The sequence below is a fragment of the Hyperolius riggenbachi genome, chromosome 2, assembly GCF_040937935.1.
Source record: "Hyperolius riggenbachi isolate aHypRig1 chromosome 2, aHypRig1.pri, whole genome shotgun sequence".
In the NCBI taxonomy this organism is placed as follows: Eukaryota; Metazoa; Chordata; class Amphibia; order Anura; family Hyperoliidae; genus Hyperolius; species Hyperolius riggenbachi.
The window spans coordinates 504309957-504382045 of record NC_090647.1 but is presented as its reverse complement, the minus strand read 5'-3'; the positions used below and the strand labels follow the sequence as shown (position 1 = coordinate 504382045).

General features: G+C 43.2%; 1 long non-coding RNA gene across 1 annotated transcript; it reads left to right on the top strand.

Moving 5' to 3' along the window:
- Positions 1–41782: 41782 nt before the first annotated feature.
- On the top strand, positions 41783–51245 carry LOC137544995 (uncharacterized). Its single transcript, XR_011025957.1, has 3 exons — positions 41783–41857; positions 47840–47877; positions 51160–51245. It is a non-coding gene; the product is annotated as an uncharacterized lncRNA (long non-coding RNA).
- The last annotated feature ends 20844 nt before the right edge of the window (positions 51246–72089 follow it).

Below are 72089 nucleotides of genomic sequence, written 5' to 3'. Positions count from 1 at the left end.
ACAGTGGTGTAGTGGTTAGTGCTCTTGCATTGCAGTGCTTGGGTCCCTGGTTCAAATCCCAACCAGGTCAACATCTGCAAGGCGGTTGTATGTTCTCCCCGTGTCTGTGTGGGTTTCCTCCCACATCCCAAAAACATTCTGATAAGTAAATTGGCTCCCCCTTAAAGAGAATCTGTATTGTTAAAATCGCACAAAAGTAAACATACCAGTGCGTTAGGGGACATCTCCTATTACCCTCTGACACAATTTTGCCGCTCCTCGCCGCATTAAAAGTGGTTAAAAACAGTTTTAAAAAGTTTGTTTATAAACAAACAAAATGGCCACCAAAACAGGAAGTAGGTTGATGTACAGTATGTCCACACATAGAAAATACATCCATACACAAGCAGGCTGTATACAGCCTTCCTTTTGAATCTCAAGAGATCATTTGTGTGTTTCTTTCCCCCTGTTCTCATGCACTGAAGTTTCAGGCTGCTTGTTTCTTCCTGCAAACAGCTTTGCCCTTGTCTGTAATTCCTCAGTATGTGAAAGCCAAGCCAGCTCAGAGGACGATTTATCCAGCTTGTAAAAGATAAGAGAGAAGAGAGAAGCTGCTCTAATCTAAATAATACACAGGCAGTGTGTATAGAGGGACCTGGAAGGGGGAGTTCATAGCAGAACCACAACACTGAAGAACTTGGCAGCCTTCCAGACACAGCCTGACAAGTCTGACAGGGGAAAGATACATTGATTTATTACAGAGATGGTGATAGTAGATAGAGTTGGGCCGAACCTCCGATTTTAGGTCCGCGAAAGGTTTGGTTCGCGAAAAAGTTTGCGAACCGCCATAGACTTCAATGGGGAGGCGAACTTTCAAAGTTTTAAAAAATTCTATCAACTGGAAAAATGATAGAAAACATGTTTCAAAAGCTCTAATACCTGGAGCCACACCTAATTGAGTGAAATATACATCACTGCTGGAGGACCCTCCCTCCTCCAAGCAAGGTCCTTTATACCATTTGCCTACCTACACTAATTAGTTATGGGACAGCTGCTACACACTGCTAGGGAGATTTTAATTCCTCCCTCCTCCCACCTCCCACCTACCCTCCTACCCTTCTAACCTTCTACCTATTCCCTCCTCCCTCCTACCAGAGGGAGGAGGGTCTCTTCTGCCAGGGAATTATACTATTTTAAAAACCAGTATACATCATACCATAGCTGGTACATTATACCATAGCTGGGAATACATACATGAGTATACATCATACCATAGCTGGGAATCAAACCCAGATCTCACTGTGTGGTGGACACATCACCCTAAGCACTGTACCACTACAGAAGTAAGTGAAGCTAGCCTAAAATTTAACATTTATGCTCAATGCAATAGAACCATTAGGTTGCTTAAAGGAGAACTGTAGTGAGAGGTATATGGAGGCTGCCATATTGATTTCCTTTTAAGCTATACCAGTTGCCTGGCAGCCCTGCTGATCTATTTGGCTGCAGTAGTGTGAATCACACCAGAAACAAGCATGCAGCTAATCTTGTCAGATCTTACAAAAATGTCAAACACCAGATCATACCATAGCTGGGAATCAAACCCAGATCTCACTGTGTGGTGGGCACGTCACCCTAAGCACTGTACCACTACAGAAGTAAGTGAAGCTAGCCTAAAATTTAACATTTATGCTCAATGCAATAGAACCATTAGGTTGCTTAAAGGAGAACTGTAGTGAGAGGTATATGGAGGCTGCCATATTGATTTCCTTTTAAGCTATACCAGTTGCCTGGCAGCCCTGCTGATCTATTTGGCTGCAGTAGTGTGAATCACACCAGAAACAAGCATGCAGCTAATCTTGTCAGATCTTACAAAAATGTCAAACACCAGATCATACCATAGCTGGGAATCAAACCCAGATCTCACTGTGTGGTGGGCACGTCACCCTAAGCACTGTACCACTACAGAAGTAAGTGAAGCTAGCCTAAAATTTAACATTTATGCTCAATGCAATAGAACCATTAGGTTGCTTAAAGGAGAACTGTAGTGAGAGGTATATGGAGGCTGCCATATTGATTTCCTTTTAAGCTATACCAGTTGCCTGGCAGCCCTGCTGATCTATTTGGCTGCAGTAGTGTGAATCACACCAGAAACAAGCATGCAACTAATTTTTCCTTTTAAAATAATACCAGTTGCCTGCATTGCCTGCTGATCCTGTGTCTCTAATACTTTTTAGCCACAGCCCCTGAACAAGCATGCAGATCAGGTGCTCTGACTGAAGTCAGACTGGATTAGCTGCATGCTTGTTTCAGGGTGTGATTCAGCCACTATTGCAGTCACAAAGATCAGCTGGACTGCCAGGCAACTGGTATTGTTTACAGGAAACAGCCATATCACTCTCAGTTAAGGTTCCCTTTAAAGGAGAACTGTAGTGAAAGGTATATGGAGGATACCATATTGATTTCCTTTTAAGCAATACCAGTTACCTTGCTATCCTGCAGATCCTCTGCCTCCAATACTTTTAGCCCTAGACCCTGAACAAGCATGCAGCAGATCTGGTGTTTGACATTTTTGTAAGATCTGACAAGATTAGCTGCATGCTTGTTTCTGGTGTGATTCACACTACTGCAGCCAAATAGATCAGCAGGGCTGCCAGGCAACTGGTATAGCTTAAAAGGAAATCAATATGGCAGCCTCCATATACCTCTCACTACAGTTCTCCTTTAAGCAACCTAATGGTTCTATTGCATTGAGCATAAATGTTAAATTTTAGGCTAGCTTCACTTACTTCTGTAGTGGTACAGTGCTTAGGGTGATGTGTCCACCACACAGTGAGATCTGGGTTTGATTCCCAGCTATGGTATGATGTATACTCATGTATGATGTACCAGCTATGGTAAGATGTACCAGCTATGGTATGATGTATACTGGTTTTTAAAATAGTATAATTCCCTGGCAGAAGAGACCCTCCTCCCTCCAGTAGGAGGGAGAAGGGAGAAGGGAGAAGGGAGGAATTAAAATCTCCCTAGCAGAGTGTGTACCAGCTGTCCCATAATTAATTAGTGTAGGCAGACAACTGAGTCAAATGGTATAAAGGGACCTAGCTTGAAGGGAGGGTTGGCGGGTTCTCTAACACTGAAAGCAGTGTGTTTGACAATAACATGTCTGCTGACAGTGAAATGGAGGCTAAAAATTTTGCTCAATACAGCATTATGGGGCGAATCGAACTTCCGCAAAAGTTCGCCTGATGCAGGCGAACGCGAACCCCCAAAGTTCACCTGGAACCGTTCGCAGGCGAACCGTTCGGCCCAACTCTAATAGTAGAACGTGCTGCAGTAAGCCAGAACACATTAGAATAGCTTTTGGAACTTGTAGGATGATAAAAAACAGGATGCAATTTTTGTTACGGAGTCTCATTAAATTGGCCCTGAACATGCACTACACGATACATACATAGACATATAACTATGGTAGGGATTAGATTCGGAGCTCCTCTGAGGGACAGTTAGTGACAAGATAATATATACTCTGTACAGCACTGCGTAATATGTTGGCGCTATATAAATAGTTAAAATACATTGGTCCAAAACTGACGACTTGAAAGTATTTGGCCAGAGGTAGTGTATCAAGGATGTCCACATAATAGTGGACATCTGCAAAATAAAGTGTACATCGGGGGGAAAAAACGTAAAAAAAAAATTACATAACTTTGTTAATAATAATGGCATAAAAATCAGTAAACAGCATTTCTGACTATCCTTAATATATAAGACAGCAGATAGTAAAAAAGGTCAAAGGTCAACTAAATCCCAGTCCCAGGATTCATTGTTGTTGGAGGGATTTGTCTTACTGGAAGGCTACTGGTCATCAGTTCAGAAGTAGCCTGTGGCAGGATTTATGGACAGTGAACTGCATTGACCTTAGCGAAGTATAAAACAATATCTGTTATGACTGGTGTTTTATGAATATAAGTTCCATTTGTATGCTCTTTAAAGGGAACCAGAGAGGAACGGGGGGTGAAAAAAGAAACAGATTTTATACATACCGGGGGCTTCTTCCAGCCCCATAAGCCTGAATCGCTCCCACGCCGCCATCCTCAGCTTCCTGGATCCGCCGGTACCGGACCCGTCACTTCCGGCGGACGCGGCCAATTGTCCGCATTACAGGGGCTCCCTCCATACATGTACGCATGCGGCTGCGCAGTTAACAGCCACATGCGTATCTGTATGGGGAGAGCACCCTGTGATGCGGAGAATTGGCCGCGTCCGCCGGCCGACTTGCCGACTCGCGGCAATGATGGGACCCGGTGGCGGCTGATGCAGGCAGCGGAGGAGTGCGACGTGGGAGCGATCCGTGCGTATGGGGCTGGAGGAAGCCCCAGGTATGTATATTGCATCCTCTCTGGTTCCCTTTAAAAATCTATCCTTTTAACCTCCTTAGCGGTAACCCCGTGTGTGACACGGGGTAAGCCGCCGGAGGGTGCCGCTCAGGCCCTGCTGGGCCGATTTTCATAATTTTTTTTTTGCTGGACGCAGCTAGCACTTTGCTAGCTGCACCAGCACCCTGATCGCCGCTGCCGCGCGCCCCGATCGCCGCTATCCGGTGCGGCGCGCGGCCCCCCCCCCCAGACCCCTGCGCTGCCTGGCCAATCAGTGCCAGGCAGCGACAAGGGGTGGATCGGGTCTCCCAATGACGTCCCGACGTCGCTGACGTCGGTGACGTCATCCTGCCCCGTCGCCATGGCGACGGGGGAAGCCCTCCAGGAAATCCCGTTCTTTGAACGGGATTTCCTGATCGCCTATCGCCGGAGGCGATCGGCGGGGCTGGGGGATGCCGCTGAGCAGCGGCTATCATGTAGCGAGCCCTGGGCTCGCTACATGATTTAAAAAAAATATATAAAAAAAAAACTGCTGCGCTGCCCCCTGGCGGTATTTTTCATACCGCCAAGGGGGTTAAACACATTCAATAAATTCAGCTGTGTCTTTATGAAGTTGCATTTTTTTTAAATTCCAGGTAAACATTCTGCTGGGTTGAGTTGCACTCCTAGCAGATTCATTGCCATCTTGTATCTTACTTTTTGTACAATCCTGCTTAACTGGAGAGAGAGAGAGAGAGAGAGAGAGATATGCTCTTATTTGCAAACCACCCATGAAAGTAACATTTAAATAACCTTCTATACTTAAAGTGTACCAGAGACTAATAAAACGACCAAAATAATTCTTCCCGGGGCTTCCTCCAGTCCCATAAACACGTGTGAGTCCCTTGCCGTTATCCCGCTGTCCGCTGTTCAGCGTCGATCAGCCCAGGTAACTAGCTCAGTCGGGTCCAGTCTGGGTCTATTGCGCATGCACGGACCCCACGCACGGGCAGTAAACCCAGACTGACGTGACTTGGCTGGTTACCTTACAGGGGCTAATCGTGGCTAGAGATGGCCCGTACGGTTCGCCCGCGAACTGTTCCAGGCGAACTTTAGGTGGTTCGCGTTCGCCGGTGAAGGTGAACTTTTGCGGAAGTTCGATTCGACCCCATAATGCTCCATTGAGCAGAACTTTGACCCTCTACATCACAGTCAGCAGGCACATTGTCGCCAATCAGATTACACTCACTCCTGGAGCCCAACGCCCCCTTATAAAAGGCAAGTTCTCCTGTCGTTTTAATCACTCGTCTGCCTACAGTAATTAGTTAAGGGACAGCTGCTGACAAACTCTGCTAGGGAAAGCTTAGTTAGGCTCTTGTAGGCTTGTTGCTAGCTGATTGTTATTCCTTATATTACTCTCTCCCTCCCTCCTCTTGGAGGGAGGAGGGTCTTGTCTTCCAGGGAACTGTAGTATTTCAAAAGCCAGCTTACATACCTTGGCTGGGAATTGAACCCAGGTCTGAGTGTGTGGTAGGTAGCTCACTTTACCACTATACCACCACCAACACTACATGCTGAAGCCAGCCTAGCATGTACCATTATGATATATCCAAGAGAAAAATGAGCTTGCTTAACAATTTGTAGTATGTCAAAAGCCAACTCACATTGGCCAGGAATAGAACCCAGGCCTACCGCTCTGCAGGCTGCTATCCTAACCATTATACCACCAACACAACATACTACAATGCTACATGCTGAAGCCAGCCTAACATATACCATTATGATATATCCAAGAGAAAAATGAGCTTGCTTAAGGATTTGTAGTATGTCAAAAGCTAACTCACATTGGCCAGGAATAGAACCCAGGCCTACCGCTCTGTAGGCTGCTATCCTAACCATTATACCACCAACACAACACACTACAATTTATGGGGCTGCAGGAAGCCCCCAGTAAGTATCAATTCATTCTATTTATCAGTCTCTGCTTTATTTTAAGGCTTAATAATCTAGGTTTGAAGAATCAACTGTTTTACGTTACATATTTATTTAACTCACATATAAAATGTTGATGACCCATCCAATTTCTTGTCCAACCCAACCCTTGGACCTAGCTCTAAGCTGTTTGACACAGCCACACACAAATTGACCAGTGACTGACAAGAACCTCCGTAATTTACAGCTCTGAGTTATTAACTCCTCCTGTAAAAAAATACTCACTGCTCTTCTGGGACCATTGCTTCCCGTCGCTCTGCACCACCTCGCCATACCCACTGTGAACGCCACTGCTGCTCTCCATTCCGTCTTCTTCACTAGACCCCTGATGGTTCAATGAGAATCAGGATTATTCTTTTGATTGAAGACCCTCGGTGGGAGCTATGAAGATGGTTTTGCTGCAGCTCCAGTGATAAGTGGAGGAGGAGAACAGAGGCAGTGGTCACAGTGGATCCTGTGAAGTGGCACAGAGCGTCAAGAAGCGGAAGGGAGAGAGATTGCCGAGAAAGCCTGGCATGTGGCTTTGAGCTTCAGGTAAGTGTCTGGGAGCCCAGGCGAGCAAGGCAGCAGTGCTGTGGTGCTGAAGGACAGCTCCATTGCAAATATACCTTGCTCTCCATCACTCGGCATTGCATGAAACGATTTACTATGTTATGCTCTTTATGCTCCGACATTACTCAAGTGAAGATGGCAATTGAATTTGTCAGTAAATCCTGAGTGTTGCCAGCTGATAAGAAGCTTGCATGTTTTGAGCTTCTTATCATCTGAAATTGCATGTGCCCCAAGGCCAATCTGTTTTCAGTCTCTGAAGTCATCTGAAGAATTAAACTTTGAATTGAACTATAGTTTATGGCCAGATTTACACACTCACATGTTGTGTTTCCTAAGCCTAACCGGTCCTTTAATAAATACATGCCTCCCTTTACCCAACACCAATTTTCTTTGCCCGCCCACTCTACAGTGTTGCCCTTCCAATTAACACCCCCCAGCCTACCTGTGCCTAACAGGCACTCATTTGCTGGTTTAGCATCTGAAAAGAGGTTTAAGTACCATTCCTGCACATATGATATTTGAACTCTATGAACTAAAGGAGAAATAGCCTAAAACCATTTAATTCACAATTTAACACGTCAACCATTACTTAAGTTAAAAATAGATTACTGTACAAACTCTATGAAATTACTGCAGTGACCATCAAAGATGGCAAACTGTATACATTAGTGCACAAAAAAAGCACTGAATCCCACAGCTACCTTAACAATACTAGTTTCAATCCTGAATACACCAGGTGAGCTATAATAAAGAGTGAGTGAATTTTAGTTTGGGACAAATGTACATATTATATGTTCGTGTACTTATGTATTTAAACAAACCTGAAGCAAAAATAAACTTATGAGATATTGTGTTGTATGTGTAGTCCAGCTAGAAAAAATAGAACATTAGTAGCAAAGAAAAAAGTCTCATGTTGTTTTCCAGTACAGGAAGAGTTAAGCAAAGCACTTCAATTGTTATCTATGCAAAAGAGCTTCTCTTAGCTCTTCGAACCACTGGGTTGAATGCAGTTCTGTTTTCGGAAGCACTTTAACAGCCAAAAAACATTGAGAGACAGCTTGAGATAAGGTTTTACGTCAGGAAAGATCAAAGGGTCATTATTTCTGTCTAGTTTTATAGTTTAAAAGACAGTGTGGTTTCTATATATAAAAATACAAAACTCCACGGTAATAGCCCCCAGAACCATTGTCTTGGGGATATGCCAGTGCAAGGCCTCAACCGGATTGCGCTGATGGCCCCGGAACAACTAAAATTGAAAGAAAGAGGTGGAACACCACTGGCTGCAAACGTAAGCTTGTATTGTGAAACAGACACTACATACATGTTATGGACCATACAGGCCCTTCCTCGGGTGTATAACAGGGACATGACTCACATTCAACCCAGATATAGGTGACCAACATCCTGCCCTACCCTGGCTAGGCCACTGCTTCACTCATTTCACCATTAACACTATGTATAACACGCTTAAAGAGAACCTGTACTGAGTAAAAATATTTAAAATAAACACATGAGGTAACTTCAAATGAACATTGCATAGTTACCTCGCCATCAGTTCCTCTCAGAAGCTCACCATTTTCTTCTGACAATGATCCCTTCTAGTTCTGACAATATTTTGTCAGATCTGAAATATATCAGTTGCTGTCAGTTATATATCAGTTGCTGTCAGTTACAGCTGAGAGGAGAACTGATGTGTCCATGTTTCCCTATGACTCAAGTGGGCGATGTTACAGTTTAACTGTGTGCTGACCAGAAAGCTGTTATGGTGTAATGGCCATTTTCAAAATGGAGGACGGAGAATTCCATTGATCACAGTGGACAAACAGGACGCAGGAGAGGAAAAATAGATTGAGGAGTAGACTACACAGGAGGTAAGTATGACTTGTGTATGTTTATTTTGACTTTTAATTTTCAGTACAGGTTTTCTTTAAATAGAAATCTATGCAACAGAGTTATATGCATTCAAATACAAAATGATCAAAAAGGTACTACTGGCTACCAGCTAAAACAATGATCATTGACAACTGACATTTCAACATTGACTCTCTGTATAAAACTCTTAAATACAAATCTATGTAACAAAATTACATGGGTTCAAATGTAAAAATGGTCAAACAGGTACTCCTAATGGCTACCAGCTAAAACAATAGTGATTGACAACTGACCGTGATTTTGGGCACTCCGAATCAGGCTACTGCACCACAACCTGTTATAAAATAGTTGCAGTAATGAGTGAGAACCCCTGAACATGTATAAATTACTCACATCACATAATTTATGATAAATATCTTGCACTATAAAAAACACAGATCCGGGCAAACTCTCATTCAAGCCTCTTGGGGACAACATGGCCTTAATTCATTCAAGACTTATTGAATCAATTACCAATTATTAAAATACCGTTGTTTTCAGGATTCATAAAAGTTATCTACAGCTGTTAGCGAGTATTCGGTAATCATTCGGTAATGATGCGATAAAAACCGAGGAAAGTGCAATTCATGAAAATGAAAGTGGGCGTGGTTTAGTGTTAAATTTAGGATTAGTTGTCTCCTTCACTGCTCTGTCATTATTCCTGTCAGATCATTGCTGACAGAGAAGATGGAGCCATTTGAAGTGGTTATGTATCAGCTGAGAGTGATTCAAAGGCGCAGAAGGGCAAGAATAAGGTCTAGAACTATATCAATTTGCAAGAGAATGGATTTATTTGCTATAACACGACATCTGCATTTCTCTTGAATCATCTTGTAAGAGAACACAGGCAGTGCCAGGGCTCGGCCCCACAGAGCGGCGGCGATCAGACCCCCCCAGCAGGACATCCCCCTAGTGGGGAAAAAGGGGGGAAGTCTGATCGCCCTGCCACAATCCCGATCTGTGCTGCAGGCTGGAGAGCTCGTGCAGCACAGATCAGCCAAAAATCCCCTGGTGGTTATGTGGTTCAAAACCTCTCAAAATTACCACCATTGGCTGACATCTCCACCGCCCCAAGTTTCTAAACTGCAAATATAAAAGAATGATGCAATGTTAAAAATAAAGCTATATAACTGAAAATAAAAATATGAAAATAAAAATATTTCTTTGCTACTAATATTCTATTCTTTACATGTACTGAACATACAATTTATTATATCATACGTTTGTTTTTGTTTTTTTGTTTTTTTTTGCCTCAAGGTTGCCTTAAAATGTTACTGTTTTCATCATAATGTTCCTTTAAAAGGTATCTAAAAAATGTTGGGTCTTGGGTCTGTTTTTTTTTTCCATCGGTGACCATAACAGGTAAAAGTTTCATCTTCAGGGCCATTAATGGAGGGTCTTATGACTTTGGTCAGTTTGTCTGTGGTTGCGTTTTAGAGGAAATTTCCTTCCCCTCCATTGACAGCACTGTATTTATGTTAAAAATATATATTTTCACGAAAACTCTTGTTAAGGAAATAAATTCAACAGTGGAACAGTTGTTTTCATAAAAATTTTAGCAAAGCAGAAGTCTGCATGTTTGTTTATCACTACAGAGTCATGGGAGGCTGGGGTTTATGGATTGTGTCCCTCTGAGATCAGGCTGTATGCTGCACAGTTATGTACTCTCCTACAATTCTCCGAAAATTAAAGCATTAATAAGCAAACCTCAAAATCGGTACCTACGAAAAACAGACAAGTTTAAAAACCCCAGGAGCTCAAGTCATTAAGAATATACTACTGGCTACCAGATTAATGTTAGAGGAGCTGAAATATTGCTAGAATAGTCAAAAAACAATGCTTATGGAATAAAAACAAAACTAGTGAAGTTTCTTTTTGTTTTTTTTTATCAGAGCAGCAGTTTTAATTTAATGTAGGATGCTCATTCTGATTCCGCGGAATTCATTTTTAATTGGCAGTCGGAAATTTGAATTGCGTGGGAATCCGATTTACCTCAACCAGTCATTTTAGCCCAATCACAGAACTCAGAAACAATGGACCAGAGATCAGAAAATGCTGATTTTTTTTTTTTTTGCAAAAATCGGATTACCGCAGTAATTTTAGACCAATCATAAGAGTGATTTTCCATTTTTTCCGATTTCCTTTTTTTCCGATTTTTTGTTTTATTTTTTTCATTCTCTGGTGCAAAAAATGACTAAGAAAATACTCCTTAAAAATTGGAAAGACGGAAAATTGGAAATCAGAAAACTGGAAAAACAGAAGATTGGAAATCGGAAAAATGGAAAAACAGATCGGAAATCAGAAAAAATGGAAATTGGCATTGGCGGAAATCAGAATTTCCGTGGAATTGGAAATTGGCATTTCCGACTATCCCTAATTAAATGGAGAATTAATGCTATAGATATACAGTATATCTCCTGCATATTCCACATTGCTTTACTCAGCAAGAATATTGATGATTCTGGCACACAAGTGGATTCAGTTCAAGGGGTTTGATGCCAACAGTCAGAGAGTTTATTAATACAATAAGAGTGCTCAGTGATAACCAGTGTGTTTGGCAGTGGTGTCAGCAATAACATTGTTATTGCTGGTAGGGTACACCAAAGATTTCAGACCTCAGTACCTGGATTAAATGTAGAGGGTGAAGCTGATGGACAATGGACCTCAGCTAGGAATAGTGGTTAGGAGTAGAGTCTTGTAGCCTTGATGTTATGGGGTAATGTAAGGGGAGGATGTGTTTAAATAAGGAGATTGAAGTGTTAGGAATAGGCAGGTATCAGGAAGGATAGGTTATAATTAGATGTTAGAAAAGGGCTGAAGTTAAGAGGGGAATGAGGTTTTGGTGTGAGTTAGGAATTAACTTTAAAGTGGACCTCAACTTCTAACTTCCTCTCTGCTCTCAAAGATTAGACACAGCAGGGCCCAGTAACTGGAAAAAAAAATCTTTATTTCAATTTATGAAAATCTTAAACAAAATCTGAAGTTTTAACTGAATTAACTGTGCAGAGAGAGCACAGAAAGGGTTAAGCCTCAGTCTTTGCCACAGAGGCAGAGCTGATGTGGTGCTGTGAGACCCTCTTTGTGATGCAGCCCCCCAACCTTCCTTCCTGGCCACTGAGTAGGTGTTGTTTTGTGGTGGGAGTCATGGTTGCAGCACTGTTATGAAAGGGAATCACAATGCTGTCAGGAGAGGGGGAGGAGGGGTTGTGAACATTGGTGTGGCCCCTTTAAGTTTTCAGACATGACAATACACAGAACATTTATATCCCGCTTTTCTCCTGGCGGATTTAAAACACCAAAGCTGCAGGTGCTAGGGCACGCTCTAGAGGCCGTTGCAGTGTTAGGGAGTCTTGCCCAATAGGTGCTGAATGCCCTACTGAATAGGTGCTGGCTTACTGAACAGGAAGAGCCGAGATTCAAACCCAGATCTCCTGTGTAAAAGGCAGAGTCCTTCACCCAGAGCTGAGACAAAGTCCTTCAGCACCCAAGGCTGAGACACCAAAGTGCGCCCCTCCTGCTCCATCCTTCCCACCCCAGCCATCACACACTGATTACTATTAGACTAAGAGGCACCCCAGGGCCCCCAACCCCCCCAACAACTTCATATCTAGTTATCTGGCTTGCAGTCACTGCCATGTATCCCCTTTTCTTATTTCTCTCTGCTTCAAACACAATGGGGAAATGACAGCTGAGTGAGTTGTGCGCCCTGAGGCTAGAGCCTCTCTCGCCTCTGCCTCAGCCCTGCCCTCACAATTACACTATTCAGCCACTTGCAATGACAATGTGAGATGGAGCCCTAAAGATGGACCATTGTCAGGCTTAGATTTCTACAATCCATCTTCCTACTGCAATGATGTACCCTGCATTAACAAAAAAAACTAAAAAAAATCCCCAATACAGCCCTCTTATTGCTTACATGACTACTATATAGCAGCTCCTTTTGTATATATTGAGACATGATTTTGTTCATACATACAGCAAGCACTTTTATTACCTGCCTAAAAGAGCCTAAAACAGTGAAAAGTGTTCTATGCTGCAGGAGAGCAGTTGGATTGTCTACTATGAATTAATTACCGGAAGCAGTAGATTTGGGCGCATGAGACAAGTGGACAAAAAGGGCGCCCCATTCACTCCCATTATAAATATCGTTTATCGGGCGCCGAACAGGGAGAAAAAGGCGCCCGAGATTATTAAAGTGAACCAGAGACGAAGCACCCTTGTGTATTTTACCATAGAAATCAGTGGGAACATTAGAGAAAACATTTACCATGCTCTCTGTTCCATCCTCACTGCTAAAAGTGTCTGTTATCTAGCTGAGATAAGAATCCCGGACTGAGCATTGATTCTGGCTTTGCTATAATGACTCAGCTATAATGATTCCTGAGCAAAGCCAGCAGGGGGCAGGCTTGGACTTGAAAAGACACAAAAGAACACAGTCTAAGCTATAATCTTTCTGTAGCAAAGCCAGACCGACTGCTTAGTCGGGATTCTTATCTTAGAGGTGATAACAGGCAAATTAAACAGAGAACAATGTAACAAAGAGCAGATTAGGTGTTTACTGTCATGTTCCCACTGATTATAAGTTAAAATACATGAGGTTGCTTCATCTCTGGTTCTCTTTAACGTTTTAACAAATGGCGCCCGGAGAATTTTAAGGATTTATGACTATGTTTGTGATGATTTAACTTTGCAAAATCAGCCCGTGACGAATAACGTTTATAAAGATACTAAATCACTATTTATAAAACATTTCTAAAACATTATTATCCACCCAAAAAAATTAATTACATTTTTTTATTTACATTTTTTATTTATTAATGTCTGTAAAACATTATTATCCATAGGGGGTCTTAGGTTTAGGCACCAACAGGGGGGTCTTAGGTTTAGGCACCAACAGGGGGGGGTCTTAGGTTTAGGCACCAACTGGGGGTCTTAGGTTTAGGCACCAACAAGGGGGTCTTAGGTTTAGGCACCAACAGGGGGGTCTTAGGTTTAGGCACCAACAGGGGGTCTAGGGGTTAGGGAGAGGTACAGGGAGGGTTTTTAACAAACGTTAAAATAAGTTTCAGTTTACAAATAAGGAAGATTAACGTTTTAAGAATTGCCGATCTCATACACATTATTTAGTGATTTATAAATTCTTAAAACACTATTTCTAAACGAAATTCTACACAATATTTCAATAAACGATAATACTGTTTATCGTTTACACCACGCGCCCTTTTTTCCCGACGCCCTTTTTTGATGTACCCTTAATTACCACCTTGGCAAGAACGGGCGGCTTGGGCTGTCCTATCCAATCTCACACCAAAACGATCTTTCGGATCACCGAGCACCATCTACCGCCTATAGGCAGCTCAAGTTGCACATTTTAGCTGCTTTTATTCATTTCATAAATACAGCAAAATTTTGCAAATAGAAAAGTCAGTCCGAATACAAAAGGTATAAATTACAAGTGGTTGCCATAGCAACCTAACGTTTTGCTAGATGGAAGAAAAAGGCCGGGGAAGAAAATTTATTATTAATTTTTTTTTTCTATCTTTTTTTTTCTTTTGCCTTTTGGAGAGTGAAAGTTAAGTAACCCTTTTCAGACATACAAAAGCATGCCAGCGTCCTCTTGTGTAAAAACCCCCTACAGGACAGACAGATCCGAATTCTGTTTGAATCCTTGTTTACCATCCACAAAGTAGAGCTAGGCTTCTTATCAGCTTACAAGCTGAGATAGACATTGATCTGTGTCTTCATATACTCAGATAAGGAGAGTCCATTTTTTTTCCTTTAAAAATGAAAGCCGGAGGAAACCAAATTGAGGTGAAAATCATTATTAACCTTTTCTGGGGACTTCATTTTAAATGAACATTTTAAATATGTATCTGTTTGTGGACTTGTACAAATAACATATGCAAAGATAATGAATACCGGCTAAAGAATAAATCTTTTTTAAAATAATTCATGTTGGGAGAGAAAGTATTGGTAATAAGAGAGACAGTTAATTAGCTTTCTTTTGAAAGTTTAGTGACAGCTAATTTAATTACAGTAGAATCCTTTTATATTAAGCTTCAAGGGACCTGGCGAAGTAGTTTACTATATCAGAGGTTTACTATATCAGAATTCTTCATAGACAAGACAAATAACATTTATATTGTGCTTTTCTCCTGGCGGACTCAAAGCGGCAGAGCAGCAGCCACTAGGACGCGCTCTATAGGCAGTAGCGGTGTTAGGGAGACTTGCCCGAGGTCTCCTACTGAATAGGTGCTGAGCCAAGATTCAAACCCTGGTCTCCTGTGTCAGAGGCAGAGCCCTTAACCATTACACCATCCAGCCACCACCACCACCATACATTGTACAGAGACACTACATGGGACAGAGTTTACTATAGCCAGAGGTTTACTATATCAGCGTTTACTATAACGAGATTCTACTGTACCATGTATAATGCAGTTATTCTCCTACCAGCAGTCTACAACTGCCAGCAGCCAGGTGGAGTATATAGAGGAATCAGGAAATTTGGGCACCTGTGGCTAATGGAATATTTAGATGCCCCATAGGCGCTAATGCAAAATATCTGCTATTGGGCACCAAAAGAAGACATTTGTGTGTCCAATGGATAGCGGGCGTCTGGCCTGTCCAAGTGTAATTTTTTTTGTTTTTGAGATTAATATTTAAAAAAAAAATGAAATTTGTTTTGACAATCATTTTTTAAACCATTGTTTTCAATTTCTTTTATCAGTTTGAAATTTGTTTTGAGAATTAAGATTTCGTAAATTATTGCTTTGAAATGTATTATCTTAGAAAAAAAAATCGCTTTTTGTATTTACCTTATTTGCAGCGGAGAAAGGGGTTTTAGGGTTAGGCGTCAGGAAGGGGGGTTTTAGGGATACGTACCACCGGGGGGATAACGGTTAGGCATCAGTAGAGGGAGGGTTCTGTGTGAGGGACGGGGTAGGGGTAGGGTTAGGTTTAGTTGTAGTAAAATATTGGTAATATTTACCAATGTTTTACTATACTCATTATGTAAATGTAAATATATTTTCATTTTCATTGCTATAGACGATAATTTGCAATTTCGCCTTCACCCCGCACCCTGTTTAATACCATTATTTTGACATATTTATAAATTCTATCTCAGATTAAGTTGAAAAAATAATAGAAAAATTGTTCTAGACAATATTTTAAATTTCGGATATACCCCATGCCCTTTTTGCCAATTGTTGTCAAAGTGTCCTGACTTTTTCCTTTATGTCGATTTTGTACCTTGACGTTAATGCAAACCTGAACTCAGAACTTCCTCTCTGCTCTAAAAGATACACAACGTCATAATAACCTTTAAATTAAATAACATTTCTTTGTTACAGCTGATACAAATCCTGCAATAAATCTGCAGTGTGTCTTCTTCCTGATTCATGAACATATTGTTAATGCCCTGTGCTCTCAAATGAGCTTATCCGCCATCCCTGCCATTGGCAGTCATGTGACACAGGGGGCCGTATGCAATTCACTTTTTCTCCTGAGTTTTCTCCCAGGTGATATTTTTACAACTTGTCATAAAATACCATTTAAGCTACCAGCAAGCAAGAAAATACTCAAAATAAATTTTTTTGTGCTTTTTCACCAACTTCATAGTACTTTTTCAGTTATAAAATGCTGACGATTTTGTTTAAAGAGAAGATGAAAATTTACTCCTAGGCGATAACACGGGTGAAAAAATTAATTGCATATGGGCCAGGGTATTGTGTAATTTTAGGTAATTAACAGTTGCTTCAGAAATACAGATCAGATGTAGCATACCTGAGTATACACGCTCATAACGTGGAATTCCATTTAAAATTTAGGTTTTGAGTGGCAGATAAATGGTTAGAATTATAAAGGCATTTGGAGCATGTCCCTCCTAGGGTGTAAGCTGGGGGCTAAATTTAGGTGGCAAGGATGCTCTCTAAGCCAGCCACTCTCAGCCACAGGGTCACCCCCCCCAAATGCAGGGAACCTGGATCACCAACAGCTCCAACACCAATGGCCCATGACCCCCAGACCTCTTGAAAGCCAGGCTATCACCCCTGGTCCTGTCCCCAGGGCTGCCAGGCTCACCACTGATTGCCTTGCAAGAGTGCCCACTTACCTAAAACTAACAAAAAAACTCTGTATAATCAGCATTACATGCTAGTTGAGGCACTATCCCTCAGAGGTGCTCACACTCTAATCCTTGCCTTAGTCATGTGTAGTCAAGGGCCAATTTAGGGGGGAAGCCAATTGATTTATGTGTATGTTTTTATGATGTGGGAGTAAACCAGAGTGTTGGCACATATTTGCACTAATTGCAGACTGACACTAGGAAGGACCAATCTGTAGTTGATGGTGGGGTGGTGGCTCGTATGATGCCACACCCTTCCTTCCCTCCTCTTTTCTCCTATAAAAAAGTGTTTTGTCAGCATGGTTGGTTGGCTGCTGATAGGCTATAATTTTGTGAAGTAAAGTGTATAATTAATGTTATGTAGATTGTATGCACCTTAGCACTAAGCATTCTAGCATGTAGCACTTTCTGTACCCCTGACAAAGCCCCCCTTTGAGACGGTGAAACATGTATGTTTTTTTATGTAAGGGGGCGATTTTTCTTTACATGGCAGTGCAAGTTGTGGGTGTATCCGTATTTGCTTTAAAGGAAACTAGAGATGAACGCTTTGGCACAAAATAAATATATCCCCTGATAGATTTTAGAAAATAAATACTATACCTGTTACTTTCGCCGCTCTGGTGTGCTGTTTTTTTTTTTGGTTTTTTTTTTACTAAAACTCCATGCAAAACACAGTTCATCAGAAAAGCATATTATTTAGTGGGCTGTGTGCAAAATGAAATTACCATTTCTAAAAACCTCTTATGACTAATAAATATAGATTAAAAAAATGTTTTTCAATATACCCTTACATTAGCAGCTCCTCCCATTTCATCACAACTCTCAGTGATGCTGTGAGTATACAAAACAGGAAAGGAGAGCCAGAAGGGCGCTATAATGATTCCTGAGCAAAGCCAAATGCTCAGTGGGGGAGTTTATCAGGGCTGATAACAAGCAGGCTGAGCAGTGAAGGATGAAACAGAGAGCAGGGTGCTTCATCCTTCGTCTCTGGTTCACTTTAATGGAGTTCAATACTTATGCCTACCCCACAAGCTACTGTTTATTCACTTCACAAATGAAAGCATCAGCACCACAAATGGTTTCATCCCTTATTGATTAAAAGTTAAGTTCTAGATTTTAGTCTCCTCCAGACAAGGTTGTTTATGTGTATTCATTTGCAAACTCATCAAACATGGCAGGTGTGTTGTAAAGATTTTATTGGTGAATACGTAGTTAAATTAGTTTTTTTTTCTTTTTGTCTACTTTTAGGTTTTTATGGTGTTGCCCCCTTTATGTTGGAGACTATGCAGCAGCAATGCTAATACCACTTTGAGAGGGCTGTCTGTGTTGACCTTCACATGGATCAGCTGTTTATTGCTGAAGGAGAGGGAGTTAGGTCTGTGTCACCTATCAGTGCTGCCATCCAGAGACTCATTTATCACACTCGCTCTCTTGTCAGCTATCTTCCCATAGACTGCCGTAGAAGAAACATTGCCACCTCAGCTAAAGCGCAGCAAACAGTATGGACGTTATTCATATTATTTTAAAAATAAATACGGTAATTAATGTATCTCATATTCTACAACCTGCAAGAATCAGATATACTTTGGGAGTATATTTAAAAGAGTAAGATCTAAACTGTGAATACTACATTAAAAAACAAACGTTTGCTTTCTTAAAACAGAAAGAATTTGCGATAATTCAGGTTGGAGTGAGCTCTGAGATGTCTCCGAGTGCATCACTGCTGAATATATGCAAATCAACCATTGTACCTTTAGAAGCTAAACACATCTCCAGATCCGCTGGAATGCAATGATTGGTCAGCTTGTTAATTGTACAGAGCCAAAATAATCCAACATGCATACAGACTGTTTTGGACTGATTGATCGTCATCAGTGCATGGTATGGATCATTGTGGCTCTATGGAGTAGGACTTGAAAAACCCAGAGGTACAGACTAACTAGTAAATTCATGGTGAACCAGACCTCATTGGAGTGTGTAAGGGGCTACAATGGTCCAAAAAGCACCCTTCCTAAAATGCTATGGAAAACAAAAGTTTGCTTTCTTAATACAGAAAGTATTTGCAATAATTCAGGTTGGAGTGAGCTCGAGATGCAAATATATGCAAATCAACCATTATTGCCCTTAGAAGCAAACTTTTGTTTTCCTCAAAAGGGCTGTTTGGGGTGCTTTCACAGCAAGTGAGGAACAAGAACACAGGCCTAGCTAATACTTTCCCTACTTATCTGCAGCAAGTCTGACCCTGCTCTCACTAACAGTCAGCAGCCAGCAGAGAATGAATCCAATATGGTCAGCGCAACTGATTTTTAATAGGGGGTGGGGAGTCCAGGAGGAGGTGCTAGCTGATTGGCTGCCATGTGTCTGCTGACTGTGAGGTAAGGGCCAAAGTTTGGCTCCATGATGATGTATAGGGGCCGAGAATGCGAACAGCGGAAATTCACTATATCTCTATACCCCACCACTCCCCTCCCCCATTCCTTTAGATTGTAAGCTTGCAAGGGCAGGGCTCTCACCCTTTTGTGTCTTGGAATTTAATTATACATTTTATAATTTATTTTATACCCCATGTTTTGTTTCTTTCTTTGTACAGCACCCCAGAATTTGTTGGTGCTTTATAAATCAATATTAATAATAATAATAATAATAATAAAAAGGGCTTAAAATGTTGCTATAGTAAAATAATAGGGTGGCATCCGCCATACACAACAATTCTGTAAGGATTTTTTTTTTTTACACATATGTACTAACGCCTACCTAAAGGGAAACTGAAGTGAGAAGAATATAGAGGCTGCCATATTTATTTCCTTTTAAACAATACCAGTTGCCTGGCAGCCCTGCTGATCTATTTGGCTACAGTAATGTCTGAATCACACCAGAAACAAGCATGCAGCTAATCTTGTCAGATCTGACAATACATTCAGAAATAGGGATGGCATGAACAGTTCGCCGGCGGACAGTTACCGGCAAATTTCCGCTGTTTGCGTTCTCAGCAAACTGCAAACATATGGCATGTTTGAAATCCCCCCCCCCCCCATGTATCATCATGGAGCCACACTGTGAAAGCTCCCCAAACAGCACTTTTGAGGGCTAGTACATCAGTCTCCTGTGGGTTTTTTTGTTTTGTTTTTTGTGTGTGTGACACTCACAGCCCAGTGACACCCAGAGCTGTTTGCACACTACTGCTGTCGCTACATTAAGTTGCAGGCACAGAACCACTCCAGTATATTATTATTTCACTGTATTCTGAGTACTACTGCATTTCTCTGTCTGTAACACTCCACTGCCCACACCCAGAGCTGTGCACACACTACTGCTATTGTTGTTGCCTGATTATGTTGCAGGCACAGAACCACTCCAGTGCATTATTATTTAACTGTGTTCTGATAGTACTACTGCATTTCTCTGTGTGACACGCCACAGCCCACTGACACCCAGAGCTGTGCACACTACTGCTATCGTTGCCACATTAAGTTACCACTCCACGGCAATATTTGTAGGAATGTAATGTGATTTCTGCCCTTTAGTGATTAAAACCCGTCTTTGCGTCAACTCCGTAATTTGTGGTGGGACTTTTGGCATGGATCCCCCTCCGGCATGCCACAGTCCAGGTGTTAGACCCCCTGGAACAACTTTTCCATCACTTTTGTGGCCAGAAACAGTCTTTGTGGTTTTTGAAATTCACCTGCCCATTGAAGTCTATGGTAGTTTGTTAAGTTTGCATGTTCACAAACATTTGCATTCACTGTTCGGGAACGGAAAATTTTATGTTCGAGACATCTCTAGTCAGAAGCATCTGATCTGCTGCATGTTCGGGGTCTGTGGCTGAAAGTATTAGAGGCAGAGGATCAGTAGGACAGCCAGGCAACTGATATTGCTTAAAATGAAATAAATATGGCAGCGTCCATATCCCCCTCGTTAGTTGTCCTTTAACCATTTACCGCCATCCTAACGTATTAAAACGTCATGCTTACCGCTATTAACAGCAACATGACGTTTTAATACGTCGCGCATTCCCGCCGCTGCTACCGCCGTGTGTCCGCCGCTACCGCCGCCATTACCGTCGGGATCCCGTGCTGGGCGATTGGGGAAGAGGACTGAACAGTCCTCTACCCAATCGCAGTGCCTGGAGTGAATGGACGTGACCGCGAACAGCGGCTACGTCCATTCACATAAACAGGAAATGTAACAGTTTAATAAAGTGTGTAAAAAAAAAAAAAAAAAGTGAACACGTCCTATGAGTGTTCACCAGCGCCATCTTGTGGCCAAAAAGTATATTACACTTACAAAATACATACATTTTCAAGTATATACACATCATTAATAAAATTACACTTCCAACCCTCCCCCCCAAAAAAAACACTTGTAAAAAAAAAAATCAGCTTAAAAAAAATAAATAAATAGTTACCTTAGGGACTCAGCTTTTTTTATTCTATATTTTATGGGGGAAAATTAATTTTAATTTATTACATAGGGGCTTGTAATTATGGCCAGAACAAACAGAAAAATAACCACTTATATTTCAAAATAATATACTGTCGCCATACATTGTGGTAGGGACATAATCTAAACGGTTTAATTATCGGGACCACTGGGCAAATAAAACGTGTTTGTTTTATCCACAGGAGAATGTTTAATTTTAAAACTATAAAGGCTGAACACTGAGAAATAATGATTTTTTTTCTTTTTTTTTCTGTTTTTCTCATTAAAATGCATTTAGAATAAAAAAATTCTTAGCAAAATGTACTATCCACAGAAAGCCTAATTGGTGGCGAAAAAAACGAGGTATAGATCATTTTCTTGTGATAAGTAGTAATAAAGTTATTAGGGAATAAAAGGGAGGAGCGCTGACAACTGAAAATTGCTCTGGTCCGTTAGGATAAAAACCCTTGGGGGTGAACTGGTTAAGCTGCACAGAGGATAGAAGAGCACACACCTCATCCTCAGTTTCCTGGCCTTCTAGTTCGACTTTAATGCCTAAAAACTGCGTTATTTTGGGCAGTCTTTATTACATCTGAAGTGGATATAACGCAGGTCAGTATTTAAAAAGGATACTTTAATGAGAAAATTATGCGGAAGAGCCGACATTCAGACTCAGGCAGCATACCACTGTATAATTCAGCAATCTAGCTCATTAGCTTACCTGTTCTCAGCATTTAAAGCTCCTTGACAAATACGCAAAGGTTTAATGTATAATTAGTGCAATACAGAATTTTATTATAACATTATAATGGCGCCACATTAAAAATTTCAGTGTACATTGGATTTCAAGAGCAAAAAAAGAAAAGGTTTACTGCTAAGCTTGTGCATTTTAACAACCTGTGAAATATGGTGTGAATTTTGTAAATATTGTAAGACTATTGAAAGCATTAATTCTGTCTCTGCCGGTGACAATGTGGCTGTTGCTGCCCAAATGTACAATACGTGTGAATTTTTGGGATTAATGGGATTTAAATGTTCTAGCAGGGGAAAAAATACAGATCTATTTTATTATTTGTGCATTAAGCTTTGGACATTTTGAATCAAAATAATATAAACATGTGAAATTATTTTAAAAATAGTTTTGCTATCAGCTTTTATTAAATCTAAGGTTTTTAATAATGTACGTTCACTTTTATGCATGAAATGAATTATTGATCCCCATTTTCATCCACTTTTTAAAGAGACACTGACGCAGAAAAAAAATGATATAATGAATTGGTTGTGTTGTATGGATAATTACTAGAACATTAGTAGCAAAGAAAATATTCTCATATTTTTAATTTCAGTTATATAGTGTTTTTATAACATTGCATCATTCTCTAATATTTGCAGTTTACACACTACTCAGCATTCTAAATGATTTTACAGTGCAGGCTAGCGAACTTTTGAACTGTTCTCTGCACAGAAAAAGAAAATACAGTGACTAACAGTTAAGATAACAAGCTTCAGACGACAGAACTCTCTGCGACTTTAAAAGTCGTGGAGCTCAGTGGCTCTTTTGCATAGATAACAACTGAAGTTTCTTAACTCTTCCTGTACTGGAAAAAATATTACATTCATGTGTCTAATCCTAATGTTTTATTTCTTAGCTTTACTACACATAAAAATCATTATCTCATAAGTTTATTTTCACTTCAGATTCCCTTTAATACTTTCTAAATAAGGAACAGTTCATATTAGAACAGCAGCAGGCCAACGGGCAAGTAGTATGGACTCATTTCTATGGGCCCATTCACAAAGACTGCTCTTATTGGATACAGGTTTGTTGAACCGCAAAAGACATTCCTGATCTGCACACAAATTAGTGGTTAACCTGCCTAGTGGTATGATTACTTACAGATTTTTGGGTCTAAAAGCGGTGCAATTTTTTTTACAAGCATTTAGACCCTAAAAGTAGGAAAAAATAATTCCGCTAGCTAGATCTGTGGCAGCCCCTGCAATTACTCAATTCCCCTGGTTCTGGAACTGCAATTCTCCCTTCTTCCACCTGGTAGCACTCTACCCCTATAGTGAGATCGCCATCTGTTATATCACGACGACAGATGGCGATCTCACCAGAGGGATCGAGAGCCTCTGAGGTCCAGAAGAAGAATGGCTGCCAGTGGATTCCAGGGGAGAAGAGTTACAAATGCCGCTGTATGCAGGCTCTACCTATAGCTTCTGCCGGCTACCCTGAGTCAGCCCTGAGTTTGTTCTAGTGCATTGCTTGATGTTTTCTTTTTATAGGCCTATGTTTATTTTGGGTTTTTTTTGAGGCACAGTTTATATTTATTGTTTAACCTCCTTGGCGGTAAGCCGACCTCAGGTCGGGCTACGCGCGCAGGAGGATTTCTCAGGCCCTGCTGGGCCGATTTGCATAATTTTTTTTATGTACACGCAGCAAGCACTTTGCTAGCTGCGTGTACTTCCCGATCGCTGCCGCCCTGCGCCGATTCACCGCTATCCGCCACGCCGCCCCCCCATGCACAAGAGCTTGTTTCAACCACAATGCTGCCACAGCCTGTTGTAGATTTTTAGGTCACAGTAAGTGGAATTTCAAGACCAAATTTTTTGAACAGGTAGCCAATGAATGCAGAAATCTTACCCCCTGGATAGATAGTTATACAACTGCAAACAAGCACAATTGTAAGATAAATTTTCAAATTTCAATACTCACTGCCAATAGCAATACTTATAATATACACTAAACAACACATAAACGTATAGAATTAGCCAACATCAATTTTAAGGTTATTTGAGCTTACAAAAAATCAGTGCTTAGTTCAGTGTGGGTAGAGAAAGTCAGAGGTACACATTATGGGGTTGATTCACTATAACAAATAGCGTGCCTTATCAGAGTTAGCATGCTTTATCAGAGTTATTGTGCCTTATCCGAGTTAACATTTCTTATCAGAGTTAGCGTACCTTATCAGAGTAGCATAGCGAGCCCTACGAACTTATGCCTGCTAATTAGCAATGACGAGAGCTCCACTCATCCTGCCATGAGCCCCATGCGGGTCTAATCACTTTAAAGGATGTTATCCCTGCACTTTGATTGGCCCAACAGGCTGTCTGTCAAGTTCCCTGTCAAGTGACAGGCAGCCCATTGGGCCAATCAAAAGGGTTGATTCACTTAACAGCGTTATTGAATAGCGCTTGAGCGCTACATGAATTACACGCGTCATCGTGCCTGTAAAGTTTTACGCACGTTAAAACTACACAGCGCGCATAAAACTACACAGCATGCATTACAAACTGCACAGCGAGTGGTGGGGTAGACAGCTCTCGCTCATTACACATGCACTGCGCGCGCTGGCAATATGCTTTACAACTGCATAGAGCTCTATGGGCGTTGGAACTATATAGCGCGCATTACTTTGAATGCGTAGAAATTTGCGCGTAATGTTGAATTATGCAAGTGTTTTGATTAGGTGGTACTCCTTAACATTTGTCAGCTGTTTTTGGTCTATATAAACTTTGCTCATCAGCACCTGCTTCAGAATAGTTTGAGACTGGGCAAGTAAGTGTTATTTGTTTGTATGTGTCCTTTACAATTTTCTCGTCAAGTAGCAGGCATAGGTTTGTAGCGCTCACTATGCTACACTGATAAGGTATGATAACTCTGATAAGGCATGTTAACTCTGATAAGGCACACTAACTCTGATAAGGCATGTTAACTTTGATAAGGCATGTTAACTCTGATAAGGCACACTAACTCTGATAAGGCATGTTAACTTTGATAAGGCATGTTACCTCTGATAAGGCACGCTATTTGCCATAGTGAATCAACCCCAGTATGTGTTTACTTTTTATTGATCCACTATCTGGACCATTACCTTCCAGGAGTGGTGAGCTTGACACTAGCCAAATGTGGGGCAACATTGCAACAACTTTATTGTTACTGTTTTGAGTAACACTTGACATTCCAACACTGCTGTCTAAATGAGGAGTCCTGGAACTAAGCAAGAAGTTACCTGTCCTGTTTGAAAATCTCAAACAAGCAAGAAAGTTTTCTTTTGAAATGCCATCAGCTCCATATAGTCAGTTGCTACTCTCATTTGCTTTGCTATTGCAGCTTTTGACATTCTCAGTAATGTGGAACTGGTCCACTTAACAAGCTAACTGAGTGTTTTATTGTGGTCTGAAGGTGTGCATGATGGTGAGTGATGGGGATCTAGGCTTCTGTAGTGTTTCCTGACCTTTTAATATGGTCTTTTTGTGGACATACTTTGTAGTGATCATTTTTTTTTGCAATTCTTGGAATCCCTATAGTGTTCTATCTATTCTATTAATTTTTTTTGCTAACTACCATACTTTACTGCCTGATCTCAGTACCTTTGTTTTTTTCATTGCTTTTAACTTCAACACAATTTGATTTTCAGCATTTTCAGTATTACTTTCAGAGAAGAGGCCTTTACATGTGACAGAGTTTAACTTATCATTAATCAGGTGGCTGATAAGACATCTCTATATCCAGTAGTTGGTTCTTCTTATTGTTTCTCTAGAGTCAGATAATCAAAATGGAAAGCAAAAACTTTTCCTGGTTAATCACTTCACTGTGATGGCTCTTTACACCCAATAGCTAGGAATATTTTTTTGTGAGAATGAGCTACAATAACATCATGCAGGTGCCTACAGATAGGAATCTGAATATGTCTCAAGGTGGCCAAAAAGTCCTCACAGCAGTGCCTTCTTCATTTAGTGTCGCATGTGCCATGTAATCTCTCCTTCATCCTATTGGAAAGGCAAGGTACATCTATAGCACAGAAGTGTCCCCACATGGAATTGTGGGAATCAATATAAGGGTTGTGTCAAGAGTTTACTGTGTAACTACATAAGTGCAGCCAGCCAACCATTCAACCTCCCCCACTGGTAATCTGTGGAAGCAGGGACGGATCTAGACCAAGTTGCCCCAAGCTGCGCCTGGGGCAAGGTCAGGTTTTGGCACCTAAACTGCCATTCCCCATCCAAATTTTGCCGCCTTTTTAAGAATTCAGCAAACTGCGCCTGGGGCAAGAGACCTGCTTGCCCCCCCCTAGATCCGTCCCTGTGTGGAAGGAGACATATCGGTGGAGAACGCAGTGTCTGCAAAGTATAAACTGAACAGTTTAACAGAGGCGCCACAGTAGTATAAAACAATTAAAATCCATTTAAAAATAGGAGGTAGAGGTGGACTTATTTCCCCCAAGCAGACACCACAAATCGTTGGTTTTAAACAAACAAAAATTTATTCATAACACTCCAAGTTTGCAACATGTTTTGCAGGTATGATCCTGCTTCATCAGGCAATATAACAGAGCAATAGCAATAGGGTCAGTATGAGAGCCAAGCGCCTCTGTCTGTCCCAGACTACTGTGGCGCCTCTATTAAACTCTTCAGTCTTTAGTCTAGTCTGCCCTTGGTGGAGGGGTGTTACCCCATCTTTCTGATCTGCAGAGAAAAAATTCTTAACCTGAGCGGGGTCAGGTCTAATCTACCCACCTGTCATGTTCGTTGCATTGCAGTAACCCTGGTTTATTAGGTAAATCTTCTATTGATATTGTCCTTATCTTGGTTGTACAACTTAGTTACTACACCATATTGGGCTCTAAGTGTCCCCATTGTCTTCCCTTTGTTTGCTAAGTATGATCTGAGAAAAGTGCCAGGATTATCAGTAGTAGTTCTTGGCGAGGGGTGTCATAGTGACACCTGAATTGACAACCCTTATAGTATCAGGATTGTTTGGGGTTTGGGCTTGATTTAATTATGTTCGGTGCTGGAAGAACAATTAACAAAAAAACAATAAGGTATATTTACTGATGCTCATTCCTTTTCGGGACCGGCCACCTACCCCCCCTTAAGGACCAGGCATTTTGCGCGGGAAGGGGGTGCGCACGTTTGGGGGGGTCAGGCGGCCGGATCCCGTGTGTGGCTGCCTGGCATTGTGTCCCTCCTTGGTGGCCTGGGCCCCCCCTTCTGCCAGCAGCCTTCACTTACCTTCCAGGCTCCAGCGATGAGCCGCACGGGACCCTCTTCTCCGGCCGGCATCTCCGTTCTGTCTGACGAGCAGTTCCGGGTCGCGGCTTGATGACGTCATCAAGCCGGGACCCGGCGCTGACGTCAGATGAAGCGGAGATGCCGGCCAGAGCGGAGGGGGGCGCCGATCGTCGCTGGAACGGCAGGGAGGTGAGTGGATCCTCTTCTTTCCCCCCCTGCCGCCGCAGCTGTCAAACAGATCACTACGATCTGACGGCGATCGTAGTGATCGTGTGATCAGCAGCCATACGCGATGGCTGCTGATCACTCGGGGGAGATGTCGGCTGTCATATGACAGCTTAATCTCCCCCTCCGGGTGCGCACGATCGCGTCGGGAGCGGAAATTGCGGGCCGGCGTAGATCCTACGCCGCATCAGGCTAGAACAGCCACAAGTGCGGCGTAGGATCTCATGCACATGGTCCCGAAAAGGTTAAGCTTTTCTTTAAATTCCCTAGTTCAGACTTATGTTTGTTTTTGTATTTTGTTTTTTATTTGTTTGTTTGTTTGTTTTATACGAGTTGTGTGAAACATCTCATCTATGGTCTAAAAAGCATGAAAAATGGCATAAAAGGAATAGCAGAATAAATATACTGTATACTGGAAGGGTTGATACTTAAACCTCTACTTTACTCACAAGCTACTTGATAATATTTCATCCTACCTCTCCAACCGCTCCTTCACGACCGCCTTCAATGAGTCCTCGTCCACCCCCAACCACCTCTCGGTGGGAGTCCCCCAAGGTTCGGTCCTTGGCCCCCTACTGTTCACGCTATACACATCCTCCATTGGCAAGGTTATCTCCTCCATGGGTTTGAACTATCATCTGTATGCAGATGACACCCAGATCTACCTCCACACCCCTGACATATCCACCACTACCATGGACAAGGTCTCCTCCTGCCTATCAGCCATCTCCTCCTGGATGTCCGCTAGGTTCCTGAAACTAAATCTAGACAAAACGGAATTTATGATCTTCCCACCCCGGCCATCCACGAACCTCCCAGATGTGCATGTCACTGTTAACCACACTACCATTCGCCCTACCTCTCAAGCCCGTTGTCTGGGTGTCACCCTGGACTCCACACTCTCCTTCACTTCCCACATCCAAAACCTCACAAAGTCCGGCAACTTTCACCTTCGTAACATCTGTAAGATTCGCCCTTTCCTGACCTCTGCCACCACCAAACTCCTCATCCATGCCCTCATAATTTCCCACCTTGACTACTGCAATGCCATGCTGTCTGGTCTCCCTATGACCCGAACAGCCCTACTGCAGTCCATCGTGAATGCGGCAGCCAGAATTATCCACTGTTCCCATCGCTCCACCACGGCAGATCCCCTCCTAGAATCCATCCACTGGCTTCCTATCCAGTCCAGAATCAAATTCAAGATACTGTGTCTGACCTACAAATCTCTCCACAAAACTTGTCCAACCTACATTTCCGATCTTACTCAGAGGTACACACCTAGCCGCTCACTCCGCTCTTCCAATGAACTTCGCCTAACCGCCCCCCGCATCACCCAGTCCCATGCACGCCTCCAGGACTTCTCAAGAGCTGCTCCAACACTATGGAACTCCCTACCTCCACCCATTAGGGCAGCCCCCTCCTTCAACATCTTCAAGAAAGCCCTCAAAACTCACCTTTTCACTCTGGCCTACTACCCCTCACAAGTGCTCTATACCTACAGCTGAACTCTGGTCCCCTACCGTTCGTGTCCTTACCTCTCCCTCTAGATTGTAAGCCTTTGGGCACGGTCCTCCTCCTTTTGTGTCCTACCTGATCATGCACCTCCATTACTGTGAACCCATGCTATGCATCTGAGTGAACCTAACTTGCCTAATCTACATGCTCAATCCAATGACTAAGCATTACCTGGCACTCATACTGTGCCGTGTGATCTGGTTTTCTATTATTCCTGTATTGTCATATTGCTGTATGTCACCCCTAAATATTGTCTGTAACCTCAATTAATGTTCAGCGCTGCGTAATATGTTGGCGCTTTATAAATGCAATAAATAAATAAATAAATATTACCCTTGCTGTCCTTAAATTATCATATGTAATTGAGCTACACAAAGCTGTATAAACTATTATAAACCATGCAGAATGGTTTGTGCTGTGGAACAGAGCTGGGGGGGGGGGAGGTGAGGGGAGAGCAGAGATTTTTCTTTACTTTGTTTGCACAGGAATTATTTTATTACAAAACAATCTAATATTTTTTTCCTGAAAATAGGCAGTTTTACCAATTAGCTCTAACAAAGTGTATAAGTGCCTTTCAGAATGTTTTCTGTTTTTTTTTTTTTTAAGCAAAAATGTATTTCTGGATTTCATACCACTTTTGAAGCCCCGGATCAAAAGAAGATACTCACTTGAAGTGAGGGGAGCCTCAGGATCCTGTTGAGGTTTCCCTCAGTGGTCTGAAGCCACAGACTGTGACTGTCAACCTGAAGATTTTAGCTAAAGTTCAAGTTTCTGCACTTCTTGATTTATATATTTTCTTTCAAACCGCAGCGTAAAAATAACCAAATGTAAAGACTGATTAAACCGAACTGCTTTAAGCCATCTTGTCTTGTATCGTAATGAATTTTCTATCAAATTTAGTTTATTGACAATACAAAAAGAAAGTCTTGTTTTCTGCAGTGGGAATTGGAACGTCTAACTGTCAAAATTATTCCTATCCTGCAAATTCATTCTATGTCTCAAGCCTCAAAAGTACTTCATTATTTTTTTTCTGCTTTCTGGTACAAAAATCTAACTTCGAGTTTAATTAGTGGTGTTATTCCTATTTCCAAAACAAGTGTACAAGAAATAGTGACTGGCAATCACCGGCTGAGAGAAAGGAACAAGGAAAAGCACCCGGCGGTGAACATTTCTTAGCAGTGCCTGTGGTTGTAAATAATACCACAATACAAACATGTCGTTCTGATTGGAATGAAGCACATATTTTCAGTGAAAGAAATTAAATATGGTAATGATATTGTACAAAAAAGGAAAAAAAAAAACATCAAAAACAAAATAATCACATGAATAATGTTTATAACAACAGTCAGTAAATGTTTTTGTTAATGTCTTGTTTTCTTATGTTAAATAAAGGGCATGGTATAAATTAATAAAACACTTTCAGAAGTTAAAATAATATTTTGAATTGGCGATAAAATCAATCCAGCCATGGAGAAGAAATAAATGGACTAACAGCAATTTGTGAGCAAGCTGTAAAGAAGTTAGGTGTGACGTCTGTCATCCTTTGTACCATTGTACAGGGGTTGGGCAAAATAATGGAAACACCTAACATTTTGACATCATAATTTTTGAACATGTTTTAAGCAATCAAAACTTGACATATGTTAATTTTTTGTTTGTTTATTATTTTTGTTATTTGATATGTTTAATTAAAATAATTGTTTTTTTACAGATATTTAAACAAAAGTTGGTTATAATTTATAAAAATGGCAGATCTCTCAGACTTTCAAAGAGGTCAAATTGTTGGTGCTCGTATGGCAGGCGCTACTGTAACAGAAACTGCCTGAACGCTTGGCATTTCAAGAGGTACTGTCTCAAAAGTAATGACTGCCTTTGAAAGACAAGGAAAAATGTCCTCAGCAAAGTATAGTTGTGGCCGAAAGTCGAAGTTGTCTGAGAGAGACCGTCGCACTCTAAATCGAATTGCTAGAAAAGTTCGCAGGACCACGGCTCCTAAAATCACCTAAAGAATCCAGCTTCCACAAAAACTGTTTGTCGGGAGCTGCACAAATCTGGATTCTATGAAAGAACTGCAATTAGAAAACCTCTGCTCTCAAAGACAAATGTTTCAAAGCATTTAAAGTAGTGTAGAAACCACCAGAATTGGTCCCTCGAGCAGTGGAAAATGTGATTTTCTCTGATGAATCCTTGTTTACCTTATTTCCGACCTCCGGCCGAGTGTACTTTTGGAGACAGCCGAAAGAAGCATTTCATCCAGACTGCCTTCTCCCAACTGTAAAACATGACGGGGGAGCCGAAACTATTTAGGGATTTTGGGGAACAGGTTCATTCTGTAATTCAAGAACTGTTTCCGGAGGGGAATGCCATCTTTCAAGATGATAATGCCCCAATCCGTACAGCTAGAATTGTTAAAGAATGGCACGAGGAACATTCTAATGGAGTTGAGCACCTCATGTGGCCACCACAATCCCCAGACCTCAACAATATTGAGCATTTATGGTTGTTATTAGAGATTCAAGTAAGAAGTCGATTTCCACCGCCATCGTCTCTAAAAGAACTGGAACTGTGTTAACTGAAGAATGGGATGAAAATTCCTTTGGAAACAATTCACAATTTGTATGAATCAAAACCTTGGAGAACTGAGGCTGTAATTGCCGCAAAAGGTGGACTTACACCATATTAAAATATAGTTTGTTGATTATCAAGTCTGAAGTACTCAGGTTTTTTTTTTTTCACTTCAATGTCTCTTTAAGCCCCCCTGGTGATAAAGATCTCGCTTGGGCAATATAATCACTCAGCGAGTTATTTGCACACTATCCAATTGTTCTTTTCATGCTTCCGGGAAACTATGCTACCCGTCAGTCATGAGCCTTATCTTAGAACTGCAAAGAGGAGGTCTAAACCAGCTAACGCACGTCGTCACTGCTGCATCTAGGGGTTTCCTTCAACATGGAGACCCCCAGAGCTCCCCGTTGGGTGCCGCAAATCGCCACCCCCCCCTCCGCCCCCCTCTACAGCTGTGCCGCCACCACTCGGTAATTTACCTACCGCCGCTGGACACCCGCCGCCTCTTGTCGCAACGACGATGTAATTACAGTGAATCTATCACTGTAATTACTGTTTCAAACTTGCAGACATGCACTCATGTCTGTATCTCCAGCAAGAGGATCACCAATTCATATGCATTCAGAAGAAGAGGGCAGGCACCATCTGTATTATGCTCTTTAAATATTTATTGCAATATACTGTCACATAATAACAGCAACGTTTCGGTGCGTCCGCTCCTTTGTCAAGGAAGTGGCAGTAATACAATTCAATCACAATTCACATCCCAATTTATATCCAGTCACATTACCCCAACCAATCATAAGGTTGGATGTATGATCCAATCCCCATCAGGGAAAAAAGCGGACCTGATGGGGAACTAGTATACTGTGACAAGGACCAGTCACGAGAGCGCCTACATACCATGTGACGAGTAGTGGGAGCGGTGTAACGCGCACCAGGGGCGGCCCCCAAAGGCATCAGAGAACGCCCCCTTCGCCCGTCACATCCACAGTCACTCCCACTGGCCAACGAACCTGATGAGAGATACGTCATCGCTGCCAACAAGCCAGTGATGCATAGACCAGTGGGTGCGTGTCAGGAGGAGCCACGCACCCGAGCGCCAATCAGCGCCATCCCCCATAGCTGATGCGCATCTCCTAGCAACCAGCTAAGGCATCGCGGAAGCACTCCCCACTATCCCCACCTGATGCCGGAGTACACGGACTACACAGAGCCTGGGAGCGGCAGCCGTCAGTCCACAGCTCTGCAGTCGGCACCCCGCGATCTGCGCACAGACCGCCCGAGGTAAACCCCAGGCACCATGCACATTGACACGAGGGATCACCTCGTAGAGGTCCGTGCAAGGCTCCCCAAGCGCACGCCCACCGGTCAGCAGGCCTCTCCAAGGAGGATGGAAAAGGCCAGTATCTGTGATGGGAGAATAAGGCAGGCGTCACCGTCCCATCACTCATTACATCAACAGGCACTGCAGAGAAAAAAGAAGAATCTGATATAAAATAATTATGTACAAAAAATTAAAACTAATTAGAATTACTGTAATAAATAAATGATAAGAAATAAAAATAATGATAAGTATGAATAAAAACACAATAAATAAAAAATAAAAGAACTGAAAAAAGTAAAAAGGTAAATAAATATAATAAAAATACAAAATAGTTACATAAGTACTGAATCACAAAAAAGGTTTAAAGTCATATTCCCTATTGAGACACCGGGGCTCCATAGCCTCAAGGGTCCTTATCCAGAATGTCTCACGTCACAAAAGATGTTTATAGCTGTCTCCTCCTCTTTTAAGAGGAGGAATGCCTTCTATAATTTGACATCGGAGCTGACTAGCACTGTGACCACTAATACTAAAATGGTGTGATACGGCCTGATCGGTCAATTTTTTGCATATCGCGTATTTATGCGAGGACAGTCTCACCTTCAATTTAGTGGTGGTCTGTCCCACATATATAAGCCCGCAAGGACACTTAAGTAAATAAACAACAAACTGTGAATCACAGGTATAGCAACCTTTGATGTCATATTTTTTACCAGAGTATAGATGAGTAAATTGTGGACTTCTAATAATAGAATGACAATGGACACAATTGAGGCAAGGGTAGGGGCCTCTGTGACCGGAGTCCGGGGGTCTCAACAGGGTTCTCATTTCAGCATCACCTATTTTACAAATGTGCAGCTGTCACACACACAGGTATCGTGAACAGGTGCAGCGACTGGTGGTATATAAAACTATGTGCGCTCACGTAGGTAGGTAGATGCACTGAACAGGTGGGTATGCAGTGATTGGTATTACAAATGTGCAGCTGTCACACACACAGGTAGTCACTGAATGTGCTGGGCCTGGCAGTGGCACAGTAGGAATTACCAAGGGGCCAAGGTCCAGCAGCTGCGACTGACTGACAGGGCTGTACTTGACAGGGAGTGCTTTTTAGCAATAAGTATCTGCAAGAAGGAGCAACCTAACAAGCCTAACACAAGAGCCTAAATAAGCTTTCCCTATGTCAGCTGGTTCTCTCCCTTCTCTAATTACTGCAGCCACATGAGTGAGTGAAATGTCTGACGCTGCCTGCGTTTTATAAGAGGGGGCTCCAGGAGGGAGTGTAGCCTGATTGGCTACCCTGTGTCTGCTGAATGTGATGTAAAGGGTCAAAGTTGATCCTAATGATGTAGTATAGGGGGCAGGTTGAACTCGCATATAGTTCGCGGTTCACTGCGAACGCGACCTTCCGAAGTTTGCACAAATAAGTTCACGTGCGAACCGTTCGGGCCATCTCTAGGTACCATATATACTTGCATATAAGCAACCCATGTATAAGCCAAGGTACCAACTTTTCACTCATATAATCCCTCTCCCCAGTATAGCCCCCTCCACAGTAGCCAGATGTGCCCCTGTAAAAGTCAGCCCCCTCCCCATAGCCAAATGTATCCCAAGAATGATACAGCTGTGTCTCAAGATGCCACTAGATGGTGGATAATAGATAATAGAGAGGCGCCAAAAGGATAAAAACATATTTTAAGTACTCACCTCCCCATAGAAGATTCCAGAAGATAAATGTTTCAAAAATATTCTTTAATAATGTACTCCATTATTAAAGAATCATTTTGAAACATTTATCTTGAGGAATCTTCTATGGGGAGGAGAGTGCCTCTTCCCCTATTTTTAATTTTAACATCGTTTTATCCTTTTGGTGCCTCTGTGTTCACCTTTAGTGGAGGGTTCTGCCCCCGTTCTTCCTGCCTACAGAGAGCGACATCTTAATCTACCCCGAGGGAACGGGTTAAGTTCCCCTATTGCCTTGAAAATGATTGCTTGTCAGCAACCTACCTTTGTTAGTATATCTTTTGTTGTTTTCTTTTTACCATATTAGATGAAAATACTACACTATAGTGGGCTCTTGATTTCTCTATTGTTTTTACAAATTAAACAATAGAGGCTGGTTGAAGACACACACCTGTTGCAAGAGTGGTTGCCCAATACTGGCAACCCGTGTATGTGAGTGTAACATTTTGCTTACTGTGATTTAAGCATAAAAAAAGAAGATATGACAACATCTTTGATTCTCTTCAGTTCATGGAAAAAATGTTTTGGGAATAAACTCCAGTGTTCTCACACTTGTGGTAGTCTTAGCATTTATTCAGCCCCCGGCCGCCCATGAGGCTGGGTGAGGCGGGTTCCTCAGGTGGCAGAAATGAGGGAGGGGGCGGCACCCATCTGGCTGTGGGTGGGGGGCTGCCGAGCTGGAGGGGGTAGCAGGTAGGAAGGGGGGCAGCGGACACAGCGGTGGGGAGGAGGGTCGGTCCCTCACCTGGGTCCCCCCAGTCTGCGCTCCCCCTCCAGATATTACCGCAGTGTACAATTATCAGACAGCAGGCAAGGAAGCGATGACTTACCTCCTTCCGCATTCAATCGTGCATTCCACCGGTGGTACGCACGCTGGAACGCGGAAGGAGGTGAGTCATTGCTTCCCCGCCTGCTGTCTGATAATTGTACACTGCGGTAATAGCTGGAGGGGAGCGCAGATCGGGGGGACCCAAGTGAGGGTGAGGCCTGCTGCCGCCCTTCCTTTCGGTTTCCCTGCTCCAGGCTACCTATACTGGGGGCAATTATACTACCTATGTGGGGGGTGGCGGCATCTTCTCAAGTTTGACGGCAAAAAGTCTAGAACCGGGCCCTGCATTTATTTTAAGCCTACTGTGCCTTTTCCCAAACCTGACCCTGACAAATGCTTTTCCCTTATCGGTAATACATGATTTCTTACATGCATTTGCTTTTAATAGTATATTTTATCATGGCAACATTATTTCATGAGTACATCCTGTACAAGGCAAATACAGCATAGTGCATTCCTGCATTAGGCTAATATATGTGGAGTCATTTTAGATATAAATCAATAGATGGAGCTGCTTTCAATCTGCTGTGCTTCATTTACTCTAGAATGCTATTTTGAATGTGAATATATAGATCAATAAAATGAGTTCAAATGACTTGAGCCACATGCTATAAGAACCTGTATCAGCTTCTGCTTAGTTTTTTATTATTCCTTCTCCTCTGAACACATACGGCTTTGGCACATCATTTGAATGTGAATGATTTGGTGACAACATTTGCATCAAAGGCACAAGGCTTAAATATGTTTAAAGTTTATGCAGACAGCACCAGAGACAGCCGGGATGAAATAATAAAGCGGTAACTTGCTGACACGATTTCTCCGGCGTATGGGAGAATGATGCCGTGATGGAAAAGAAATACATTAGCCATGGTTGTACTAATAAAGTGTGATATTTATAGGAGGAGGAGGCTCTGTTGTTGTAGACTGAAGCCTGTCTTATCAAAATAAACACAGCAAATTGGGGGGGAATTGAAGGCAATTTATACGTTTGACCGTAGGATAAGGAATGCTCTAAATACGCTCCAGCTGGAGGAACCTATTCTGCTGTTAAAGAGTAGGCTTGGGATTTCCCCCATGGGTCATTTACACATTTGACCAAAAGAATAGCCATTTAGTAAAAGTGAACAAAGTTGAGCATCGCCAGCAGTGATGAGCAAAAAATGCCAATAATTTTTTTGCATTCATTTCTGTGAAAATAAAGTTAAAGAGAACCTGAGGCATTTTTTTTTACTAAAGATAATAGGACACAGAGGCATGTTTTCTGCACAATGACATGCCTCTGTGTTCTTGTAATGCCACTGCTTGTCGCTAGCCTGCGGTTTACCTTTACTTTTTTTACTTTTGTCAATCACTGCTCCTCCCCCGCCTCCTCCAATTTATGCCTCCCACCTCAGTTCCCTCGCTACCCGCCTCTGTAAGCTTCCTCCAATCGGAAGCTAAGCCGCGACCCAGGAAGTACTTAGTAAAACCCGTCCCGGGTTCTCTTTAAATTAGACTTTCGAGCAAAAATGCCATCAAAAATCATTTTGTAAGAAGTTTGTGATTTTTTTGCATTTTTTGCAAATTTCACACTAAAAATAAAATATGCTTTGCGTTTTGTGGGGTCAGAATTGATATTTTTCACAGTAAAAATAACAGTTTTACCATGTTTTCATGGTAAAAATAATGATTACAAACACAGACACATACAAAATTGTTAGTGAATATTTGTCAGTGAAAATAATGCTTGGTCTCCCAGAATGCTCTGGGACAAAAGTTCTGCATAGATAAAAAAAAACCTAGGCTAAGCATCACTGGGTGGGCGTGGCTACCTACCGATTCACAGCAATATGTAAATATAGGAATTGGTTCTGATGCTGAAACCAGGACAATTACCACAAACGTGGGTATCCAAAATAATTTACTGCATTTTACTATATGTCACTACAGTACCTCTTTAATCTCTTACTTTCGATACTGGATGTAGCCGTCACCTCTATTATCAATGTCTGACTGTAACCTTATTTATTGTACAGCACTGAGTAATATGTTGGTGCTTTATACATTCAATAAACATTAGTTATCACACAAAACTCTCTGCATCCAGGTTATGCTTGGAGATGCTTGAAGATCTCTAGAGATACCCCTACTACTGTAAATCTGGGCTAATCTTTATAAATGAGCATTGAGGTATAAGGCAGGGAGCTGTTGAGAACTTTGTGCTATGGCTGGAAGTTTATACTGGATTTTCTGGCAACCAGTGAAGGAATCAATTGACAATGAAGAGAGAGCAGCATTTGAGGAATGGGATAGATATGAATGAGTCAAGCACCAATGAGCAGGATGGGTTGGAGTGGTGCCCGTCTGTTGGCAGGACGTACCGGAGAACATAACTGTATTTAATGGACTGAATCAATTGAATGGATTGAAGTGTACATTCATAACAGCACTGTGATGTGCAGCTAGGAAGAAAGGCCCTGAACCATGGCCCCTTTATACATTGTACATCCCACTTATATCACAGTGGAGCCATAAGCCATATATAAAAAAATCAATCTATTTATTTCTTTTTCTTTTTTTTAGCAACAAAATTATTTTTTATGCATGGACTTTATAAATTCGTGTTTCTCAACATTTTCATAGCAAGAACCCTGCGTTGGCCAAGTACTACCTACTATTGCTGGTAACGTCATTACAAGTACCCCTCGATGCATATCTTTTTTTTTTTTTAGCTGTGCTTGTGGATAAATTTTTTTTAAACATTCTTGGATGCCGAAAACGGCGCATGCGGCAAATTAGAAAAAAAAAACAGTGGTGAGCATGTGCAAACATCCGAAAGCAGCCAAATACGAGTATAACGCACAGCACGCTGCACTTTAATTGAACGTGCAGCGTTATACTCCAATGCAGCGTGGGCACTGCTAACAGCCCATTGATTTTTTATTACTGTGAGTTGGGCTGCATTACAGGCTGCTCTAAAGTGCGCCTGTAACGTCCCACTCTGAAAGTAGCCTTAAAGTTAGATTCCACTTTTGTCACAAATTTTCCATGAGGTGTATAAGAGCTACAAAATTACATTTCCCTTTTTTATTTGCAGTAGGCTATGGGTTTCCTCAACTAGCTGTAAGCTCAAGGTACATTACTTTTTTGCCTGGAATCTGCCTTTAGATGAATACCCCCTTGTAACATTCAGTGAAGCACAGAGAGGATCTGATTACCGGTGATCTGCAGTATCACAGGGAATACATATGTATACCAGATTATAAGTGATCTGCAGTATCACCGATAATCCAATATACTAGCTAACCTCTGTTCACCTGAGTAGAGTGTAGTGTTTGGTGTAACAGTAACACTTTGAGGACAAAGCCTCAGCGCAGTCAGGAGTGCTGCGCGGATTCCTTCCGCAGACCTGAACTCTCCAAGACGGGAGGAGTCAGGCTGACAGTAAGAAGGAAAGACTGAAAGTAACCCTCAGAAGGAAGGGTCACTAACAGTGCGAGGAACCGCCTCTAACAGCAAGGTCAGTTCTCGAGGTCGGGCAAGCCAGGTCGTACACACACAGACAGACAAAGTACAAGATCAGGAGGCAAAGACGGAGTCAAAGTACAGGCAGGATACGGCAACGGGGTATCAGATAGATCGAGGTACAAAATCAGGAGGCAGAAACAGAGTCTAGAAACGAGCCGGGGTACGGCAACAGAGTATCAGAAATGTCGAAGTACAAGATCAGAGTTCAGGAGATTGGTCAGGCAGGCAATAGGTCATAGCAGATAATCACAATCAAACTAGTACTTTAGCTATCAACAGAATCTAGCTAAGTGTATGATTACAGCTCCAGCTGGTCCCGGCACACTTGCGGATCTGACTACGGATCTGGGTGCTCCCACATATGTGATCGCACGCCAGACAAGGAACAAGTGAACAACCAGCAGTATACATACACGCACTAGCCTCTCCAGCACCTCCCTGTGTGCTGGACCAATGGGGAGAGGAACCAGAGTCAGCTGACCAGCCTGGTCAGCTGACTACCCCTGGCTAGCCCAAAAACCCTGCCTGAGTGCGCGCGCGTCACTCGAAATCTAGAGGGACTACGTGTCCCAGCCACACCAGCCCCGCTCTGTGGTACCCCTGCGGTGGGGGCATGCGCGCTAACCGCCGCGTCTGACGCGGCGGTTTCTCCGCGCTCCTTGGATCCCTGCCTGGAGACAGCCGCCTCATACTGAGAGGAAGCGGCTGCCTCTCCGTGTGTGGGATCAGTATGCGCGGAATGAGCCGCCTGCCGCTGACTCATGGCGGCGGCTCCTCCGCGTTTTCTCACACACCTATGGCAATTTCTGATTTTTCATTTTTCCTATTGTCTGTTTTACCGATTTCTGGGGTGTATCTCTAATGCAAAAATTGACAAAAAAAAATAGGAAATTGGAAAATAAGAAATTGCAATCTTGTGATTAGTCTAAAATTACCACGGTAATCCAATTTTTGCAGAAACATTCTTCATTCTCTGATTGGTCCAATGCTTCCGAGTTCTGTGATTGGGCTAAATTTATAGAGTTGCGATAAATCAGATTTCCATGAAATTCCGACTTCCGAATTCCAATCTGAAATGTCTATCTCTGTGTTATCCCAATAGCCCAAGTACTGTCCCCTTCCTGCAGGAGTAATTAATTAGCTGCTTACAGTTGTTGCTTACTTTCCACACCTGCACTAACTGACTAAGTGACTGACAAAGATGCTCTTACACTCCCAGTTTTGGCATCAGCATGGATTAAACTCTAATATAAAAGTTAAGCTACTTAAAATAACCAGTGCCTTTAATCCTAACCATATCTAATGCTGAACTGAAGGGGATACTTATTTCTCAGCAAAGGTGGCATTTCACTTTAATTGTCTGCATTTTTCACAGACTATCTGCAAATTTAGGAACCCTTGACAAGTCTGTTTGACAGCTGCGTACATTACCGAGAAGTGCTCGATTTCTAGAAGTCAGTCTCAGTCGCAGTTCAGCAGCAGCAGCAGCACAGATGCAGGACTTCACAGTACCGGAGCAGTTTGTCTTGATAAGCACACAGCATCATGTTATAATGTATGAGCTAAGAAGCACCAGTGTGAAGCTGGTAATTGTGAATGACAGGAACATTCATCAGCCCATGGTCTATTGAAGGCTGATACCGAGCTGCTCATGTGACTAAGTGGATTTGTCAGTGATCAGGTTAACTAGAGGTCAGCATGATAAGTGTTGGGTTCAGTCCAAGGAGTCGGAAACAAATGGAGGAAGGACAAATGTCCGAGAAACGAAAAGGGACAGATGCAGTAGAAGCGCGTTTGCGTGGAACGTGGTAAAGTAAAGCACTAGGAAAGAAAATATGCTCCCCGGATCCAACTCTTTATGGGAGCTTCTAGCTTACCAACAAATCATCAAGTGGACCTATCACTAAAAACTACCTTCATCCTATGAATCAATAAGTCTAATCATGATTAGCAATCAAACAGGACTACGTTGGTTTTACAAAGCATAATATGCTACCCCCCTTTAAATAAGCATTTTTTTTCTGTATTAAACATTTTTTTTAAAGTTATCAAGGTAATTTATCAAATTATTATTGTAAGTAACGATGTGTGCATGCAGATCGACCATTAATGTAACTGCGCAGAAACAGGAGATCACTCTGCAGGAAATACTGAGGACAAAACCATGGATAAAGTGAATAGGTATGTTCGAAAACATTCGCCAACAGGGCTGAATTTACCATAAGGCACTGTAGGCATTTGCCTAAAGGCGCCTGATGAAGGAAAGGAGGCTCACTCTCCTCCCCTAGTGCCTCCTCCCCTATGCAGGGTCCTGAGCAAAGAGTAAATGAGAGGTTACTCACCCAGCTCTCTGCATTCTACTGATGAGATCTCCCTTCATTCGGAGTCATCACTAGCTACTTAATACTGAGGGTACCTATGGCCACCTAGTGCTAAGGGGCATCTGTAGCTACCTATGATGGGCAGGGGAAGTAAGGGAGAAGGGACAGCCAGCATACTTGTGGTGCAGTTCAGCGGGGGTTTGTAGATTAAAGAAGGGCAAAGTCTATGGTGCCAAGACACCTGTGCCTATAGGCTCCTATGATGTAAATCTGGGCCTGTTCGCCAGTGAACGGTTCCCACAAATAACTGTCTGATGCACCCTCTTGTGCTACAGCTGTGTGTGTACTTAGCCTCTGTTCTGGTCCCAGATATTACCTTGTGTCCCATGATGTTACCCAGCATGCAAAAGACCAGTATGGAGACAGTTGGCTACAGCAGAGTTGATCGGATCAGACCTGGTATTTGAAGAGGTAAGCTACTTGCAGTACCACTTTACCCTTAGTGCCCTTTCACACTGGCGCAGTGTGGTGCAGCATTTTACCGCAGCCTACCTCTAGGGCAATGTAAGTGTAAGGGGTAGTTAACAGTGCACATATCTGTGTTACCGTACAGCTTCTGTGGCAACCTGACCGGAAATAATATAATTTTATGGCGAGGCTCGTGGTTTTAAACTGACCGCTGCAGTTTTATGTGTAGTGCATGCACGGAAGCGTATTTTAGCAATATGCTTCCAAGTATTTCACCAACAGGAAGTGAGCATAATTTCCTGCTTGGCCTACTGCCAGATGGGGATTACCGCGTACTTATGTGGTAATCCTCAAAGGCTTGTTTTGGCGGAGCGGTAAGACCCCCGGGCCATAAAGCTACTGCCAATATTCAGTGTGAAACCAACCTCACTCTTCTCTGCATGGAGAGGAGGAGGGCAAGAGTGGCTACCAGAGAGGAGTGCAAGAAGGGAGACCCTGAGGGGTAAAGGAAGGGAAAAAGGCTGGCCCCTCTTCCCTGCATGGCACCCCAATGCCTGCAGGTCTGTCCCATTGGCAGTAACATAACTGATTGGCTAATCCCAGTAAAGTAGGGGTCTCAACTTGCAGTGACAGTCAAATCCTAGGGGGGAGAGCACCAAAGGCAAAAGGTGGCAGAATATGCTGTTTTATGCTTAGATTAGGATTTGAGCACCGTAGTGAAGTTAGTGGTGGAATGTGCTAAGCTGAAGACTTAAAAGCGCTGTTGGTCAAAAAACTGTATTGTGAGGGGACTGTCCTCCTAATGCAATAGCTCGCCAGCTAATTGAAGAAAGTTGCAAAAGGCTTGATTTATCGCCTGCTGTTTACAACTTCTGCCTGGCCCTAGAGATTTTAGTGTTTTACTGTTTACTTTTAGATTTTACTAGCAAATGTAGAGTATGTTCTGGGAGAAAGACACTATCAGGTCTCATTCACACCTAAAATCGAAAACGCAAACGCAAGCGTTTTGCATTTTTGAGCGCTGCTTCCCCCCTCCCGGCGCTACACTGCACGCTGCACTTTGCCAGAGCAGTTTTGAAAATTCCTCCCTGACGCAAGTCAGGAAGTGAACTCTTCGACCCGGAAAAAAATAAATACAATGTATTTATTTTAAAAAATGCGAACGCAATCGCCGCATAAATCGGTTTTGTAAGCATTTAGCTCTCTTCCTGTACCTTCATTTATATGAAAATCACCCCAAAAATGGTACAGGCACCACTTTGATGAATGCACAGAGCACGAACCATGTTGATTCAAGATTCATTCTACAAGTGTTTTGTAGGCGATTTTAAAAATCTATTGCTCTTGAAAAAAGGCCGAATGCGCCCCTAGTGTGAACGAGCCCTCAAGGTTGCTGTGGTTGGGTATAATTAACCCTTTCCAAGGAAATTAACATTCTTGCAGTGTTAACGGCGGAAGGCAGGAAGGAAGCCCCCCCCCCCCCCCCCCCCCAAGGAAGAGGGAAGGAAGTATTCCCACTTCCGTACGTTAAAAAAGGGCGTCGGGAAAAAAGGGCGCAGGGTTTTAAACGATAAGCATGAATAACGTTTAAAAAAAATTGTGCTATATTTCGTTTAAAAATAATATTTTATAAAGTTATAAATCATTAAATAATGTGTATGAAATCGGCAATTGTAAAAACGTTAATCTTCCCTGTTTAAAAAGTGAAATGTATAATGTTTTATAAAAGATTAATAACAATTTTACTAAAACTATACCTAACCCTATTCTCACACAGAACCCTCCCTGTACCTACCCCTTACCCCTAGACCCCCCTGGTGGTGCCTAAACCTAAGACCCCCCTGGTGGTGCCTAACCCTAAGACCCTTTCGGTGGTGCCTAAACCTAAGACCTTGCTGGTGGTGCCTAAACCTAAGACCCCCCTGGTGGTGCCTAACCCTAAGACCCCTTGGTGGTGCCTAACCCTAAGACCCCCCTGTGATAAGCATTAATAACGTTTTTAAAAAAATATTGTGCTGTTTTTCGTTTAAAAATAATGTTTTTAAAAAAAATTGTACTGTTTTCCGTTTAAAAATAATGTTTAAAAAATGATAAATCATTAAATAATGTGTTATCACGAGAAGCAGTTATAAAACATTAAAAGTCTCCGGGCTCCGCTTGAAAACGTTATTTTTCTCCGGCGCCCTTTTTTCCTGTTGGGCGCCCATTAAACGATATTTATTATGGGAGTGAATGGCGGCGCCCTTTTTGTCCACCTGCCTCATGCGCCCACATTTCCTGCCTCCGTCCCACTTACCCGCTTGGTGCTGCTATAGCTGTAAGTCTGCTTTCCATGCAATATATGTCTCTGGTTGGCTAATCAAGGTGATCCAATGAAAAGTTTGGTGTTGAAATATAAACTTTTCTAAAGCTTTGAGTGACAGAGGCTGCTGCAGGACATGGTTAACCACCTCTCGCTGCTGCGTGGTAAATGAGTATTCATGTAGCACACACCCCATGCTGCAATCCCTTTCATTGATTGATCCCACAGCTATCTCTGGGGCCATGCTCACAGCCACGCCACCTGAGAAGCAATCGGGAACCAATCTGTGTGGTCTCCTATCCCGTCACCCACATGATCACCGCAATTTGGCAGTCACACTGATCAAAGATAACGTTTGTTTTGAAAACAAATTTTCCCCAGGCATTTACATTTACAGCGTGAAAGGGTTAAAGATCACAGCTTCATAGAATAAAAGAGAGAGAAAAAAAATCTCTGTTAAATAAAATCCACACACTCCCCATTCCTGCGTTCCCAAGTCATTGGACAGAAATTCAGCGGTTTATTTCCAAAGTTCACTACACCGGAGCAATTGCTGGAGGCTTAGCTTTCAAAGCCGTAAATTAACAATTCCATCCAAAGTTATAGGAGAGGGGAAAATGTGCGCCTACCGTAACCATCCACCTGTTTACAGTTCTGATCTGTTCTGATGTTATGATATGTAAACAGGGAAAATTTAGAAAAATGTTTTCATTAACTGAAAGAGGTAAAGAGTGAATTGAATGTCATTTTTCTATTGGTGTTATGAAAGTTTGTTGCTTCCTGTTTTCAAATTTAAAGAGGAACTCCAGCCTAAACAAACATACTGTCATTAAGTTACATTAGTTATGCTAATTAAAATAGGTAATATAATCTCTTACCCACCCTGTTTTAAAAGAACAGGCAAATGTTTGATTTCATGATGGCAGCCATCTATTTGGTTGAAAAGAGGTGACAGGGAGCATGAGACACAGTTCCAACTGTCCTGTGTCCTGAGCGCCTCTCCCAGTTGCTAGGCAATGTGAATAACAACATAGGAAATCCCATCATGCTCTGCACAGCATCAGGGAAAAAAAGCCCAGGCTTTTTTTCTTTGATGGGTGGAGCTTAGGTAAAAATGCAGCTAAAAATGATGCTTTGGTAAGAAAAACAAAGTTCTGATGTTGTGAAACTGTTAAAGAAACACCAAGCCTTTTCAGTTCTGCTGAGTAAATTTTTAGTCCGGACGTTCACTTTAAGGTGCAGATACACATAATTGGCTCTCAATATGTGTCACCCACCACCAGGATCAAACTTGATGTTAAAGAGGGATTGTCAGTCACAAAATACAATTCCATTTACCCACTGCTCTGTGTTCATTGTGTAGCCAGAAACCTCACCCTGCATTGCAAGCACTCCAATCTAATCAGAAATGTTTCTGCTGTAATGAATCTTATTTGTCAGCCTGGCTCTATTTGGTACATTGCCAAAGAGAAGGAAGCCTGTCATCTCCCCTCCCACATTCCTGCTCCTCGCTGATTGGCTGAGGGCAGTTCAGTGTGAAGCAGTGTGAAATCAGATCTTGCTGTGCTCACATGTTTACAAAGCAAGCTTGCTAGCAGATTTTAGGAGAGAAAAAAAAAGAGTAAGGGCTGGTGCACACCGAGCGGATTTTCCAGCGTTTCTGCAGCCGCTTGCGGCTGCGGATCCGCGTGGTCAATGTATCTCAATGGAGTGGTGCACACCAGAGCGGGAGGCGTTTTGCAGAAACGAATCCTCCCGGGGTGAGGCATTTTTTGGATTTCGGATGCGTTTCTGCCTCAATGTTAAGTATAGGAAAAACGCAAACCGCTCCTGAAAAACGCTTGTTCAGAGCAGTTTTGCCGGCGTTTTTGTTACAGAAGCTGTTCAGTAACAGCTTTACTGTAACAATATATGAAATCTACTACACCAAAACTGCTACACAAAACCGCAAAACGCTAGCTGAAACTCTACAGAAAAAGAAGAAAAAGCGTTTCAAAATCTGCTAGCATTTTGCGGATCTGCTAGCGGTTTTTGGTGTGCACCAGGCCTCAGGGAGGAAATGACATCAGAATAAGCTTCAGTCAGAGCGAATCAAAATGGAAAATGCCTACAACAGGATTCTCTTTATTTACTGTATAAAATTCACTGAAATCAAAATGTGAACAGTACAATACATATGTTATGTAAGTAGAAAAAGTATTTATCTACTTACTGTATATATGCAGGGTTGCTCATCAAGACCTCATGATCACGGCATAGCCATGATTCATGAGCATTTTTGCATCTGACATTGTGATCTGAATTTGTGATTGCCTCTCGATCACGGATTCAGTTCCGAATGCACTCGTGATCGTGGTCCAAATCCAGGTCGTGATCACGGATTTAGCCGTGATCATGACCGTGATTAAACCGCCAAATCCCGCTAACTTTAACGGTTAATATTAAAGCCCCCTTACATGCCAGAAACACCAAAGTTGCAGGTTATGTTAAGAAGAAAAGTAGGAACAAGGGGATTTTTTTTTTTTTTAAAAGACCTTATACTTTTTGAGAAAATCGATTTTAAAATTGTAAAGGTAAAAAGTATACTTTTATATGTGCTAAATGACAGTTCGTTAATGAAGTAAAACTCGTGGACTTTAGCAGTTAATAGCAAAGCCCCCTTACATGGTAGAAACACCAAATTTGCAGGATATGTTAAAAACATAGTGGGGAAAAATATTCTTTTCCTATTTTCTTTTAAATTTCTTTTTTTTATGTTCAGTGTGCGAAATAAAAAAAAAATGACGTGGGGTCCCCCCTTCCTGAGCCTCTTTAACTCCTTGTCCTCCATGCAGGCTTGGATAGCCAGAATGTGGAGCCCATGCCGACTGGGGCTTCGCACCCTGAGCTATACCAGCCCACCTGGTCTATGGTATGGGGGGGCTCTGGGAGAGAGGAGCGGCCAAGCCTTCCAATCCCCCCAAGAGCCCTACTCCAATCCATGGACAAGGGGCTCTTCCCCATCTCTGGTACCCCAGGAGGAGGTGAGGGTGACGACTCCCTGGGGGGGGAATTCATGGTGGCATCTGGTGGCATAGATAGGAGTGGGTTCAAATGATTTTCAATTAGGGTATAGAGGGTGATAGTAGAATATTGGTAAAAATATTAAAATCCTACTATAGTGGATAGTAAAATATTGGTAAAATTATAGATATTGTATTCCTGCTATTTCGCGCTCCACAAATAGGATCAGGAGGGGAACAATGGACTCAATCACTGATTGTCACTTAAAGAACTGGCAGTGTATCCACATTGTCTAAAGAGTCCAGTAATTATCAGCATGGGCCACATCGGCACAGGGCGAAGCCGAAAAATAGCTCACCGTGCTCCTGCATAAATGCAATCCAAGTTGTAGCAACTCAGGGGAAAGGACATCAATCAGGCACTGGCTATTGCCGGCAGCCAAATTACTATTTTTTTTACTAATTTGTGCAGCGCCCGACGGAAACTCCGGGCACCCAAGTCAGGCATACAGCGCTGCCGTCAAAATGATCAGCACACCGCTGCACAGAAATCAGCTGCCTCTTACTCAAGTGTTTTATTAAACTACCCTTCTCCTTCCCATTTTTTGTCTTACACCTTCGGGGGCCAGTATGATAAGTGTTTCATTATCCACAATTATTTTTCATTGCCTTTCTTCACAGGTGATAAACCCTGCTTGCCAAGTTTGCATCCCTCGTTTGTGAGTACCTCTCTTTTTATTTCATTTGTGATTTACTTTCTATTAGTTTACTTTGCTACTCAGGGCCCCTGGTGCAGGGCTGGCTCTCTCATGAAGCCAGTGCTGGTCGTAATGGAAAAATCTACGCTTACGGATCATTACGCGTAATTTTACGCTATTACGCATTACGCAATTACGGTTACGGCGTAGGAAATTATCTACGGTTCATCACTGTAATTACACGTTAACTTACGCAGTTACGCGTAAGGATACCGTAATGTAGGCGCTTACGCTACGATGTTACGCGTAGTGCCGTAATACCCATTAATGCGTACTTTTTGACGCATACAGACGATATGTACGCAATAGCCATCAATGTGACAGCTATTGCGTACAAATCATTTGTATGCGTCAAAACGTACACTACATACTGAATTGGCTACTCTTAGAAAAGGGGAGTTTTTACATTAGTAATTACGTGTAAAATTACGCGTAAGCCTTCGTAAAATTACGCATACCTAGCAATTACGGTAGACAGCGTAATTACGATACCATTTTACTGCTTACGCGTAAATAATTACGCGTAAGACCGTAAGTTACGCGTAGCGCTTACGCGTAAATTTGCATTGAATTACGATGCGTAATTACGCTCATGCGTAATTTCGGCCCAGCACTGCATGAAGCAAATTGAAACATTTGCATCAGGCGTAGAGATTACAGGGGCAGCATGTTTGTACTGTGTGTTTACACACACAGCATGCAGTCAGAGTAGGAGGAGAAGCGAGAGGAAAGCGAGCAAGGTGAAGAGGTCATCATTGGGGAAAAGAAGCTTATTGTGCTGTGTGAGGAGTCTGACAGTGAGTGAGGAGCGGGGAGGCAGGAGAGCAGCAGTGTTTCATTTGACTTACACAGCAAAAGGGAGGAGGTGGGACTGCTGTCCTGACATAGGAAAAATGGAAGAGGGCTGACTAGCTAAGGGTGGGCAGTTTGTTTGTCACAGACTCGCAGCCAGCCAGTGTGCTACTGTTATTGTGTTGAGATGCAGCCAGGGGCGGACTGACAACTCACTGACAAATCAAGGGGTCCCTGGGCAGTGGGCAATAGGAGATTATGGGGCCCCATAGAGCCAAAAGCCACACCCGCTATCCTAAAGCCCCACCCACACACAGCCCCACTCACCCAAATAACCTACACTTGTTACAAAATTTCTCTTTACTATGTCCAAAATAAATGTTTACTAATTAAAATGTAGCCACTATGACCATCAAATAAATATTTGCAACAACCATATCCTCCGACACATGAAATGCAAGAACCATTAACTCCGACACATGAAATGCAAGAACCAATACCATAAACACATGAAATGCAAGAACCGTTAGATCCCACACATGAAATGCAAGAACCGTTACCTTCCGACACATGAAATGCAAGAACCGTTAGCTTCTACACATGGAATCCTTTGGGTTGTTTAGGTGCTGGGTGGGGGGAGTGTGGTTTGAGTGCTGGAAGGGTGGTTTGGGTGGGTGGGAGGGTGATTTGGGTGCTGGGTGGGTGGGAGGGTGATTTGGGGGGCTGGAAGTGTGGTTTGGGTGCTGGGAGGTAGGTTTGGGTGCTGAAAGGGTGGTTTGGGTGCTGGGAGGGAGGTTTGGGTGATGGAAGGGTGGTTTGGGTGCTTGGCTTGTCACAGATATTAAGGTGCTCCAGGGCAGGCTCCAGCAAGCAGCGGCACTGACTGCTCTCTGCCTGTTCACCGCTAGCGTCCTATCTTCCGGCCGGCGGAGCCTCCTATGACGACATAGGAGGCGGCGCCGAAACCATGGGGACAGGATGCCACAGAGAGCAGTGAGAGGGGCGGCGTTGGAGCCTGGAGCACGCAAGTACTGTGCCAACTAGCTCCACTCACAACTCTGCAGGGCAGGCGGGGGTCCCCGGTGGCACCACAGCCAGCACCCGAATCAAGCAGCATGGCACCCAAACCTCTGGATCAAAGGGAAACCGGGGCGGGCCCCCTATTGACCATGCCCGGGTGCCCGAATGGTCAGTCCGCCCCTGGCTGCAGCATGTCATGTGAAAACATTAAATGAAGCAGAGTAAGTTGTCGAGTGCTGTTCATAAAGTAGATTGAAAACAGGACACCTGAAGCAAGAGGGATGTGAAGGCTGCCATATTTATATTCTTTTAAAGCGGACCTGAACTCAGAACTTCCTCTCTGCTCTAAAAGATAAGCAACATCATAATAACCTTTACAGAATAACATTTCTTTTTTACAGCTGATACAAATCCTGCAATAAATCTGTTGTGTGTCTACTTCCTGCTCTCATGGAAGCAGACGTATTGTTAAAGTGGATCCGAGATGAACTTTTACTCATTGCATAATTGTGTTCCTTTCCTATAGTTTATAGGGCATTCCTCAAGTCAAATACTTTTTTGTTTTTGTTTTAATACTCTAATTCCCTATAAACTAAATAAGCCACGCCCACAGGTTTTCAGAGAGCCTTGGCAGTAGCAAGGGCTCATGGGAGCTCAGTCTGGGCAGGAGGAGGGGGAGGTATTACTAGCCATAGATTTCAGAGGCAGAGGGGAGGAGGGAGGAGGAAGGGGGATTAGGTTTTTTTCAGTCTGAGTGCTGATGGTGCAGATAAGGCTGCCTGTGTGTAATGTTTACAAACATCATTTTATCACAGGAAGAAATAATCATATTCCCTTAAAGCAGTATGCAGACAGATTTGCTGTTTAAACCAAACTGTACATAAGATACAGGTATATAGACAGGTTACTTGTAAGGGTACGTTCACACTGCACGCGTTTCCAGCCAGTTCTTTGGAAACGCGCGCGGGTGGCCCGACACGCACGACCTCAGACAGTGCATAGAGTGCACTGTCTGATGTTCACAGTGCATGCGTTCCGGACCTGTGCGGTCCGGGAACGCATGCTGCACGCATTTTTAGCATAAACGCGTGGCTGTCCCATTCACTTTTCAGTGATGGGATCAGCCATGCAACGCATACAAACGCGGATGGCATGCGTTCGCATGTGTTGCGTTCCGCACGCATGGCCATCCGCGTTTGTGATGTGAACGGGGCCTTATAGTTAGTTTTTCATCTCGGATCCGCTTTAAGGTAAGGAGTTCTTTTCATTTGGTTACTCTTTTGGGCATTTTCCTGTAAATAATATCCTTTGTCAACATTCCATATAAAATTTTCACATTTCAGCACTTCTTAATTCACCAATAACTTTATCAATACTTATCACACCCAAATGATCTATGTCTTGTTTCTTTTTTTCATATGTGTGATTCAGCCACTACTACTAACTGCAGCCAAAGATCAGTAGCAGTTGAAAAGGAAACCAGTAGTGCCACCTCCATATCCATGGTGCTTGTATTGTACCTGCTACTTCGAGTGATTCTACTAGCGTGCTCCATGCCTCAATGAGATGATTAAAATTATGGCTTGCATGCAAATTTAATGCAAATTTTATTCAGCTTGGAATCAGGCCTTATTGACCGCCTCCAATTACTGCTGTCCTTTTAATTTGCTAGTAACCAATCAGTTGTTTGATCGGGTCACCACTATTGATATGTGTACAAAGCATCACAGCAGGGACGTTTCTTGGGCAGTGCGGGCAGGGCGACCGCTCTGGCGCAGACCGACACTTAGAAGGGGGGTGCAGGCAGAAGGACATAACCGCTAGGGAGCTGGCGATGCTCGGTGCAGCCAAATGGAAGAAAAAAGAACATTACTAGTGAAATCACCTTCCTTGACTCCTCCTAGGCTACCTGCGTGAGATGTCAAGTCATCATCACGTCACCACCGCGTGATGACCCCTGATGTCCTGTAGCGGTACTGCAGGCTGTCAGTGCGCAGCGCCCTTGGAGGAGTCGGCTTTCTGGGATCTCTTCACCTGTTTTTTTTTCTGGTCCCTGCCACCTCCTGGATGAGTGGCTGGTCATTAGATCTACTTGTGACCTGTGGCTGTGTGACTGTCCCTAAAGAGTAAGGATTCGCAAGTCTACGGGGGGTGGGGGGCAAAGGGGCACAATTTTGACACCCTCGCCCTGAGTGCCATTTAGCCTAGAAACTGCCCTGCGATCACAGCAAGTTAAAGGAAGACTAGAAATATATTCATGTATTTGTACAGAGATCATTACCTTTAAGAAACCTGCTGGCAGGATCGTGGTTTGAGGAAGTTCTTATTAAGCCTGAATTTTCAACTAAGCTTATTAATCAATAAAGAAAAGTTACTTTTAAGAGTGAACACCACTGTACAATTTTACAGCAAATTGCTTCAGGTGATCTCCTACCAAACAACGAGAAGTATTCAAAGAAAAATGGAGCCTACGGAATTGTATTAAAAATACATAAATAATAATAATAGATAAAAAAAGGCTTGTTCTCATTCTGTCAAAAGATACTCTGAACTGTGAAGTCGAAATCTGCAAATAACCCCGTGTGCTAGTCCTTTATAAATGATTTGAAGCAGTGGCGTCTGATTTTTTAATAATATAAAGAGAGCGTTGACTGACAGCGCTGGCAATGTATAAAGAACTCTAAATAACGATTATAGGAACATCTGTGATTTTAATGTGGATTTTGTTTCCGCAGGTAGATTACATTGGCAAGAGCGCCCTCTACTGGAATAGCTGACAGGTGACTGATTCAATGCATTGCCTGAAAGCTGTGAGGTCAGATCCAGTGGCTTCTCCGAAGTAATATAGCTCTGGAATTGCACTTCAGTTGATAACACCTGTATGTGCAATAGGGATTTCAACAGAGGCAAAATAAAAAAAAAAAGATACAGCTGCTGTAGAGGTTTATAAAGGTTTGTTTTTTCTTTTTGTATGTGTCCAGATAGTATTTTATTACTGGAGACACAGACACAATCCTAGAGCAAAAGCAAACTTCTCGGGGTATTTATAAGATATTAGTGGGCCCTGACCTGAACAAAGATTTCATTAGGTGAACTTTTAAAGTGTATGAACATTTTCCAAGCATTTATGAACATCTGCTTTCCCTCTCAGCTCTCACATGTTAATGTATTCCACACTGAAAGTGATATGAATATAGATGGGTGTTCATACAGAAAGGACACTTATTAGCTCTACAGCATCTTACCAAGGTGTAGGGGAAGGGGTCGTAACCAGGGCCGGATTTAGGCAAGGCCACCTAGTCCATAGCCTAGGGCACCACAGGAGAAAGGGCATCCAAAGCAGCAGGCTAAACTGGTGCAGCATTTGCAAGCTTGCAAATGCTGCAGTGCAGGGAGATCGGGCAAAGCACCTGACTGCAGTACTCTCATGCCAGCCTTCTGTGCAATGATTGCCCTGCTCTCTGTGCATGTTGGCGTTGTGGCTGGCAGATACGAACTCGGGCAGCATTGCAGAGTTGCAAGCAGAGAAAATGTAACAGCAACCACCAGTCACTCACATCTCCGCTCTACTCCAGTGCAGAAGTTTCCTCTTCCCCTGTCTCCATCAGCTGTCCTTCACTTGTGACTCACTGACATGTTACCAGTGAGTGACTTGACATGAAAGGCAATGGTTGGAGGGACAGATGTACAGCGGTGACTACCTATACTTAAGGCGGAAGGGGGGTTATCAGGCTACCTATACTAGAGGGAAGGGGGAGGGGTCATCAGGCTACCTATACTAGAGGGAAGGAAGAAGGGATGGTGTACTGGTTAAGGGCTCTGCCTCTGATGTAGGAGTCCTGGGTTCAAATCTTGGCTCTTCCTGTTCAGTAAGCCAGCACCTATTCAGTAAGGAGCTCTTTGGGCAAGACTCCCTAACACTGCTACTGCCTACTGAGTGCGCTCTAGTGGCTGCCTCGCAAGCACTTTGAGTCCGACAGGAGAAAAGCGCTATACAAAAAAAGGGATTATTATTATTATCTCACTACCTTTACTGAAGGGGGGAGGCTAGTGACAGTGGCCTTGGGGGGTAAAGAGTAAAAATCCGGCCCTGGGTGTAACTACAGGAGAGCAGCCCTTGAAACTGCAGACGGGTCTAGAGCTGTGAAGGGGGGCAATTTCTTGTAAGAGCTTAGTATTCTGTACACGCAGAGAGGCACCCAGTAAAACAAGTGAGAACTCTTTACTGAAGAAAAACAAGCAGACATATATCATACACAACCTTTAGGGCTCTTACACAGTGGGCCGTTGCGTTGCAGGGGACGTTAAGGTCGCATAACGTTCCCCTAACACAACGCATGGTGGTGCTAAAGGTGGACGCTACATAGAGCCGCGTTATGCGGCTCTTGGTGCGCCATTTTCCTTCGATAGAACCGGCAAGGATTCATATGAATCATTGCTAGCAAGAAGAGAACCGCGAATGATTCATATGAATCATTGCTAGCAGGAAGAGAACCGAGAATGATTCATATGAATCATTGCTAGCAGGCAGAGAACTGACAATGATTCATATGAATCATTGCTAGCAGGCAGAAACCGAGAATGATTCATATGAATCATTGCTAGCAGGAAGAGAACCGAGAATGATTCATATGAATCATTGCTAGCAGGCAGAGAATGACTCATATGAATCATTGCTAGCAGGAAGAGAACCGAGAATGATTGATATGAATTATTGCTAGCAGGCAGATAACCGAGAATGATTCATATGAATCATTGCTAGCAGGCATAGAACCGACAATGATTCATATGAATCATTGCTAGCAGGCAGAAACCGAGAATGATTCATATGAATCATTGCTAGCAGGCAGAGAATGACTCATATGAATCATTGCTAGCAGGAAGAGAACCGAGAATGATTCATATGAATTATTGCTAGCAGGCAGAAAACCGAGAATGATTCATATGAATCATTGCTAGCAGGCAGAGAATCGACAATGATTCATATGAATCATTGCTAGCAGGCAGAAACCGAGAATGATTCATATGAATCATTGCTAGCAGGAAGAGAACCGAGAATGATTCATATGAATCATTGCTAGCAGGCAGAGAATGATTCATATGAATCATTGCTAGCAGGCAGAAACCGAGAATGATTCATATGAATCATTGCTAGCAGGAAGAGAACCGAGAAGGATTCATATGAATCATTGCTAGCAGGAAGAGAACCGAGAAGGATTCATATGAATCATTGCTAGCAGGCAGAGACTTATTCATATGAATCATTGCTAGCAGGAAGAGAACCGAGAATGATTCATATGAATCATTGCTAGCAGGCAGAGACTTATTCATATGAATCATTGCTAGCAGGAAGAGAACCGGCATTGCAGTGCAGTGAATATTAATTAGCCATGTGGCTAGGCAAAATAGCGGACTCTCTCCTCTTCCTCTCCTGCACACAAAAAACAAAAAAACAACATTACTGAGCATGTGCAAACAGTCTAACGCAGCTAAAACCGCGTATAACGCACAGCATGCTGTACTTTCATTGAACGTCCAGTGTTACACTGTAACGCAACGTGGGCACTGTGAACAGCCCATTGATATTTCATTGCTGTGAGTTGGGCTGCGTTACAGGCTGCTTTAACGTGCGCCTGTAACTTCCTACTGTGAAAGCAGCCTTAGGAAATGCAGCTTACTTAGAACAGAGAGAATACAGATTGAATACAGAAAATAATATTCCCATTCAGATCAACAGTGATACTTCAACACTTCTAACCTTCCCTTCCTCCAATACTGTAAAGGGGCCCATTCTTCAGATCAAGTGTTTTTGTGACTACACTTGTTGTGAGTGTGAAATTTATGATGACCACACTTGTTTTTGACCCTTTATAACTGTTGCAGATACAGGTGCATGTATTTGCATCTTTTTATTGACCTCCGTGGCGGTGCATTTCTGTTTGGAGTCAAAAGCGGTACATTTTTTTTCAATAATTTTAGGCCTCCAATTTTTAAGTCATAACTCACCAAAATATGCCAGAATAAAAGCCTGCTAGACATTCTGCATATAAATAAAAGACTAGAACACAAATGTGTTGTATTAATACAATTTATTAATAAACTTCAAAAATTGTGAAACTGTACAAATAAGGCACTAAGGCAGGCAGAGAGTAGTCAAAATCCAGGCAGAGGTCGGTGCAGGCAAAAGGCAGAGAGTAGTCAACATTTATTTGTAAAGTGCACAAACAATCACTGTATCATTATTAGGGACGTAACTAGAAATAACAGGGCCCCCCTGTGAAACTTTGGATGGGGCCCCTTCCCGCCTTTTCTCCATGCCCAGTCTCCTCAAGCATCACTACAGGACACAGAGGTGCCTGGCTCTTCTACTGACCACATATGCTATTGCTCCGTTGTTATTGCCTGATGAAGCGGGATCAAACCTGCGAAACACGTTGCATATTTGGAGTTCATAAATAAAATATATTGACTGTCTTTACTACAGTCGTTGTGTGTCTACTTGGAGGAGGTAAGTCCACCACTACCTCCTCTATTTACCAAGAATTTGGTTTTTAACCTGCCTAGCGTTCTGAAATCCTGGGGAATCAGAACGCCAGGGAGGTTAAGCTCATTTAGCTTCCTTTTATTCTTTTGGCGCCTCTGTTCTCCTGCATAATCACTACAGGACACATCACTTGAGGAGGTGGTAGAAAGGCTGGAGATAGAACAGGCTGTACACAAGACCCTGTTGCAGATTGAATAGGGACTGTCTACAAATCTTTGTCTGCAAAACCTTGCATGATTCCTTATCAGTGGCTAAGCAGATGCAGTCATTAGAACAACTGAGCAAAGAACAGAATGTTTTTTCTGTCTTTGCCCTTAGTTCTCAGTCTGTCAAGACGGGGCCACCTGTGGATTCTGGGCCCCTTTGCGGCTGTATCCCTTGCAGGGTCTATTGTTACGCCACTGATCATTATACATGTGAACAAAGCTTATTCACGCGGCACATACCAGAGTGAGTGAGCTGGTATGTACTGGTGCCGGATAGTGAAAGACTGATGACTGTTTCATGCAGGGTGCTTAATCGGAGGCTGGGACCTTGATGAAGCCATCAGGCTTTAAGTACCCAGCACCCACCGCCAACGCCCCTGTTCTGATGTGCTACTTGAATTAAAGAGGAACTCCAATGAAAATAATGTAATAAAAAAGTGCTTCATTTTTACAATAATTATGTCACAATCTGCATCTGCTGGTGACGCGATGAATGAACTACCTTTGTTTTACCAGCAGATGTCATCGTTCTCCTCAGGGATTTGGCAGCATGAACTTCTCTCTGCCCACCAGCAGAGGGCTCACTCCTCCAGGAATGGTATTTCTCCACAGACTGTTGCTATGTTGCATGGTATTAAAAGGAATACTATCGATTCACATATTTTTTTCCAATTAACACAGGAATTGTTTGGGAAGTGCTGCTAAGTACTGGTGTATACATTTTAGAAGCAACCTCTTTGTTTACTGTTATCAAAATACTTTCAAACTTTACTGACGCCAAAACTGACGGCAGACTGAGCCATGAGGAGAGGGGAAATTCCCCTCACACTTTATCAGTTAACTCTATGTGTAGCTCTGTGTGTGACAGAGAGAAAGCTCCCAACAGCTGCAGCTTCTGTGTCCTGTGTTTCTGACTGAAGTGTCTGAAGAGAGCAGAGGAAATGTAACTAATTGTCACAGCTTTTCATACTGATTTTGCTTTCAGAGTTTGATATGTTTGATATTTGCTTTCTGTAGTCTGATATGCAACTCTGGCTGTGCATTGAAGCAGACAGTAAGACAGTCAGACATTCTGCAATTGATTTGTCCCAATATAGCTAAATCCTACCTTCAATAAATTACAGCTTTTGCCTCTGATATTTAACATGAAAAGTAGGAAAATGTTTATACAGCTTCTTAGACATTATTTGTACATTGTCATTTTAGAACACTTGGGTATTGATAGTATACCTTTAAGACACACCTGAACATTCACCTGTTGCTAGCTCATTGTTTCTTGTTCTAGTCATCCTGTTCCGAGTTTCTTGTTCCTGGAGAAAGTTCCTAGTTATCCTGTATCCCTATGCTCTGTAGCCCTCCCGTGTATGACCTTGTGCTTGTATTATTGGCGATTCTTTGCCTTGGCGATTACTGGTATTGTTTGATCTCCTGGTTATGACTTATGCTTGTTGACCTTTCACTTGCTTGCTCTTTGTGTCCTGCATCACATGTTGTATATATCTCTTGAGTATATATTGTATATATTTATCAGATTTCAGGGTCAGTGCGCAAACATTATATTATATACACTGGGTTTGCTCTGCATAAATCACATTATGCAAGGAGGCCCTTGTATATACCTTGAATTATGTGTATGCTATTGAATACATTTGCCTGCAAGACATTGACTGTTCATACCTGATCATTGTGGTTGTGCATGTATGTCTATTGAATACATTTGCCTGCTATTGTTCATTGTTGCTGTGCATGAGTTAATGGACAGCATATTACTTTGTTTCATTACTACAAAAATCTTCATTATTCTTTATTACTGTTTTTTTTTTTCCAGTTATTTTCTATCAGTGACATTTCGGCCTTGTTGCGGGTTTGTGCGTTGCTTCATGTGCAGCGCACAATCTCCATGCAATTAATTACAAATTATGTATAAATGATTTACCGTATTTTTCGGAATATAAGACGCACCTAGGTTTAGAGGGCAAAAATCTGGGTAAAAAATGTATACAGTATATACTAAACCTAGTGTGTCCATATTCCAGGAGCGTATTGTACAATACATGTTCTCTCCATTGTCCTCTTGTGTCCGCTATGTGTCCCTTTCTGTCCCCCTGTGTGGCATCCCTTCCTGCCACCTTGTGTGATCCTCTTGCCCCATGTGTCCCCTCATGTCCTGTGTGTCTCCTCCAGCCCCCCTCTGTGGTCCTCTAGGCCCCCTGTGTCCACTCCTGTCCCCCTGTGTGTGTGTGTGTGTGTGTGTGTGTGTCTGTCTGTCTGTCTGTGTCCCCTCCTGCCCCCCTTGTGTGTGTTTCTGTGTCGTCCTCCTGTCCCTGTGTCCCCCTCCTGTCCTCCTGTGTGTGCCCCCTCCTGTGCATGTCCATGTGTGTGCCCCCCCCCCAGTCCCCATCCTGTCCTCTGCCCCCCCCCCCCATGTCGAAAACTCTCCCCTGGTAACAATAACTGCAGAGCAACTCACCTTTCTATGGATTCCAGCGCTGTGTAGTCTACAGTGTGGTCCTCCGCCTCCAGCATGTCAGCTACACCTGTAAATGAAAAGTTAGCGCAGAGACGCTCACCTACTCGGCAGCGGCGGCACGATCTGCAGACATCTCGGTCCCGGGAGGCTTCCCCTAGTGACGGCTCCTGCTAATGACTCATTGAGTCATGGGGAATGACTCATTGAATCATTCACAGGAGCCGTCTCTAGGGGAAGCTGCACGGCTCCCCCAAATGACGGCTCCTGTTAATGGCTCAATGAGTCATTCCCCATGACTCAATGAGTCATTAGCAGGAGCCGTCACTAGGGGAAGCCTCCCAGACCGAGATGTCTGCAGATCGTGCCGCCGCTGCCGAGTAGGTGAGCGTCTCTGCGCTAACTTTTCATTTACAGGTGTAGCTGACATGCTGGAGGCGGAGGACCACACTGTAGACTACACAGCGCTGGAATCCATAGAAAGGTGAGTTGCTCTGCAGTTATTGTTACCGAGGGAGCGGGACCTGGCAGACCACACAGGGGGACAAGGCAGGGAGTCCCCGACAATGCGGCGGATCGGCGGTTGGCATCGGCGGGCGTTTCTGAAGTCGGGGATTCCCTGCCTTTGGAATATAAGACGCAGGCACTTTTTCTTCCTATTTTTGGGGGAGAAAAAGTGCATCTTATTTTCCTAAAAATACGGTAGTCAGTGTTTGCCCATTGCAAAATGTTTCCTATCCCTGATTTACATTCTGACATTTACTACATGGTGACGTTTTTTACTGCTGGCAGGCGATGTCAGTGGAAGGAGATGCTGCTTGCTTTTTTGGCAGTTGGACCCATCTGTAAGCAGCTGTTATTTCCCACAATGGAATGCGGTTCATAGACCGGAAACTGTCAGGACCATGGTTCTGACATCAGACTGTGGGAGGGGTTTTACCACAAAAGGGGGTGTCAGCTACTGATTGGGATGAAGTTCAATTCTTAGTCACGGTTTCTCTTTAACTTAGTTAGTTAACATGTATAATGATACAGTGATTGTTTGTGCACTATACAAATAAAAAATTATATGCAGTGCCAACAACCAACTATTGCGTGTTTGAATATAGATGAGCGCTTCAGAAGTGTTTTGTGCAATTTGTTTTTTGTTGTAATTTTTTTCCCAAAGCAGCTTTATTCGAAAAATGATGTGTAAATAATACTATAACAACTTTGCTCCATGTTTTATTTGGCTTTGCTATTAAAGCACAGTGTTTTAAAAGGTGCATACACACATCCAGTTGTAATTCCCCAACCTCCAAATGCCCATTTCTGAGTCTGCCGAAATTCCAATTTCCGCCAGTGCTAATTTCCCATTTCCGATTTTCCATTATTCCAATTTCCATTTTTCCAAGGAGTATTTTATGTCACTTTCTGCATCAGAAATTGTAAATTATTACAAAAAAACATCAGAACAACACAAATCGGAAAAATAGAATCTTGTGATTGGTCTAAAATCACCATGGTTCCCAATAAAACGTATTGAAACATAAAATTACCATGGTAATCCGATTTTTGCAGAAAAATTCAGCATTCTCTGATTGGTCCAATGCTTCCAAGGTCTGTGACTGGGCTAAAATCACCAAGTTACTGTAAATTGGATTTCCGCAGAATTCTGATTTTCAAATTCCAACCAGAAATGCAGATTTCTGATTGGAAATTTCAATTCTGTGGGATCTAAATGAGCATCCTATTAACCATTAAAGTCGGCACAAAATGACCCCACAATTATACGAAATTGCAAAATTACGGTTCCGCATTCTACAAATGAAATTAATCATGATTTTTTTCCCCCAAAATTTCGAATAAGAATTTTGCATTGTGATTGTAACTTACGATGCAAATTTACGATTATGCAAAATTCATTTATTTATAAATTGTGTATTCAGAACTTGGAACCCACTATATAGTAAAGTGAACCGCAGCAAAATGTCATTTTACCAAGTTTAAAAAAATTGATTTTCTCCAAAACCACAAGGTCTTTTTGAAAATATAAAAAATGTTCTACTTCTTCCAACGGAATCAAAGAATTCATACCTGTACTGTGATTATTAATCTATTAGATGGTGTGCCTGAAGATGGTGTTTAAATTGGAGCCATGGAATCAATAATGTAAATATACTGTATTATTGATAAGACCTCAGCTTTGAAGGACAACTTCTTGAAGTGTGATTGCATGGTGCATTAAACAGGAATAGCATTTATGATGTAACCAAGCAATGTAGCATAGTGAATAGCACTCTCGCCTTGCAGTGCTGGCTCCCTGGTTCAAATCCCCGCCAGGGCACTATCTGCAAGGATAAATAAATTATAACTTTTTTAATATCAACCCATGAGTCTTCCTAACAGGTAAGAAATCACCTCTCTTACCGTATACAATTATTATTCATCTGAGATACACATAACTCCGAAGGGCGCCTCCAATAGTGTCTTTAGCTTGAATTACACCCTACTCAGTAGGGTACTTGCCTCTACAGAGTAGGGCCGAGTTTCTTTCTGGGGCTCCGACCGACAAGGCCGAGTGGAGACAGTACCTCTCCACATGCACAGTCTAGTGGTTGCCATCAAAAGCAACCCACGTTTGTGAGTATACTACAAATTACTTAATTGTAGACCAATTGGTTGTACGATAATACACGATAGTGAGCTCCCGGCGTCCCTGTGTTTTTTGTCTCTACTAGCTTGAACTATCTGCAAGGAGTTTGTATGTTCTCCTCATGACTGTGTGGGTTTCCTCCGGGCACTTTGGTTCCCTCATGCATCCCAAAAACATAAGATATGTTAGTTGGCTTGGCCCTAGACTACAATAGACATATATTTACCACCAAAAAGCACAGGACAAGCACTATCAACAATAACCAAAGCTTATTGGTAACAAATACAATAATTCTGATCGTGTGCAGAAAGGCCAATGATAATAGGAAAACAAAAAACAAAAGAAAAAGACTGGCCCTGAAAAGCCGCACCACAACCGTGTTAACAATGTAGAAAGCCTTTATTGTAACTGTATAAAGATTAAAAACATTAAAACAATTGCACTGTAATATAAGGCCCAATAATTAACATGATTAAACAAGTCTCCATATTAATACACTTGTTATGTTCTGAAAACACAATCCTCCTGAAACCTGGAGAGCATCAAAGTAAAAAAGTGAAAGAAGAACCAGAGCACCTGTATATAAAACCTCAAAGGGTGTGTATAGCACCTTGTATGGAACCATGCAGGGGTGCAACAGTGTGAACAAGTGCCGACTGGTGCTGCAGAAGGAATAGAGTGAAAAGTCCCTGGCTGTGACCAGGAAAAGTATAATAGGTGAGAGAAAAGTCGTGTATCTGGAGGCGATAAACGCCAAGTAAGTAGTGACAGTTGGTCAGACAAAATGCGATCCAGCAAGGAAAGAAGTGGGCGAGTGCCAGAGCGGGTGAAGGAGAAGCTTACCAGGAGAGGACTTCTTCCGTTTACAATACACATATGGTTCGCGAGCTACTTTAAAATTTTTCGGGCCCAGGAGATCTAACACCCCCCCCCCGACACACACGCACATTCAGAGTGTCTCGACTCTACTCCCCCCAAAACCCCCCACGCACACACACACACAATATTCCAGCATAACTAGTTTGCAGTCACAGAACTCTTCTGCCCCCATAGCAAATAGCTGCAGAATCCACCCTCCCCATCCCAGCACACAATCCTTTTACTAACTTCAAACACAGCAGTCAGCTTCAGAATCCGTCTCAAGCTACCTGGCCACACTGTGCACTTTTCTCTGCCTGAGGGTAGGAGACAACTGGAGGGGGGGAAAGACGCTCTGCAAATCTCACAGCCTCACAGGCAGGCCTGGCGGTGAGGAGACTCTGTACACCTCTCATCACAGGCAGCCTAGAGGGGAGGAGACCCTGTCTCGCAGACTGGAGGGGAGGAAATGCTGTCTCCTTATTTGTTACTTTTTCCATTTCAGCCACGCCTCCCCTTCAGCCGCGCCTCCCCTCTCCTCACTGATGCTGCGATGGCAGCAAAATCCGACAGCCACAGCTGCAGGCTTAAGAGTGTAACAAGACGCGGCCGGCCGTCTACTCTGAAATCGGTCACGATCTATAGATCGCGATCGACCTATTGGGCAGCCCTGATCTAATCTATACTCTGCAAAGTGCTGCGGAAACACTATATAAATACTAAATAATAACCATGTGAAAAAGGCTTATGCTTCAAAATGTGCAAAGCTTTGGAATGTTTGTTAGACTCAAATGCGGCATGTAATGTATAAATTATGTGCCACATTGGCAGAAACAGAGGGCCACCAGCCATCAAAGTGTCGATCTTAGCCCTACATCTTGATCTACAGGGGCTGACGCTGTGGAAGATTTTATCCAGCAGCAGCGCTCCTAGGGCTTGATTCACAAAGCGGTGCTAACCTAGTTAGCACGCCTTAAGACTTTTGGGCGTGATAAGCATTGCACTAAGTAGGTTAGCACCGCTTTGAGGGAAAAACCCGCGCGCAAAGTTTTGCGCGTAAAGTTTTGCGCACGCAAAGTCCGGTGCGCACGAAATGTTGCGCACGAAAGGGTTTAATGGCGTTGCGCGCATAAACTATGCGTGTGTAAAAGTTTACGTGTTCAAACCTTTATGCGCAAAAATTTGCGCAGGAGTTTATTTTATCACGCCTAAACTGAGTTTAGGCGTGATAATGGGCTTTTCACCAGCGTGCTAACAGTTAGCACAGCTTTGTGAATCAAGCCCCTAGCGTCAGCCATGTTTTCCTATGTCAGCCTATACTATAATGTCGGACATAGCCCAACCTAGGATTGGAAAGGGTTAAACGTAGGCCTGAAACACACTATGCAATTCGCACTTCAGATCATATTAGAGCGAGAGATCTGATTAATATTCAGATGATGGGAGGTGAGTAAAGGCTGCTGGGAATACGAAGCACACCTGGCAATACAGGGGACACCATGTTTAGCTATGTATAGTGGGGATCCGGCTGCCTGACTCCCACCCCCCCCCCCCCCCCCAACACTCCCTTTCCCACCCATGTAAAATGGCCTGGTTAGGCAGCCGGTCCCCAAAGGGTTAAGTGGCCTCCCCCAAGACCATGGACAAGTTTGAATTGGTCAGAATGAATAAATAACAGTACAATACTTTTTCATGATTAATGAATTTTTTTTATTTTTTTATTCATTTTGGGATAATTCAGCCGTCTCTTTGCCAAACTAGAACTTCATAATCTGACACTTTCTTGACCTTTCCAGCAGTCTGTTTTGAAACCGCCATGCTAATTAATACCATGAGATGGAGAAATCCCTGACACATTCCTGAACACATTACATCTCAATAAGTTCTCCAGACATTCATCTTTATTAAAAATGCAAACATTTCAATTAAATTAAAATTAAATTATTTAAATGATAGCTGGCATATTAATCAGTGATGATTGCAATTAAAGCATGACAGGCTAGACCGGTTTGATTGAAACATCTATCTGTGATCAGTCATTGTGCATCATTTTTTTCCATTATATATAGAGATTGGACCAGAGAGACTATATGTTGCTAGGCAGCAAGGCAGCATTTTCTGGAGCATGACTGTATGCGTTGGGTATTTTGCTGCTTGCTGAATAACTACAGTCCTCATTGGATTGGACAATAATGTTTGTTATTTATCTTTTTTGATATGGTCTTTCAAAAGCTAAACTACAAAGTTAAAAAGTATGAGGAGGGCAGGGACAATTTAGCCACACCCACTGACGTGGACCTATACATAGTGATGGGCTCACGAGTAGATAACAACTGGAATTCGTGATTCTAGTGAGGCTTAATTGCGTCAGGTGTGTGCATGAGAGACAGGGGGTTAATTACTTAGATGTCCGCCGCTTCTATGCATATCACACTCTCGCACGCGTCCAATGGGACGCATTCCACGACTCACTACTGCGCACTTCTTCCTTCGGCCGTGGAAATTTACCGATATTCTACTATCGAGTTTATCCAATTTCCGAGCACCCTTTTTTTGACGTGCGCCAGTTAAAGTACCTCTTTGAATATCTCATAAGTTTATTTACATTTCAAGTTTATGCAAGGATAAAAAAACAATCTCTGCTACTGATTGCCAGCATAGTACTAGGAGAACAAAAACAAATTTCCTGGCACGCCTGCTGTGTGTGTCCTTACACCGGCCCCTGCATTGCCTCCGCTGATGGACCCCATAACATTCTTACAGAGGTTGTTACAAAAATCTAGAATGAGCCACAGGAAATAATAGCACTAAGCATCTGTGTTCTGATGCTGTAATTACCTACTAGCCGGGTCTTCTCATAAATCTGAACATTGATCAGCGCCATCTTCATCCCCATGTGATAGAAAAAGAACATTTGAGAAAGTGTGAGGTCTTAATTTGTATCTGCAACTACGAGTGGCAGAAGGCCAAGCAAGACAGTTCAAGCTGAGAATCTGTAATCATGCTGGAGCTCAAAAATAATAAAGGAGAAAAAACACAGAAATTGCCTGATCTGAACCACACTTCACATGACACAGCTGTCTTCGTGTCACAGCGATTTATTGCTTTATATCTTGAATGTCAGCTGTACGGGAAAAAATGCACCAGGGTTAATTTATAATTGGAAAAATAAAAAGATTAAAACTAGATTCCAGAAAAAGCAGGCCCAGATTTACATCAAAAGAGCCTATAGGTACAGATGACCTGGCACCCTAGACTTCACTCTCCAAGAACCTACAAACCCCACCGGACCACAAGTGTGCTGACTGTTTCAGCTATCACCAGTGTTGATCGGATACCTCATTATCCTATTCGAGTTTGGTCGAATTCGGATAGTAAACTATCCGAATTCCCTCGAAGTTCGATATTCGAGTTAATCGAATATCCGAGTCGACCTCGGATATCCGACGTCACTATCCGAGTCTGTATTCGAGTAAAATATTCGAGCTGGCCTTAAATAGCTTTTAAAACTTGTATTGGAGGTCAATGATGCATGAAACCACCTTTTTTATGAAGAAAAACATCAAGTGATTATGTGGTGATGTAGTAGTTATAAAAAAAGGTATCAAAAATAGTAAATTAACTTCATGAAAAGTGTTTGCATGAAAAGGTGTGTCCAAAATGGTTGTAAGTTGGAAGTCTTCATTTACGTCGTCTTCATCTTCTTCATCTATATCTTCTTCTCCTCCTTCTATATCTTCTTCTTTTTCTTTTTCTTCTATATCTTCTTCTACTCGAATCTTCTTCATCTTCTACTTCTTGCATCTTCTTCAATTATCTTTTTCTCCTTCTATATCTTCTTCTTCTTCTATATCTTCTTCTTCTATATCTTCTTCTTCTTCTGTATCTTCTTCTTCTTCTTCTATATCTTCGTCTTCTTCGTCTTCGTCTTCTATATCTTCTTCTTCTTCGTCTTCTTCTTCTTCTTCTTCTTCTATATCTTCTTCTTCTATATCTTCTTCATCTTCTTCTTCTATATCTTCTTCTTCTATATCTTCTTCTTCTATATCTTCTTCATCTATATCTTCTTCTTCTTCTATATCTTCTTCTTCTATATCTTCTTCTTCTTTCTTCTTCTTCCTCTTCTTCTCTATGTGTCTTGGTTTTCCTTTCTTTTGTAATATTTCTTTTACTTCATTTGTGGAAATATTTTATTTTAATAACACCATAGTTATATTTGTGTTGATGGCATAATAGGTAGTGGCACATTGCAAGCCACAGCGCCTTTTTCTGTGTACCCAGGCAGTGGTAAAACACAGACATCAGCAGGAGGAGGAAGTAGTTGCAGCTATTGTAGTGTGGTAATAGCTGGTAGGAGAGTGGGTGGCAGCAGAAAATAATTCTTCTGTTCTCCCTGGTAGTGGTAGCAGCACACAGACAGCAGAAGCTCAATGCAGCTACAGGAGGAGGAGTAGTGTGTGTCAGGCAGTGTGATGTTACTGCTGACATAATAGGCCCTGGTTCCTAGCGGTGGTACCAGGGCCGTAAATGAACATCATGAGTTTCCAGACAGCGGTCGTGAAGCCCACATTGTGTCCAATACACAATTGGGACTGCACAGTTTTCAACCCGGACACCTCTAAAATATTTTAAAATTTTTTTTTCAAAATAATGCAGCTATTTTTGAGCGTAAATAGCTGGTGGCGCATGGGCAGCAGCACCTTGTAATGTGTTCCCTGGCAGTGGAGACACAGAAAGCAGGAGGAAATACAACAGCAGGCAGCGTGAGGAGGATGAGTGTGTGGCAGTGGCAGCAGGCAGGCGGGCAGCGAGACATAGCTGGTGGCGCATGGGCAGCAGCACCTTGTAATGTGTTCCCTGGCAGTGGAGACACAGACAGCAGGAGGAAATACAACAGCAGGCAGCGTGAGGAGGATGAGTGTGTGGCAGACTGGCAGCAGGCAGCAGGAGGGCAGGCAGCGAGACATAATAGGCCCTGGTTCCTAGCGGTGGTACCAGGGCCGTAAATGAACACCATGAGGTTCCAGACAGCGGTCGTGAAGCCCACATTGTGTCCAATATACAATTGGGACAGCACAGTTTTCAACCCAGACACCTCTAAAATAATAACACAAAATTATTACATTTTTTTTTCCAGAAATGCAGCTATTTTTGAGCGTAAATAGCTGGTGGCGCATGGGCAGCAGCACCTTTTAATGTGTTCCCTGGCAGTGGAGACACAGACAGCAGGAGGAAATACAGCAGCAGGCAGTGTGAGGAGGATGAGTGTGTGGCAGACTGGCAGCAGGCAGAAGGAGGGCAGGCAGCGAGACATAATAGGCCCTGGTTCCTAGCGGTGGTACCAGGGCCGTAAATGAACACCATGAGTTTCCAGACAGCGGTCGTGAAGCCCACATTGTGTCCAATACACAATTGGGACTGCACAGTTTTCAACCCGGACACCTCTAAAATATTTTAAAAAATTTTTTTCAAAATAATGCAGCTATTTTTGAGCGTAAATAGCTGGTGGCGCATGGGCAGCAGCACCTTGTAATGTGTTCCCTGGCAGTGGAGACACAGAAAGCAGGAGGAAATACAACAGCAGGCAGCGTGAGGAGGATGAGTGTGTGGCAGTGGCAGCAGGCAGGCGGGCAGCGAGACATATCTGGTGGCGCATGGGCAGCAGCACCTTGTAATGTGTTCCTTGGCAGTGGAGACACAGACAGCAGGAGGAAATACAACAGCAGGCAGCGTGAGGAGGATGAGTGTGTGGCAGTGGCAGCAGGCAGGCGGGCAGCGAGACATAGCTGGTGGCGCATGGGCAGCAGCACCTTGTAATGTGTTCCCTGGCAGTGGAGACACAGACAGCAGGAGGAAATACAACAGCAGGCAGCGTGAGGAGGATGAGTGTGTGGCAGACTGGCAGCAGGCAGCAGGAGGGCAGGCAGCGAGACATAATAGGCCCTGGTTCCTAGCGGTGGTACCAGGGCCGTAAATGAACACCATGAGTTTCCAGACAGCGGTCGTGAAGCCCACATTGTGTCCAATACACAATTGGGACTGCACAGTTTTCAACCCGGACACCTCTAAAATATTTTAAAATTTTTTTTTCAAAATAATGCAGCTATTTTTGAGCGTAAATAGCTGGTGGCGCATGGGCAGCAGCACCTTGTAATGTGTTCCCTGGCAGTGGAGACACAGAAAGCAGGAGGAAATACAACAGCAGGCAGCGTGAGGAGGATGAGTGTGTGGCAGTGGCAGCAGGCAGGCGGGCAGCGAGACATATCTGGTGGCGCATGGGCAGCAGCACCTTGTAATGTGTTCCTTGGCAGTGGAGACACAGACAGCAGGAGGAAATACAACAGCAGGCAGCGTGAGGAGGATGAGTGTGTGGCAGTGGCAGCAGGCAGGCGGGCAGCGAGACATAGCTGGTGGCGCATGGGCAGCAGCACCTTGTAATGTGTTCCCTGGCAGTGGAGACACAGACAGCAGGAGGAAATACAACAGCAGGCAGCGTGAGGAGGATGAGTGTGTGGCAGACTGGCAGCAGGCAGCAGGAGGGCAGGCAGCGAGACATAATAGGCCCTGGTTCCTAGCGGTGGTACCAGGGCCGTAAATGAACACCATGAGGTTCCAGACAGCGGTCGTGAAGCCCACATTGTGTCCAATATACAATTGGGACAGCACAGTTTTCAACCCAGACACCTCTAAAATAATAACACAAAATTATTACATTTTTTTTTTCCAGAAATGCAGCTATTTTTGAGCGTAAATAGCTGGTGGCGCATGGGCAGCAGCACCTTTTAATGTGTTCCCTGGCAGTGGAGACACAGACAGCAGGAGGAAATACAGCAGCAGGCAGTGTGAGGAGGATGAGTGTGTGGCAGACTGGCAGCAGGCAGAAGGAGGGCAGGCAGCGAGACATAATAGGCCCTGGTTCCTAGCGGTGGTACCAGGGCCGTAAATAAACAACATGAGGTTCCAGACAGCGGTTGTAAAGCCTACATTGTGTCCAATACACAATTGGGACAGCACAGTTTTCAACCCGGACACCTCTAAAATAATAACACAAAATTATTACATTTTTTTTTTAGAAATGCAGCTATTTTTGAGCGTAAATAGCTGGTGGCGCATGGGCAGCAGCACCTTTTAATGTGTTCCCTGGCAGTGGAGACACAGACAGCAGGAAGAAATACAGCAGCAGCAGGTGTAATGTGTGTGTGCCACTTCATGTCCCCCTCTCGCCGACAACAGGGGCCAGGAATTCGCCTTCCACCCAAGCCTGGTTCATTTTGAGAAACGTCAGTCTGTCCACAGACTTGTGAGACAGACGAAACTGCTTCTCAGTGACGACTCCACCGGCTGCACTGAAGCAATGCTCTGACAGTACGCTGGAAGGGGGGCAGGAGAGCACTTCCAGAGCGTACTGCGCAAGCTCGCTCCAGATCGGCAGGTGCTTGACACAATACTCCATGGGATCAACAGGGGCAATGCTGTCAAGCCCGCTGAAGGACCCCATGTAGTCAGCCACCATGCGGGTCAAGCGCTGTCTGTGACTGGAGAAGGATGCTGCTGCAGGCACCTCCTCTCTAGTCCCTGGCAGCTCTACACTCATGTAGAGCTCGTTGGTCAGGGACAGCAGGTCTGTGGTGCGCGTCCGCTTGCTGCTGGTGGATGCAGGCACCTGCTGCTGCCTCTGTGCTGGCTGGACAGTAGGGGTGGATGGCTGAGGGAAGGCTTCCTCTAAGCGCTCAACAAGGGACAGCTGCAAATCCCTAATTTGTTGCGCATATTAGCAAGGCGGTAGATTTGAAAAAACAGCAGTTCGAATAAGATGGCGACACAAAACGCCAATATGAAGTAAGTGATAGACTGGAGTGATAACCAGAACCAGAGGAGAGAAGACATGAAGACTCACCCAGTAAAATAGTAGAAGGACCTAGGATGGCTGCAACAGCGCTGCCCGCGCTGTCCCACTAGTTCCGCCGAAGCCGCCAAGGGACCATTGGCGTTTTGTGTCGCCATCTTATTCCAACTGCTATTTTTTCAAATCTACCTCCTTGCTAATATGCCTTTTTTCACCTTTTGTCTACCTCATTGCTTTTTGCACATTGTTCTTGAATTGGTTATTTATTGATGTATATTGATGTCAGGTTATGTGTTTATTTTTGATATATTTTATATTTAGATGTTAATTATTGGCACTAATTGGTGATTATATCTTAGCACTAGCACTTTACTTAGTGGTTACTCGTGAGGAGAGTGATTAATGTTTATTGTATATTCATACATCAAGTTTTGTTTCCCTGTGGGTCCATATGTGGGGTGGATGTCTCTAGACACTAATATTGAAAGATAATATATGGGACAGCGCTTTGTAATTTTCCACATGATCCCCCAGGCAAACAATTGGTCTATTTAGGTTTATTTTGACATATGATTCAGTGCATGATGAAATATTATTTAGGGGCCTGTGACCTTGGTTGGCTGCTTGTTTTTAATTGTTTTTATATATTGAGTTGGCTATGAATAAAGATTTTTCATTTTTGATCTTTTTGTCTCAGGCTCAAATTTTATACTTAATAAATGCTCCATTGCTATTTATTTATGATTAATGAGGGGGAGCTTTGTTCTCTTATGTGTTAGTTAGTGTTGTCGGAGGTCGATGACCTCTTTCCTCCTGTTTATTTAACCTATTTAGGTGTATTGGGTAATTATTGTTGCCTGAATATGTCTGCTCGTTTGTTGTGGCGCTAAAGAGGCGGATCAGAGGAACCTGCTGCAATTCCGCTGACCCTGCATGGTGGCACCACCCACTGTGTTGTTGCTACTGCTGCTGCTCTGACAGTGCCCGATGCTGCTCCCCCCTCCTCACCCCCTTCCACCAAGCTGACCCAATGCGCGGTGAAGGAAAGATAGTGGCCTGTCCCAAACCGGCTGCTCCACGAGTCCATGGTGACGTGGACCCGTTGACCCACCGCGTGATCCAGCCCTCTCCCGACATTGGCCATCACAGAGCCGTGAAGTGCAGGGATGGCCGTGCATGCAAAAAAATGTCGGCTGGGGATTGGCCAATCGGGCGCTGCACACATCAGGAGCGCACGCATGTCGCTCCACTCCTGCACAAGGGAATAAGGCAGGAGTTGGGAGCACATGGCCCGTGCCAGCAAGCCGTTCAGCTGACGCACACGACGGCTGCTGGGAGGCAGAACCCTGACCACCCCCTGGAAGGTGTCGCTTAGCAGGGTCTGGCGATGTCTTTTGCTGGCACGGGAATCACTGGAGGGAGCAGAGGAGGCCAATGAGGACTGGCTGCCAGAACAGGCCTCAGTGTCGGCGGCAGGAGTTGCAGAGGGAGGAGGAGCAGTGCGTTTCTGACACACTCCTGCTGGTGCTGCTGGAGGAGGTGGAGGAGGGCGGGTGGCTGCTGCCGACGGCTTCGCAGTGGTGGCGGGTCTGCCACTGCCACTGCCAGCTTCCTTCAACTTCATGAACTCCTCATGCTCATGAAAGTGTTTCCCTGCCAGATGGTTCACCGGAGAGGTGGTGCCGTACGCAGAGGGCTCCTTCCCTCTGCTGAGCTGCTGGCGGCACTGGTTGCAGGTGGCATACTTGCATTCCACATATGGCAGGGTGAAAAAATTGCAAATTGGGGAGGTGAAGTTGCCCCTT